This window comes from Oryctolagus cuniculus, chromosome 14, assembly GCF_051225735.1.
Source record: "Oryctolagus cuniculus isolate XC-2025 breed Fujian yellow rabbit chromosome 14, ASM5122573v1, whole genome shotgun sequence".
NCBI lineage: Eukaryota > Metazoa > Chordata > Mammalia > Lagomorpha > Leporidae > Oryctolagus > Oryctolagus cuniculus.
Window position 1 is genome coordinate 81,154,645 of NC_142880.1, and position 67,957 is coordinate 81,222,601.

The 67,957-nt window shown below is 43.7% G+C and overlaps 1 long non-coding RNA gene across 1 annotated transcript; it reads right to left on the minus strand.

Annotated features, from left to right (window-relative positions):
• Window positions 1–11,992: 11,992 nt before the first annotated feature.
• On the minus strand, window positions 11,993–40,425 carry LOC149122406 (uncharacterized). Its single transcript, XR_016220776.1, has 2 exons — window positions 39,257–40,425; window positions 11,993–12,764 (listed from the first exon to the last, which is right to left on the minus strand). It is a non-coding gene; the product is annotated as an uncharacterized LOC149122406 (long non-coding RNA).
• Between the last annotated feature and the right edge of the window lie 27,532 nt (window positions 40,426–67,957).

Sequence of the window (67,957 nt, forward strand, 5' to 3'; positions counted from 1 at the left end):
TATGGCACTTAAATTCTACATTGCTCTACAGACATTTGTATATTTATATTACAATCTCTGTATCTATAGGAGAGGTACTTTGTCTTAGTCAATACAGGGCCTAGCAGAGTGCTTCAAGCATAATATGTGCTCAGTATGCAATATGTTTTTCCTTTTGTCACATGTAATATAGTGAAAGGCAGTCTCATGAGGTCCCAACAAGGTAAAGAAATGCAAGGTTTTTGTTTTTGTTTTGTTACTACCATCTTTGATGGTGAATTTTAAATGCATCAACATGACAGGGCTAAGGGATGCTCAGATAGTTGGCAGAGCACCATTTGTGGGCGTGTCTGTGAGGGTGTTTCCAGAAGAGATTAGCATTTGAATCAGTGGACTGAGTAAAGAAGAGCTGCCCCTCCAAGGTGGGCAAGTATCATTCAGTCCATTGAGGGCTCCCTACACAAAGGCAGAGGAAGGTGAACTCTCTCCCTGACCTGCGATGTCTGTTTTTTGCCCTCAGATGTTGGATCTCCTTGTTCTTGGGCCTTTGGACTCAAGGACATATACCTAGGGCTTCCCAGTTTCTCAGGCCCAGGACTGGGACTGGTGCTAGCAGCTCCCCTGGTTCTCAGGCTTTTGGATTCAGGCCGAGTGACACCACCAGTTTCCCACTGGTTCTCTAGGTTTGCAGACAACTTTGTGGCACTTCTCAGCCTCCATCATCACGTAGGCCAACTTCCATAATAAGTCTCCTCTTATACATCTATGTATTTTCTATTGGCTCTTTTTCTCTGGAGAACTCTAATACATCATCTAATAGTTTGTTGAATATATAATTAGATGATATATCAGGGTTTGTTGATGATATATTGTGTACCTCCAGCACACAACATATCTCCTGGGCATGAAAATATATATTCAACAAACTCTTTCATGTCCAGGAGATACACTGGGTGCTGGGGGTACACAAAGGAAGATATAAATACTCAGTAACCCTACATTGCATGCCAGAGAGTTCAGCCTAGAACACAAATAAAATAAAAAGATGCATGCAAAATAATATGAATTGTAAAATTATGACAACTCAAACACCAGCTAGGGATGTGACTTTGGGCAAATCACTTACACTGTGAGCTAAGTGGTAATAAGCATATGATACAGACTCATAGGCAGTCTTTGAAGTTATGGTTCTAATCATTGTGTGGCCTCCTTTGCTCATGGCTGGCACTTCCAGGTTAGTAAGTGCCAATACATCTTCAAAAACCTATGATTGATGCTAATTAATGCTTGGGAAATCAAGGAAGCAGTCACTAAAGAAAGGTAAAATAGCAGCTGAAATGAATAACAAAACAATATCAGCAATGAATTATAAGTGCTACAGCACTACCACTGGATAGATAAATCAGTACCTTCAAGGTCATGAAATGCAAGGTAAGCCATATAGGAGCAATGACAGATGCTCTCCTCTGTGTGCCCATTTTTTACCACTAGTATTTACCACATGACCTTGGACGTGTGTGTGTTTCAGCCTCTACTCAAGGATGTGGGCAAAGACTTCTCTTTGCTCATCTCTGTATCTCCCTCACCCAGTACATGGCCTATAACAAATATTCAATAAATGCTTGTGACTAAAGCAATCTGTCACTCTCACCAAGAATTTAGTGCAGATTTATACATAATAAATCCAGAACGACAAACGGCTCCTATCTAATAAAATCAATGCAAAACTGAAAACCTAACTGTGAAGAAAGATGACTTGATCTTAGATAGGAGTTGTTATCAGAGCAAACAACTCGGTCACCAAGAAGTCTTTTCAAAACAACAAATCCTTTTTGTGGTTCCCACTATGAAAGGGAATCTTAGTCCACAGCAACAATTCATAAAACCGCCTTCCCTTCATGTGATTCCGGCACATCACACAAGCCCTTTCATGCATCTCCCTCCTTCCACACTCCCACCAAATCCTCTCTCCCAGGCAGAGTCCTAAACCTTAGTCTTTCTATCCCTCCTCCTTTTCCCTTGATACCGCATCACAAAAGCCCGAAAGAACTTGTCTAGCAAAACCAAACCTCGCTTGAAATGCGGGGAAGGAAAAGAAAATGATTAAGCGAACCCAGAACCATTCTTCATGGGCAATGAAGGAAGAACACTTAAGACTGCCATATGTTACACCTGATTGCACGTAGGTGCAATTCAAAGGTGCCAAATAAAGAGGAGACTGCACAAACAGAAGGAGTGTTTATATTTTTACAGAATGTGCAATGTTTGGGAGACTTATGATGTTCTATCTCAAAATACTCTTTGAATACTTACTCTAAGATTGTTTTGGAAAAGATACTTTTAAATGTCAGCGTTACTAGAAAGACTGGCAGGACACATACACAATAGTCCTCACAGCGAAGATTTACTACAGTGATGTGGTAAGGATACACTGTCCCACGCAAGGGCTGAAGGATTCCAAGTGCAGATTTCCTTATGCCTCTCCTGGTCACAGAGTACACACCCCACAGTAACCTGCATGTGACGTTTCAGCCCAGGCAAGCTCTGGAGATTCGGTCCCCAAGGTTTTTGATGACAACTAATCACATAGGGCACCCTCTGCCTAGCATATAAAAAAAAAAAAATCCAAACTCTCAGAAAGGAAGCAGATGTTCAAGAATAAACTGTGATTTCTGCATGCAAGTCTAGGCACAGTGATGCGCCGTGATAAAGCACTCTACAGTCCAAGTTCCCAGTCACAGCCCAAGGCTAGCCTTGCAGGCACACCTTTCTAGGAGTAGCAAATCTCAGGCTGGCTGTGTGAACCTTTTTCTGCCTAGTTCTTACCTTAAGGCAGTTAACAGCTAGAGAAATTATTTATACATAAAGAGATGCAATGCATTCAGTAGATGGAACATACTCAATAACACAAAGCAAAGTTTTCAAAAGTGCCTTTCAGACTCACCACGTTGGGGGTTTGTCAATATAGGGGCCACAACCCAAGGGGTCCCTAGAAGTGGAAGAATGGGGCACCAGTCAGAGCTACAAGTTGAAGCAGATAATGGAAGACCTTAAATAACACAATAAAAAGTTGAATTTAATAGTCTTGGGCAGCCATGTAAGGTTTTGTTCTTCTTTCCTAGCTAATAACAAGATGAAAATAGCATTGTTGGAAGATGAATCTGACCACATTATGTAGAATATATTGGAAGAGGCACAGACCAAAAGCCAAGAAACCAAAAAAAGCACAAAAGAAAATAAAATGATCATCACTAATGTTTAGGAGTTAGACATCGATCCTGGTGCTTAATGTTAATCCTTCTGTCAACCCTCCAAGGGAGATGCTATTGTCCCCATTTAGCTAAGCCTTCCAGTGTCATCCAAGGCAGGACAATGGAAGAGAAACGGGGGCAGGCATTTGGCCTAGCGGTTAATATGCTGGTTAAGATGCCTCATTTCATATCAGAGTATCAGGGTTTGAGTTTCAGCTCTTGCTCCTGACTCCAAGTTCCCGCTAATACAGAGCCTGGGAGGCAGCAGGTGATGGCAGCAAGTGATTACATTCCTGCCATCCATGTGGGAGACCTGGACTGAGTTCCCAGCTCCCAACTTTGGCCTGGGACAATCACAGCCACTGCAGGTGTTTGGGGAGCAAAGCAGCAGATGGGGATCTCTCTTTCCCTCCTTCCCACCCACCCAAATAAATAAAAATTTAACAGAGCAGTGGAGAGGTCAGCCAGTGCCTGTAACAAGGGAGAGGAAGTAGCCTTAGGTAGCCCCTTCACATATCTTTCCCTTCCCCACCTTGGGATACTTCCATTCAATCATGAGAGGGAATCTGGGGAGTGAACCAGCAGGTGCAAGACCTTTCTCTCTCTCTCTCTCTCTCGCTGTCTCTCTCTCTCGCTATCTCTCTCTCATTCTCACTCTCATACTCTCTCTCTCTCTCTCTGTAGCTCTGCCTTTCAAATAAATAAATAAATCTTTAAAAAATAAAGAAATAAAAACAAAAAAGAGAGTGGAAAGTTACCTTCCCAAATGCTGGAAGGGGGAAAGAGAGAACCAAAAGCAGAAATTGTAAAACTTCTCTACAGAAGAGAGGAGAGGTGAAGAATAAACAAAATGTCACAGCTTCTTTCTGACCCAGCTAGATTAGTAAGAAACAGCACAACCCAGCATCTCCACCTGAAGAAGGGACAATCTGTTGGCATTCTCTTATCTGTAATATCTCAGAGACATGTACAGTATTTAAAAAATCTCCCTTCCTGGTTATTTCTCTGACATGCTGCAGCCCAAAAATCACTCAGCAACTTACCCTGAAGACTTTGATTATGTCTGAAATTGACTCACAGTCCAGAAGTTGCCCAGGTGCATCGCCAGTCCACATGCATCGATCACTTGATTGCATGAAAGTGTCAGTGATGCTAGAGGAATCGCTGACCCCAAGGGGTTAAGAGACACAGCACAGTAATTTGCTGGAGTGATAAATATCTATCTTTGTTCTTTCTTCATAAAACCCAGAATAAAGCAACAAGACGTGGCAGGCCACTATTTATGCCAATTCATCTGTTGCCCCCATTGGCATTAAGCAGAAGGCCGAAGGACATTAGAACAAATTGAAATTAGTTAATGTCCCCAGTAACTCATTTCTGGGATGCTGATCTGATCATGTTGGAAATCACTCTAAAATCTCTAATAGCCTTAACGTATGTGCTAAATGAGTTTCCTGTGCCTCTCTCATTCAGAATCCCTGTTAGCCAATTGAAGTACACAGAAATATGGCCAGGAAATGACAGAGAAACAACTTGAACAAAACCTCTAAGCCCTCAGCCATTGTCACCCTAGTGGCTGTGGCCACACCCCAGGAGTGGGGTGAATCCATCCCGATTCTGGAAGCCAGCTCAGTTCCGTTCAATCTCCTTTCCCCCTGGAAGAGGCAGCACCAGCAGGAAGTTATTTGAAAGGCTGCACTCCTCCTTGGGGGTAATTTGAATATTTCTTTACAAATTCAGCCATGTAGCTCTTGCACATTGAACAGAATCATTTTCTGAGCATTGATTGTCACACTGTTAAACCCTCTGAGATGGTTTAAAGGAATAAGACCTGTTTTCCAGGGTTCTCATGAGAAGGGACAGACACAACACAGGTAAAAGCAATACACACACAGGTATTTATCAACAGGGGTTAAAAGCATGGAGATGGGGGGTCAAAAAGCCTAGGTTTTTGTCTTGGCCTCACTATGGACTTCTCCGAGTAGCTTACAACTTCTCTAAGCCTGTTTCCCATTCTGAAAAACTGCATTAATAATAATACCCACTCACAAGGTTGCTGTGCTTAGTAAAAACATACTGGACATAAACCAGGAAATGGATATAAAATGGTTAGCACACAGAAAGAGCTCAACAAATGTCAGCTACTATTAATATCATGCGTGAACATCATTAGTTTTGTTTTATGACTATGACTATTACTCCTACCACAGTGCCACTCTCATCTGTATTTTGCCCCATACCTTAAAGACAAGGAGGCTCCCAGGCAGCACCCAGGGGTCCAGTCCAGATGGAATAATTCAGCTCGGACAGGGAGGCTGGCAGGTTCACCGTCTGTCAATCGGCAGAGAAGAGGCGTGCAGATGGAGGAGATGGCTACAGAGGGAAGTAAGCTTAGCCTGGATGGAGCAGATAAGTAAGTGTGCCCCAACCGGCTTCCTGAGCTGAGGAAGGGCACATGCTCAAGGGTCATATGATTTTCAGAGCTGGAAAGTGCCTGAGAGTCCTTAGTTACTTAAAAAAAAAAAAAAAACCAGCTTTTGGATAGCCACAAAAATCTTACGCCTTTTTTTTTCAAACATAAGATAAGTTTATTATGGAAAATGTATGCAATATAAAATGGGAGAGAGCTGGTTGTAACAGTAGAGGACGCCTTCTTCTAACATTATTTGAAATGTTGCAATCAATGCCACCTCAAGGAGAAAAAAAAATGGGTGCAAGGACAACTTTGAGAAAAAGTTGTGTTTAGGTCTTGAAAGATGCCGATTTCTTCTTTTGACCACGTGGCTACAAAGGGAGCTGCAAATCAACTGGGCCCCCACTGGCTTTTGCTGGCTAAGCAGTGGGGAGGCCAGAGCCCCCTGCAGGTTCCTGTCAATGGCGGGCTTTTCTGCTGCTTTATTTCCAACTGGCAGAAGACCCTTGCTCCCTGATTCGGACATCCCCCATACAGGGCCAGCACCCTGCTCACCCCCAATTTTACCAACAAGAGGACCATGATACCCAAGTGACCTTCTCAGCCATTCAGCTAATAGGCCAAAGAAGAAAATGGGGATCTTGCTGGTGGAGAGAAAGATTGAGAGAACCTGGAAAACAGAAGGGACAGCAAAGGCTTGGGCTGATCTGCTCTGGGGAAGCTCCTGAAATTTCAGCGAGAAAGGGTCTTGAGCAAAAAGATTTTGTAGGGAAAGCATTCTGGCTGCTGCATGCAGAACCCAATAAATTAGCCGTGTCAGACTCCTTAGCTCTGCACCCTTTGCTCCCAGAATCTAAAATGAACTATCAACAAAATATATTTAAAGGTAAAAATTCAATTGCAATTGTTTTCACTTGAGGAATTTTCTGCTAATGATTGGTGCTTAACCCATTTTTGGAGTGAAGTTGAAATGAGGTTTTTCCCAGTTGTGTATAACAAAGGCTCTGTTGGGGAGGGGGTGAGAAAAATCTCTTTTCTGTTTTGATGACAAAAAAGTAGAAAGTGACAAATTGAGCACTCATATGCTTGGGACCTTTTAGTTGCTCCCAAGTCAAAGGTCAAGTCTGAGTCCTGCTTCCATGAGGGATGTCTTGTTGCTCTGTAAACTTAAAGGTACCCCGACCCCACCCCAGCTTAGATTTTTCAATTTGAGGAACTGGCAACCAGGCATTTTACAGGTAGAGCCCCACATTTTCAAACCCCATTCCTTCCCAGTACACCTGTGTGCACAGACCTGTGTCCTTGGTAGATTCTCAGCGAATCTTGGATGATGACCCTGACTTTTAAGACCCAGCCATTACCCTTGGCTTTCATAGCCTTTTCCCAAAGCAGACCAGATGAAGAAGAAACTTGATGGGATTTGACTCCGTTTAGCTCCTTCCCCTGTTACTTATCAAAGACTTCGCCAAGGACACTATCAGTAAATGACAACAAAAACAGGTCCATGAAGTCCTCACTGGAAGCTGACCAGCCCAGTACAACCCACATGGTGACCAGTAAACCACAATGTTTTCTCAGAACACAAAGGACAGCACTCCTTTTGTCATGAAGATGCAAGAAAAAGCCTGCCTGTAGGGTGCAGAAGCGCAGAATTTCTATAGAGGGAGGGGTGGTAGCTGGAATCCACCTAGAAAAGGAGCCTGAGGGACTTTTATATTTGTATATAACATGATCTCTTGATAAACACACACCTAGTGTATATCAGCAGCTTTGCATATCCATCTTCTCACATTTCTGTGTGTGTGGTCAATCCCTGAAGCCTGTTCTCTTCCCAAATATCCAGTGAACATGTCAGTGTTATTGAGGCCTCCATGTTGTACAGAAAACACCCAGAGTCACCCCCAAGTAATGGAAAGTGTGTACCCTTTGACCTCCAGGTCCCTACACCTCTTTCTTCTCTCTGTTGCTATGTATGCAAGTTTTGTTTTGTGCTTTGGGATTTTGCGGGGCTTTTGGGGAGGCAGGAGAGTTTTCCTGTGTTTTGTTTTTAGGCTTCACATGTAAGATCGTGCAGTGTTTCATTCTGTGTCTTGGTTTATTTCTCGTAGCATAATGTTTTCTGAGTCCATCCTCACAGCAGGATCTCTAAGGCTAATATTCCATTTTACATATTTAATGAACTTTTTCTTCTCCCAGTGATGGAGCTATCTATGCAACCGTACCATGGTGCTCTAAAAACTTCACTTTATGTATTTATCAATGTGATTTAAATTATATATATATATATTTTTTTACAGGCAGAGTGGACAGTGAGAGAGAGAGAGAGACAGAGAGAAAGGCCTTCCTTTGCCATTGGTTCACCCTCCAATGGCCGTCGCGGCCAGTGCACCGCACTGATCCAAAGGCAGGAGCCCAAGCACTTGGGCCATCCTCCACTGCACTCCCGGGCCACAGCAGAGAGCTGGCCTGGAAGAGGGGCAACCGGGACAGAATCCGGAGCCCCGACTGGGACTAGAACCTGGTGTGCCAGCGCCGCTAGGCGGGGGATTAGCCTATTGAGCCACGGCGCCAGCTTAAATTATAATTTCTTTATCCATTGATGAGCCTGTGGGATTTTTGGTTGTTGTAAATAAAGCTACAAAGTACACATAGGCACAGATATCTTTATGAGATGGTGATTTCTTCTCCTTGGGGTGTATACCCAGAAGAGGGATTGCTCATATGGTAGTTTTATCTTTAATTTGTTTAGGAATCTCCACATGGTTTTTCACAATGGCTGCATCCCAGAACAATGCACTCAGGTAGCCCCTGCTTCACACCCTCATCGACAAATGCGATCGCTTGTCTTTGTGACAACAGCCTTTCTAAGGAGCATAAATGATAGCACATGGTTGATTTGTATTTCCCCGATGATTATGATGTGGAATACTTTTCTTATAACTATTATTAGGGACTTTTCTTGCAGCTGTGAATACAAAAATCTTATCTTGATGTGGATTGCATATTTATTGGGCAGCTTCTTGGATTTTATCAGAAAAACAACATCACCTTCAACTGTGTAGAGATGAAGATGATGGAGGTGGTTAGGCCTCTGTACCCAGCCACCCCTCGCTCTCCCCACTGCAGACTGGAAGGACAATGAAAGAATAGAGCAGGAAAAGTCGTGGGAAACAATGAAATGCACGTGTCTCTGAGATTACTGTGGGTGAACGTCTAGAGTTCACGGGAGCTTCCTAACTGGCATTTAGATAGTTCAGATCCCTTGCTTGAGTGATCCAAGTAAATTTCTCCCTTCCAGTCCCCAGTACTTTTCACCTCATTCATAGTTGATGTTGGGACTGAAGAGAATAATGAATTCCTTTTTTGAAGATGCAGCAAATAGTGCCAAATTCAAAAGTTACGTAAGAAAATACAATGAAATGTAACACTGCCTTCAACCTGTCTATCTTCTAGCCACACGACAACTGTCACAATTTCTTGGGCTTGCTTCCAAAGCTATTTTTGCATATGTAAAAATATATGTACATGCATTTGATGTAAAACTTACATATGGCATATGCAGGAGAATGGTTTCCAAGCTGTTTTATCATTGTGATCACACAAAAGGAATACAGTTTCTCTTCTGCTCCGCAGGTAGTACTGTGCATCAGTACCAGATGTTCTGATAATCACTTTAGGGTGTGTGTATCAGAGAACTCATGCTTTGTGTTACTAATCTGATGCAAGATTTCTCCTGGCTGTTCCTGCTCTTATTTTTCCACATGAATTTAGAATCAGCTTCTCTGAGCATGTGGTCCTTTCTTGAACTATATCTTGGCACCAATTGTTGGTTGTATGAATAAAGGCTATTGATTTTTGTATCCAGCCACATAACTCAATTCTCTTATTGTTTATTATTGTTGGCAGTGATTTTCCAATTCAGTTTCTTGAGTTTTCTAGGCACAGAGTCCTATTATTTGCCAATACGATCATCTTATCCCTCCTTTCCCATTTGTACATTTCTTCTTTCTTATCTAAAAAGTTACCTATAACTCAAGACCAAAGTTTAATAAGGTGGTGACAGTGGCAGACTTCCTAATTTAATGTGAATGTTTCTATTGTTTGTCTATTAAGTATGAGCTGACTTCTGAAATAAAGCAAATATGTTCTGTATTTTATGAGGTGTTTTCCATAATCAATACATTAGGACATCTTTAGCAACCATGGATATGAGCACACAGTTTTGCTTGTTTTGATATATTAGTGAGGGGAACTATATTAGATTTCCTATCACAGAACTATCCTTCCTTTTCTAAAATAAACACTGAGGTCCTGTTTTATTGTCCTTTACTGTCCCATGGACTACTAACTGATATTTTATTTATTTATTGAGGGTTTTTGCACTGTCACAAGAGACACTTCTATTATTTTATTCTAATTTTTTTAAACTTATTTATTTGAAATTCAGAGTTATGCAGAGAGAGGGAGTGAAGGAGAGAGAGAGAGAGAGAGAGAGAGAGAGAGGTCTTCCATCCACTGGTTCGCTCTCCAAATGGGCCATCCTCTGCTGCTTTCCCAGATGCATTACCAGGAAGTGGGATTGGGAGTGGAGGAGCCAGGACTGGAACTGGCACCATATGGGATGCCCAGGAGGCAGGCAGTGACAACCTGCTGTGCCAAAATTCCAGTCCCGTGCTTCAGATTTCTTGATCGGTGCTGTTGCTGTTGGCTTGTTCCCTTTCAGGATCAAGACGGATACTTTCCATTCAAACTGTATTTTTAATTCCTTCTCTGGCACTTCTTTGCTTTGCCTAATTATTCCTACAGTGGAACCAGCATCCTAAAGTCACCAAGATAAATCCCCCTACTCCAACATCACATGATCTTCCAATTCTATGACTCAACAACAACAACAAAAAATGGCCAAGGCCAACCACAACGGATCCTAATGAACCATATAATATTGCATCTCATGCACAAGGAATGTTTTCAACATTTACAATTCCTAGGCGTTTAAGAGGTCTCCCCTTCCCAGGCTCACTGGCCTCCATCGCAGTGCCCATGGGGACACCTGGGCACCCACAGCACTGCCCTGCTCAGAATCTGCATTTTCAACAAGACCGCCAGATGATCCCCATGTCCATGGGGCGTTGAAATACCACTTGCCTTCAGTGGTCCACTCATATCAGGTTCCTCTGTTTCAAAAATCCCCTTCCTTCTGTGCTCTCATTCTGTAATTAGGTGCTCATTATGACTTCTTCTCTGTTCATTAGTATCTCCCCCACTAAACTAGTGCAGAGCCTTCATGGTTTCCTTACATTCCCACAGCTAATCGATATTTGCTGAATGTTTGCTGAAATAATATTGTGTCTCAGAGCAATTTATTTTCTTCATTCTTGGTTTTTTTTTTTTTCTTTGTTACCATTTGTCACTGCCTACTCTCCCACCAGCAGACTCTTTGCATAACCTCCTCTAGGCCTCCATCAGCCTCAACCCATCTCTCTGCCCCAACCTGACCAGCCCTAGGCATGGAGTGGGCCCTGCCAGAAGTAAGCAAGTCAATGACAGGACAAATGAAATCACCAAAAATCCCAAGAAACAACATTGTTCACACCACAGTTATAGTTCCCTAACATCTTACATACCTGTAAATAGTACAAAGAGATTGCTTCCTGTTATTTTTGGAAAATGAGATCTCCATTTCTGTATGGGAAGGGACACACTTGGTGTCTCAGGAGTGAAGTTCATGAGAGAAGGAGGGGCCAGAACCTGCGTGGGAGGAGCTGAATGTGAACCTCGCCTGCCCCTTGCACTGGCGCTGAATGTAAGCAGTGGGGATTTTGTCAGTTGCCCTCCCCAGGTGTAGCTGGAAGTGCCATTCTCAGCGGCGGGGGTCTGAGCTGCTGAGCCAGAAACGAGAAAGGTGATGCTTTGCAGCTAGTTTCCCAACTCGGGTAATTAAACCTTCACCAAATATAGATTTAAAATGAGTGTTCACAACATTGAAACAGAACATGCTAATTCTAAAAATGTGACTCCCTTGCTGTGAAAGTCCTCTCCAGAAAAGAAGACGCTGAAGCAAAACTATGATTGCATCCCTCCTACCCGCCACCTCCTACCTTGTGAGCCAATTTGTTCCAAGACCTGAGGTTCACCAGGCACAGAGGGGAAACAGGAGCTGTTACCAGACACTCTAGGGAACTAATCATAGACAATCAAGGGAAGAGAAGTTGGAAAACCGAATTGTTCTCTTTGTGGGATCCTGTCCCACACCAAGTCAACCCAAACAGCATGTTTTGTGTTTACTCAACATAGGTAAACATCAAGTTAGTGGGGGAATGAATTTTCATAAGGACACTGTGCATTGTAGACCAGGATACATTTTATTAGAAACAAGAGACACTCAAATGACAGAAAGAAACAGAATTCCTTTGAAGAAGCGTTAACTTTCTCTAAAGGAAGACACTTTCCTGAGTGATTGCATTGCCAATTAACCTGCTCTCTGCAGGCTGGGTGTCCCTAACACCAAAACCCAAAATCTGAAATGTGTTATGTGATAATGTGATGTCACAAGTGGAAAAGTCCACATGTGAGCTCATGTGACAGGCTGTATTCAGAATACGGGTACACTGAAACTACTATATAAAATTACCTTAATGCTATTCATGTAAGGTATATATGATACTTCAATAAATTCTGTGTTTAGACTTAGGTCCCATTCCCATGATATCTCATTATGTATATGCAAATATTCTCCAAAAAAATCCAATATAAAATTCTTCTAGTTTCAAGCATTTTGAATAAGGGATATGCAAACTGTATAACCTCAAACGCAGTTACGACCAGTTCTCAAAGTTTTTCCTTGGTCATAGAAGTCCTCTTCCAATTCACTTGGTCCAGAAACGAATGGTCAACAGACCTCCTTCAAAGAGTTACCTTCACTTGGTGGTCCACTTTTCATGGTCTCCCCATTCTCTGTCAAACTCATTCCAATCACAGAAAAAGTTTGCAATGTCTCAATGTCCATGTTGCTCGTTAGGGGTCAACAACTCCCATCTTCAAAATCTTCACTTTTCATTCATTTGACTTTCAACCCATCATTCCCTCTTGATTATCCTCTGTCCTCGGTAAAAACAATGTTGCTGGAACAGAAATTCAGAATTTGCTTATGTATGACTTCATCTCCAGTGCCCACATATACTCTTTTTGGAAGACTTGAATTTTCAATTATCTCCATGAGAAAACTGCATATACGAATGCGACGGAATAACAGCACCCCCTATCCAAAGACAATATGAGCATCTTCAATCCTTTCTGCAGGCAAGTTTGCTTTCCCCCTGTTTTCTAAAAAGAATAATTAGTTCTGAAACATGTGTTGTTAGAAAATATTCTGTGAGGGGCTGCACTGTGGAGTAGTAGGCTAAGCCTCTGTCTGCGGTGCCAGCATCCCATAAGGGTGCTGGTTTGTGTCCCCACTGTTTCTTTTTCAACCCAGCTCTCTGCTATGGCCTGGGAAAGCAGTGGAGGATGGCCCAAGTCCTTGGGCCCCTGCACCCACATGGGAGACCCAGAAGAAGCTCCTGGCTCTTAGCTTTGGATCGGCCCAGCTCCAGCCATTACAGCCATTTGGGGAGTGAATCAGCAGATCGAAGACCTTTCTCTCTGTTTCTCCCTCTCTCTTGTCTGTAATTCTGCCTCTCAGATAAAAAAATAAAATCTTTAAAAAATTTTAAAAATTCTGTGAAGTGTTTTCACTTATTTTCTTTTATTTCACAGAAAAGAATATGGCCCGATTCATGACTTTTTAACAACTAGAGGAAGATCATGGCCTCGTGAAGGAAGGGGCCATCTTCATGTTTCCAAGGCCCTTGGTTGGTTCAGAAAGTCTAGGAACCCCCTTACCTGGTCACCTGGAACAGCCTCCTCTCTCCACCCCTTAGAAGGCCAACACCTGCCACACACTTGGTGGCAGAGTTCTTAGATGAGTTTCCCTATCTTCCAGTTAAGAGTGACCACAGGACAAAGAATAGATTCCACTGCTCTGAATCCCTCAAAGCCCCCTTTTTGCCCCTTAACTGACTCTCCCTTAGTGAAGATCAAATCTCTGGGTGGTAGGGAAATATGTGTGAAATATACCTACAATCCATGATAGGACAAAGGCTACCTGGTACCATATAAATATGTGCTTGCTTTTGTGTGTTAAAAATAAATCACAGGACTAGAAGAAGAGTTGAACCCAATATCCTCAGTTCTAGGTGAATGAAGGCCCAGGACAGCGAGCAATGAGTCTCACAGTGGCCAAGGCAGCAACAGGACTTAGATGATGCACTCATGGCAGTGGGCAGGACCCTTCCCAGTGGCCATCCTCTCTGGAGTGCTGCTTGCCCTAAGCATCACAGATGTCTGCCTTCAGCCAGGGATGCACTGCACAGAGCTCCTCTGTTCTGCTCTTGGCCTCTTGGTGTCAGAATGACAACTGCAGCTGAGTCCTGTCAACTTTTGCTCCTGTATCACATCTGGTCCATCAGGTGACTGTTGATTCATGGTCCTGCTTGGACTTCTATCAAAAGGAATCCATTCATTAAGAAATCTTGCAGAAAAATGTCTCTGGCATTTTCAGAAGTTTGTCATTTAAATCTAAAGGAAAGGGTAGAATGCTTGACATAATGGCTTGGAGGAGCAGTCTTTTTTCCCAGTTGAAGATAATCAGAGGGTGATTTCCTACCCTCCTCTTGGGAAAGGCTGACGAACGTTCATTTGTTTCTCTAGCCCACAGCATATTAACATTCTCAAACAAGATCGACTGACACCAAGCTGGAACTACAACTCTGATTTTCTTCAAAGGCTTCTTCAAGATTTCTGATTTCACTTTCCTGTGAAGGAAATCTGTTTTGTTGTTTGTTTTTTTTTTCTAAGTAATGATCCTCAAGTTTTTTCTTAAGGAAGGTTAGCAGGTTTTGTGAGCTTAGGAACATCAACTTCATCATGCCAGATCTTCACGATGCTAATTCCTTGGCTACTGAACTGCCTTCTGTATGAGCTTGTTTTATAATGGGTAAACTGACACCGCAGATGAAGGGAAATATGATTTCTCCCCATTTCCTTCCAGTTACCTGGGCCTAACCATGCCTTTTTCATCTGAAACATGACTGAAGACCAGTTCCTTACAGTAGACTTCCCAGCCCTCAACTTTACTCACATCTGTCCTATAGGCCTTTAATTGATGTCATTAAGTACTTATTTAATTTATAAGTCCTTTAGATTGTTTATGCTTCCTCGAGAGCAGATATCACCTTTTCCCCTAGATATTCACAGCCTAGTATAGTCAATACATATTCTGTTAAATTATACATAACGTTTTATAAACTTAATCTTCTGGCCCAAGAAACAATGTGGAATACTCTTACATTGGTCTTCGCATACTATGCAATGCTGTATGTGTACTGTAGACAAACAGAGAAGGCAAGATCTATCCACTGTTTCCAAAATCAATATAATTGACATGGATTTTATCCAGAATGCATGGGTACATGACATTCCAAGTTTCTCCACTTTTCTAAATCTAATTCCAACTGGATGAGCCCTCTCCCACTAGAAATCCAATCTTAGTCATTTTTAGGCCACCATATGCCTTGCCCACCAACATATGAACTGAAGCTTGTGAATCCATTTGGGAAAGAGTCTTTCATCTCATGCTCAATCCATCTAAGTTGCAGAACCTTGAAATATGTTGTCCAACCCAAGTGGTTTACTCTATGGTGGATGACTCAGTTGTTCAGTGACCAACAAACTCCACAGGGGTCTTTGCCTCCCAATACACAGTATTTTACATCCAGTCCATAGCACAGGTCCATCAGTGGACTCAGTGCACCAACATCCTCCATGATTCCACTTCTCCCCCTCTACTCTACAGTCCTCCTTCAATGTCAATCCTTGCAGTAGCTCCCATAGAAGAGACCTCTGTAACAAAAGCCCCTTAATTCTCTCCTGGGGCAAGGGAAACTCAGATTTCTACACAAAACCCTCTGGATATACTCAGCTAGTGGGGATGGGGGGTGAAGACAGGAAAAAAATGGAAGAGAGCTGTATTTTCTTTCATGTCATCCTTCCACACAGCAAAGCTAATTTGACTGTTGACCACATACATGCATCCTTAAGGATATGCTAAATACAACTATGATATTATTCCAGAAGAAAATGTAGGAAGGATTTTTTTATTTTGTAAAGAATTGGAGGGAAGTAAGAAGGAGATCTAAGGCCAGGAAAATTCTATTGCAGCAGTATGAAAGGCTTATGTGCCCCTCCCACTCCATAATCCTCCAAATAACATAAGCAATCATCTTTTTATAAATGGGGAAAAGCCATATTCACAGTAAACCCACTATATTCCTTCCTGCCTCTGCATGTTACTTTCTTGGCCTGTCCTCCAATTCAATATACTCAAACCACATGGACTGAGGGAATATTTGAATAATATTGCACCTTCACAAAGTCTTCCTGGGTGACCTTTCAAAATCTTTCAAGTAAGTAACTCAGGAAGTTAGACTTGAAATGAAACTAGTTGTTCAACACACTTTCACCTTTGTGTACAAATTCTTTAACCTATCAATTCCTTTCTTGTTATTTCCAAATGACCCATAACTCATCTGTAATCTATAAGCTTATATAACTCAAGAATCCTTTTAGCATAAATTACATAAAGCACATTGTTCATCTCTTAAATGTAATGGGTGTTTTATACTGTGTTTACTTTTTCCATGGGAGCCAAAAAAGAAATCTCACATGTCTGACACATTTAAGAGATGTGATTGTTCTGTATTCTGAATCCACTTCAGATGTTCACAGTTCAAGAGAAGATGCTTGAAGGAAGTAGTTACAATGCATATTTATACACAGATAACAAAGTTATGTTATATAATAAATATATAACCTATAATTGCTAGAATTTAATTACATGGTAAGCTTTTAAAATAGGCAGCTAATATTTATTCAAAAGCAGATGGAATTGTGAGATACTGTGTTTTGTTCACTTTTTTAAAATTCAATTCCCCTTGTATAAGCAGAATGTTAGCTCTTGGTTCATTGTCTTAAGGGAGGGGTAAATTGAGGCAGAAACCAGACCAAGCCTACAGGATTTCCTGGCATTCATTTCCAAGAGAGGGAGTAGTGAGAACTAAACCCTTAGGCTAAGAAAATCTACCGAGGTCTTTCCAAAGTATCTGAGACCAACATGAAAGGAGGGTCATTTTCCACCTCACCCTTCCAGCACTCCAGAAGAGAGAAGGCTTCTGAGAGGTACAGGAGCAGAGAGAAGAGGGGACAAAGTGGCTACTTCTAGCATGCAGGCAGAGGAGTCCATGTTGGACACCGGGACCCCCCAGCCCTTCGGAGAGGCAGGAAACAGCTCCTCTGTAAGTGTGACATGCACACACGGGAAACAGCCACCTTGGCAGCTAGGCTAAGGCCGAGGACTCCCAAACTCTGTGCGACCAGATGGGCCATCTGCAGTGTTCACTATCCCCCTGGACCCTGTTCTGCAGGAGTGAACCAAGAGAAAGGCGGGGTCAGGCTTGACTGACATTGTTTCCACTACTCTAGTAGAATGAGAGTTGCTAATGGAAACTGAGAAGGATTATAGGGCAACACCAGTATCTGCGCACTGTGATTCCTACCCACTATGAAAGAGACGTTTGATCATCATAGCGTGCTTTCCCAGCCAGGCAGTGAGATAGCTGGGGACTTTATTCACTGAGCTTGTCTATTTTTATTGCATCAGGACACCAGTGCATTGTGAGTATGCTTAAAAACTATCAATGTTTATGCAATCACACTACCCACTAGGTCAGAAGGGAAAGTTTGTTATTTTGCAGATGAAAATAAAGACATAAAAATCAAAACATAAGTCTACATAGTACAGCAGGTTGGCAGTAATAGTTTTGTTTCATTTTCTAATGAAACAGCGTTCTAAATACTCCTGACATATGAGACATCATCAAAGCCAAAATAAGTGCTATTTACCCAAATGGCATCAGAAAGTCCTGAGACCTTTACTTCCAGACTCAGCCTCATTGCTTCTTAAAGTGTTTCATTTGGGTCCAAGGACTGCTTTCCTAGCAGAAAGAAGCAACGTGGCCTGCAGAGTCAAGCCAAAGCCACAGAAGCCATCCTAGAGTCGGTGTAATTGAGAAAACACGTTCTGCTGTCTGACTTGACCCTCTGCTCTGCAGATCCACCTGCATAGTACGGAAGAGGGCTGTAGTGGCTGATATGTTTTCTAACATGCTTTCCTTCCAGCTCCAAAGGTGTGGCCACAGGGATGGGTGGGACACCCAGACTTTCCAACACAGCAACAATAGACATTATCCCATTAGTGGGCATCACCCCTCCAGCAGGTGGATTCCTCACACCCTGTGTGCGCCTATACCTACTGGCCTATCCCTTCAGATTTTACCAGCACCCTAGTGAGCATTTCTGTAGCCCTGGTCTGCAGAGGTCTGTAAATATCACTGTCATCCCGTGGCTGAAGCCCAGTTCTTGGCAGAGTTCCATTGGCTTTGGACAGAGAGGCCTCTTCCAGGTTAGTTCTTCTGAATCACTAACTACTGCCTATAAATGCCATTTCTGTACTCTTCAAAGGAGTTCTCCCTTACCCCTTTCTTTTTGTAATCATTTTTTCTTAGTCAAAATCACTTTGTATGACACTTTCTCTGGTTATATTGTAGTTGTGATTTATAATTCCTAACTGATGAATAATTAATACCCTGATACATGGGATTACTCAATTATCTTGGTTGTGTTCTTGGACTTGAGTGGAGTGTTGAGTCCCTTGCCAGAGGAAATGAGATGTGTATCAGTGATAGTTCTCCAGACAGAGGGCATCAATAGGATATATATTTGTGTATGTATGTGTATGCATGTATACACATACTCACAGGTATTTCAGTGTTCATGCAAAAATGGAACTGAAAGACAACAACCATTTCTATGAATCTTTTGAAATGGAACTAACAGATAATGCATGTTTTTCCATGAACTTATATGTAGAAAGAGATTTTTCAAATGTCTTCATTAACAATAATTGTACATATCTCTGGGCTACACTATGGTATTTCAATACATGTATAGAAATTGGCTCACACAATTTTGGGAGCTGGTAAGTTTGGAATCTGTAGAGCAGGCCAGGAGGCTGGAAACTTGAAGCAAAGTCAAAGTTGCAGCCTTGAGAAGTCCACAGAGCAAGCCAGAAACCCAGGCAAGACTTCTGTTAGAGGTTTGAGAAGAACATCCTCTTCTTAGGAAAGCCTCAGGTTTTTCTCTTAAGTGCTTCAAGTTGAAGTATGCCTCCCTACATTGTGGGGGATAATCTCACTTACTCAAGGTCAACTGATTGTAGATATTAAACACATTTATGAAATACCTTTCGATCATACCAACACCTATAACAGGGTCGGATTGTATCACTGGACACTATAGCCTGACCAGTTAACCCAGGAAACTAACCATCTTGGGATGCTAGTAATCTATGGCATCCATTGGCATCACAGTTAACCATGCTACCACCTGTGGTTAATGAGGATGCATTTCCTGTTACAGCTAGTGTCTTGGGAGGCTGAGTGGCTTCTGCACCTGACCATTACAAAAGTAATGAGAACTGCAAGGACTCTCAGGAGATGGGTGTGCATGACTTCCTTAGAGCACACACAGGGAAAAAAAGGACAAGTTCATATCTTCTATCGTGGATCTAGTTGTAGTCTGAGAACCAGACCTTTTCCCTGGAAGTCCTCAAAGGATCCCATTTATTGGAGCCACAGGGCTCATATTGCTCAGATCAAACACAACAGTTAATAATGTGGGTTGCCACATTTGAACATCAATTTGATTTAGAATTTCATGATTCTGACTATCATTACATGAAAGTGAAGACATTGACTTGAAAGTAGGAGCCATATTGTGTGGAATTTTGACATCTGGCTGGTTGCATGAAAATGAGTTGACAATCTTGAAAACCCCAAGTCACTCTGAGGCTTTCTTGCCCCCTCTGAGGACACCAGCCTTTCTTCGCTTGGAAGCCCTGTGACAACACCACCCAAGGAAGTTGACCTGAGGGGATGCTCACCCTCCTCAGGACCCACCACAACCACAACCATCCCTTGCAGCTCCTGTAATAGGATTAATTCTTATTATGCTCTGGGGAGTCAAGAATACTCACTCAATATACAACACATACTCAATATATTTTGCTAAGTATATTGGCAGAAATCTGGGGAACATATATAGAAGTAGATTCTAAAGATGTTAGAATGAGAAGAACAAATACAACACTAGATTGGGTCAAATTCATTGCTCTGGGCATATTTACTACAGATTCTGAATTTAATTGCTAGTTTATGAGTCTAGAAGCTACTCTAACAGTTCATGTGGCGGCTGACTAAAACTTGGTCTCAATAGTGGCCTAAGCTTAATGAGGTTGACGTGCCAAGAAAAACAAATGCTTAGGAAGATGGGAATGCTGGAGAAGATTGATTATGTATGACAAGCACACCTGCTTCATAATCATATCCCCCAAGAAGGCCCTTCATTAAGGCATTGATAAATTCAGTAGTTGGGGGAGCATCGTATCCTTGGTGTCACTCCCTCTGTAGACTGGTATGACTGTGGAAGATGCTGCCACTGAGATGAGACCCTTGATTTCAATGGGGCGACAGAATTTCAGAGAAAAAGAAACATGAGGCAACAATCAACCACTGTGGACAAGATGGACACATTTACCTAAAGGCCTCCAGGGATGTTACAGTAATCCAAAAATTCTATTTTGTGGCAAATAATTCTAGATGACCAAATACCTGGCTCTGGTTGCTGCAAAGAATGAGAAGCGGTATGTGGAGGTTTCTAGACATGAACTTAGGGTAACATATTTTTGTTGCATGTGAATGCTTCCCAAAGGGCAAGCACTACAGAAGAGACTCTTAAAAATCTTTAAAATCAGACTCTTAGCCACTCTGCCCCAGTGATTCCTCACTGGGCCCATGAGCCTGGTAGCTAGGATGTCAGGGATAGAGGTTAACATAAAGGCTGATCTGGCTACCACTACTGCTGATTTCCATTAAGGTAACATCAAAGACCAACACTGAGCATTTACCAGGGAAGCAGCCGGGCCCCTGGGAGCAGTTTGATTACATTGGACTTCTTCTGTTATGGAAGGGAGCAGAGATTTGTCCCCACTGCTCTAGACAAATTCTCTGGAAATGTATTAGCCTTTGTGCCAATAATGTTTTCTCAGAACTGCTATCCCTGAACTCAAAGAAGAGCTTATCAATCATCATGATTTCTTAGTCCAATCAAGCTGCTGTAACACAATACTATCAACTGAGTGGCTTATAAACAACAAACATTGCTCACAGCTCTGTAGGCCACAAGTCCAAGAGCAAGACCTGGCTGATTCAGCGCCTGCTGAGGGCTCATACCCTCTGGTTATATCCTCATGTAGTGGAAGGGGCCAATGCATTGGGAAGTCCTCATGACCTAATCTATTCCAGAGGTACTGTATCTTACCATCATCACATTAAGAGTGTCAATGTATAAATCTGGTGTATTCACAAGCCTTTAGCCCATAGCAATGGTATTACCATACATAATTGTTTCTGATTAGGGACTTGATTTTCCAGCAAAAAAAGAATAGCAGAGACTTATGCCCAACTGTTTAACTGCTTTCACCGTATTTCCCCTCATCTGAAGCAACTGGGCTGAGTGAAGTACTGAAGACCTTACTGAGGACTCAGCAACGGAGAGACTAAATTCTGAAAGGGTTTGGGATTTTTAAATTTTTTAAATGCTTACACATTGTTTCCATCAACTTGAAAGGCAGATGACAGAGAGAGGGAGCAAGAGAGTAAAAGAGAGAAAGAGAGTCAGAGAGTAAAAGAAAGAGAAAGAAAGAGTTGTCCATCCACTGGTTCACTCCCTAAATGCCTGCAACAGCCAAGTCTCAATCAGCTCAGAACTCAATCTGACTCTCCCATGTAGGTGGCAGGAACTCAAGTACGTGAGCCATCATCTGCTGCCTTTCAAGGTACATATTATCAGGAAGCTGGATCAGAAGTAAGATAGTCAGGACTCAAACCAGGAATTCCAACACGGGATGTAGGAATCCTGAGCAGCAACTAAACTGAGTTGCCAAATGCCTACCCCAAAGGTTATGTTTTAGATGAAGCATAAGCCTTAAATCATAGACTATTGTATTGGTGCTATCTTTCCAATAGTTAGAATATATGGGTCTATTGCTATTCGATATAGTTTTGGAAGTTTCAGCCAGAACCATTAGGCAAGAAAAAGAAATCAAAAGGAGACCAATTGGAAAGTAGGAAGTCAAATTATCCCTGCTTGCAAATGACATGATTCTATATGTAGAGAATCCAAAAAACTCCACTAAGAGACTATTGGAACTCATAAGAGAGTTTGGAAAAGTTGCAGGATATTAAATCAGCACACAAAAATCAATAACCTTTGTAACACAGACAATGCCATGGCTAAGAAAGAACTTGTAAGATAAGTCCCATTCACAACAGCTACAAAAAAATTTAAATACCTCGGAATAAATCCAACCAAGGAGGCGAAAGATCTCTAATGAAAATTACAAAGCATTAAAGAAAAAAATAGAACACAAAAAATGGAAAAATCTTCCATGCTCATGGATTGGAACAATATTATCAAAATGTCCACACTACAGAAAGTAATTTACAGATTCAGTGTTATACCAATCAAAATGCCAATGACATTCACCTCAGATCTAGAAAAAAAAATGATGTTAAAATTCATTTGGAGGGGCTAGTACTGCGGCACAGTAGGTTAATCCTCCACTGGAGGCGCCGGCATCCCATATGGGCACCGGTTCAAGTCCCAGCTGCTCTTCTTCCGATCTAGCTCTCTGCTATGGCCTGGGAAAGCAGTAGAAGATGGCCCAAGTCCTTTGGCCCCTGCACCCGGTAGGATACCAGAAAAGGCACCAGGCTCCTGGCTTCAGATTGGTGCAGCTCCGGCCGTTGCGGCCATTTGGGGAGTGAACCAACAGACAGAAGACCTCTCTCTCTGTCTCTCCCTCTCACTGTCTGTAACTCTACCTTTCAAATAAATAAATAAAAATCTTTAAAAAAATTTCATTTGGAAATGCAAGATACTCTTAATAGCTAAAGCTAGCCTAAACAACAAAAACTAAGCCAGAGACATCACAATATCAGATTTCAAGACATACTTCAGGGCAATTATCATCAAAACAGCCTGGTACTGGCACAAAAATAGACATGCAGAACAATGGAACAGAATTAATACAGAAATGAATCCACACATCTACAACTAACTAACCTTTGACAAAGGAACTAAAATCAATTCCTGGAGAAAGGACAGTCTCTTCAACAAATGGTGCTGTAAAATCAGGTCTCCACATGCAGAAGTATGAAAAAAGACCCTTACATCATCTTATACAAAAACCAACTCAAAATGGATCAAAAATCTAAATCTATGACCTGATACCATCAAATTGCTAGATGAGAACTTTGGAGATATTCTGCAAGACATTGGCATAAACAAAGACTTCTTGGAGAAGACCCCAGAAGCAAAATCAATAAAAGCCAAAATAGACAAATGGGATTACATTAAGCTAAAAAGCTTCTGCACTGCAGAGGAAACACAGCATGTGAAGAAATAACTGACAGAATGGGAGAAAGCATTTGCGAACTATGCAACTGATAAAGGATTAATATCCAGAATCTATAAGAACTTAAAAAAATCAACAACAAAACAATCCAGTTAAGAAATGGGCAAAGGACTTGAACAGGCATTTTTTAAAAGAGGAAATTCCAACGGCCAACAGACACATGAAAAAATGCTCAAGATCACTAACCATAAGGGAAATACAAATCAAAATCACAATGATGTTTCACCTACCCCAGTTAGAATGGCTATCATACATAAATCATAAAGCAATAAATGCTGGGGAGGCAGTGGGGGGAAAGGCACTTTAATCCACTGTTGGAGGGAATGTAAACTAGTATAGTCATTGTGGACGATAGTATGGAACTATCTCAGAAATCTGAAAATAGATATACCACATGAACCCTTCAATCCCACTCCTGGAAATTTACCCAAACAAAATGAAATTAGTATATGAAAATGTTATCTGTACCCCCACCCTTATTGCAGTTCCATTTACAAAAGCTAAGACATGAAATCAACCCAGATGTCCATCAACTGATGACAAAAGAAAATGTATATATACACTATGGAATACTACTCAGCTGTAAAAAAAAAAAAAAAAAAACACACACACACAATGAAAGCCTGTCCAGCTAACAATGAAAACATGGAATAGACAGCAGAAGAAAAAGTCCACAGATATCAACTCTGGCCCCTTGATAAATTAGAGAAATGAGACCTTTAGTTATTTTGCGTACTTTATCTTTGTATGTTACATGCATGAGTATATTTTTGTATATTAACCATTTTTTTCCTCTCCTTCCCATCATTATTTTATATATAAGTTGCTGAATGTAAATTCTACAATTTAGCCTCTAGGTAAAAGAATAATTGGTGTGACTGTAGTTGAATTTAAGGAATAACTAAGGTAACTACCTGAGGGTATACTGATTGTTGAAAATATGCCTTCTCACTTGAGATGTGAGAACTCTGCACTTCTATAAGGATACTTCAAAAAGTTCATGGAAAATGGAAATTAAAGATAAGTGTATTCACCATAGGACAGAGAGCAAGAGAAGAATACCCATAAGCAACTCTACATCCATATGTCAGTTCTGCAGAACATACAGAAGATGGAACTTCATCTATGTTACCCTTGTAAGATTATAGAGGTTGCGTCTCTTGAAGGGGGAATGTTAAGGTAGCTAGGCAGAATGAGCCTATGTGTGTACAAGGGGCCAAAGAAAATGGGAGCTTTTGTGTAATGGGATGAAGAAGCAAATCAGCATTTGCATATCAAAAGTCTTGCCATTGTTCAATAACCTGGTTGTGTGGGTCCCAGTCCTCTCTTTGGGGATGGCTTAGGAGAATCTCATCTGCCCTTCACCAAGGAGGCTATTATGAAGTTCTGGGATGAATTCTACCACAGGAAGCCCTTCACCCAGCAACATGCCAGAAATAAAATGGAGGAGAAATGGAGGACCCACACTCAAATCCATAAAAACTCCTGTCTGAATACAAACTGGGCTCTTATTTCTTTACAGAGATGTCCACCTGGTCTGTCAGGGGTACTGTTTTTACTACTACTTCTCACTAAACTTGGCTAGCATACTTACTGCTAAACAAACCAAAAAAATTATGTTGGTGGAAAAAAATTGAAATCTAAGCATAGTGTTTTCATAATATGAATTATCCATTAATTTTTTGAAGTACCCTCATATGAAGAATAGTTGGCTTCATGCTTTACAGAAGTTCAAAAGTATGTAAAAGGACTCATACAGATGCAAAGGAGTTGACTGCCACTTACCAATGTATTGCCTCTCACCTCCAAATCTATCCTTCTCTGCCCTGCTTTGTGATAGTGATCTGCCTCCTTCACCAGCTGGTGCCAGGGATAGCTGGGGAAGCAGCATTCCTTCTTGACTGTTCCAGGCTCTTACTCCAGGATGTGTGGCATGGCACGAGCGCATGCAGGAGAGCCAGGACATCCACTCCCCAGTGAACTTCACCAGTGCTAGAGGGGCTCCCTGGTGAGTTTCACCACCATCCCGGCAGACAGCGCCCTTGCCTGCAATCTGCATGAGACCCAGCGATACACACCTCCAACTGGGTGTTGCCAGAACCGCAGCGAGTACTTTCCTGCTCACAGCCTGGCTATTGCCACCCTCCAAGCCTGGCCTGTGTGACCTCAAGTAACTTCTCTAACATTCACCGGATTACAGCTCTTCCTTCTCCAACCAGTTCTGAATCTCAGTGTTGTGAGGACAGTGCCCTTTCCATATTTGTTCCTCTCGAGTGTTCTCCATAGGCCCAAGATGCAGTGGTTCCCTCATATTTTTGCAATCCTTGTATTCTCTAACATTTAAGTCATATAGTTCATCATGTCTTGCTAATTAATAATTCTTTCTACTAAGTTTTCCCTGTCCAAACTCCTGGTGTGATTTCTGTCTCCTTGCTGGACACTGATTTGCACAGTCTCCTTTTAAAAAGGTTCTCATTTTTTCCACAAATTGACAGTATTAACAAATTACAGCATCTCAAACAAGACCTTCTGCAAGCTAGAGACTCAATGAGCAGTGGTTCCTTGAACTTTTGCCAAATAATCCTGAATGTAAAAATTGCCTTTTACAAAGGTCTGGCGAACCTGGTCAAATTGCAGAACGGGGCAGTCAGTTTGGAGAACAGACTGGGTGTTCCTCAAAGTATTAAAGAGAGAATTACCCTGTGACCCAGCCATTCTATTTCTAGATATATACTCAAGAGAAATGAAAACATAAACCACAGAAAATTTCACAAAAGTATTCAAAGCAGTATTATTCATAATAGCCAAAAAGGGGAAGCCACCCACATCTCCACTGTGTTGAATGGGTAAACAAAATACAGTGTGCGTCTACAGTGAAATGTCTCTCAGCCATAAAAGGAAAGGATGGATTTACAAGTGCATATGCTTCCTCACGGACGAAAGCTGAAGGCATTATGTTGAATGGAAGAAACCAGAGCCACTCAAAGGACCACATATTGCCTGATTCCATTTCTAGGAAATGTCTAGTGCAGACAAATGTCAGTATAGACAGAAGGTGCTTCCTGGTGGCCCAGATCTGAGGGGTGGGGACTGCAGGCAGGGAGAAAAGGAGGAGGAACAAGTGCTAATGGATCCGAGGTTTCTTTGAGAATGCTGCTCTAGAATTCGATCGTGACGGTGTTCGCACAACTCTAGAAATACATTAAGTTGCGTGAACTGTGTACTTTAAACAAATGCACATGTTTTGTGAATTATATTTCCATACAGCTGGTTTTTTTTAAAAAGTGGCCTTTTAAAATTAGGCCTCGGGCTGGCGCTGCGGCTCACCAGGCTAATCCTCCGCCTAGCGGTGCCGGCACTCCGGGTTCTAGTCCCGGTCGGGGCGCCGGATTCTGTCCCGGTTGCCCCTCTTCCAGGCCAGCTCTCTGCTGTGGCCAGGGAGTGCAGTGGAGGATGGCCCAGGTGCTTGGGCCCTGCATCCCATGGGAGACCAGGAAAAGCACCTGGCTCCTGGCTCCTGCCATCGGATCAGCGCGGTGCGCCGGCCGCAGCGCGCCGGCCGCGGCGGCCATTGGAGGGTGAACCAACGGCAAAGGAAGACCTTTCTCTCTGTCTCTCTCTCTCTCACTGTCCACTCTGCCTGTCAAAAAGTAAAAAAAAAAATTTTTAAAAAGTAGGCCTTGTATCAAAGCAATGCTGAAAGAAAGCCAAGATCTCAATCCAAGGAATCACAAAGCTTTGTTTCCAAAAGCTTTTGTAACTATTTCTTTCTGTTCCATTGTATTTGCTTTGAATAAAACTGTTTTGAGAAATATCTGAGAGGACAGTGGACAGCTGTCCTCAGATGTCTTGGAATAGGCTATTATATCCGGCTGCCTGCGAGGCATGCTTTGTTGAGGGTGACTTGACATGCAAAGGTTCTAAATCCATGTCAGAGACCATCAGCAGGGAAGCGCGGGGCTGCCGAGGGGGTCCTTCCAGTTCACGCCTACAAACAGGAGCCAGACCTCCAGGAGGTGCCTTCGCCCTAATGGGCCCCACTCCTCACTTGTCTCGGGGGCTCTCTGTTCCTCCAACATTTTTGGGAATCTGAGATTCTGTTACATAGGCGATAGCATTGTTTTATCAGCAAGAGGAATAAAGGTAGACATGGGAGACAGCTAAGCAAAGTTTGAAAATGATAATGAATTTTCTGATGCCGAATGCTGCAGTATCATGGCCTCAATGGCCATCAGATATGGCCAGGATGCAAGCCCATGGAGCTACCAGCGGGACCCTTCAGAGCAAGTCAGAGACTACCTAGGAATACAACGAATCTATCTTCAGAGTGAGAACCTCTGGTGGATGTTACAAAATTATTTATTACAGTTATTAACTAAATGTATTATCATTTTTCCCAAGAATAGTAACCATTGAATTTTTTTAAAATAATGACTTATGTGGTTATTCCTGGTTGGGGGAAAAAGAAGAAAACATGCACTTTTGAAATAATTAAATTCTTTATATAGTTTTCTTTCATATTACTCATCTTCTTTCCCCTAAGGACCTGGCAAGGCATAGCAACTCAGAAAAATACAGAAAAAGGCAACACTTTTTTCTTTTCTTTCTTGTATTTCTTTTGGTGTACAATAAGAGTTCCCATAAGAATTTTTCATCATAAATCCAAACATGCAGGATAAATCTAATTCTAATTGCTACTTACATTAGCTAATCTCACATTTAAATCATGTTGATGACATTTTATCCAGGCTTTGAAAACTCCTCAAACGATTTCTTCTTACTTGAATGAATTGTAAACTAAATGTTGCTTAAAGATTTTTAAAACTTCACTTTATTCCCTCAAATTTCACCTCCTTTATTTTAGTAGGTCTGTAAAATGGCCTGATATTCAGAGGAAATGGCCTGCAAAATGTAAAAGAAGCTGGAGATTTAGCCTTTATCTAGTATAAAATGTAAATTAACATAAAATGAATAAAATTATAAATACAAATGTGCTCAAATAAGTATCCAATGAATAAAAATGTTTACATAAGGTACCTGATATAGAATACCAGACACTATTAGATATAGAATATTAGATACAAAGTAAATATGTATTAAAAATGAAAAAATTATTATAACAAAACAATCATTTTAAAAAGTGATAAAGCCCAGGGTCCGGCGCTGTGGTGCAGCAGGTTAACACCCTGGCCTGAGGCACCGGCATCCCATGTGGGTGCTGGTCCGAGACCCAGCTGCTCCACTTCCAGACCAGCTCTCTGCTGTGGCCTGGGAAAGCAGTGGAAGATGGCCCAAGTCCTTGGGCCCCTGCACCCATGTGGGGGACCTGGAGGAGGTTCCTGGCTTCTGGCTCCTGGCTTCGGATCGGTGCAGCTCCAGCCATTGCGGCCAACTGTGGAGTGAACCATCGGATGGAAAACCTCTCTCTCTCTGTCTCTCTCTCTTTCTCTCTGTGTAACTCTTTCAAATAAATAAATAAATCTTTTAAAAAAGTGATAAAGGCCACAGATGTTATAAAATGCTGAGAAAAATTTAATTAGCTGTTGGACATGTTTCTAGACTACTGTATTCCTGCAGATCTAGCTGAATGTCCTTTGGTTGCCTTGTCATATGACAATGATTTCTTTTCTTAAGTATTTCATAAAGAATCTCTCGGTGGTCCACTGTATATTTTGTTTGATACTTGGTAAATATTATTGGGTTATAATTCTTAAAAAGCCACTGAGCATTTTGAACAAAATCAAGCTCATCATAACCAGCCATTAAAAAGAAGTGTACAAATCAAATCAAAGGACCCAGCAGAGGTGGGACCCAGCCACTGCTGACTCATGCTCCTGTTGACTAGACAGATGCAGTTTTTCCTGACTTTTTTTCTTTTTTTTTTGACAGTCAGAGTGGACAGTGAGAGAGAGAGACAGAGAGAAAGGTCTTCCTTTGCCGTTGGTTCACCCTCCAATGGCCACCGCAGCCGGCACACTGCGCTGATCCTAAGGCAGGAGCCAGGTGCTTCTCCTGGTCTCCCATGGGGTGCAGGGCCCAAGTACTTGGATCATCCTCCACTGCCCTCCCGGGCCACAGCAGAGAGCTGGCCTGGAAGAGGGGCAACTGGGACAGAATCCAGCACCCCGACTGGGACTAGAACCCTGTGCGCCGGCGCCGCAAGGCGGAGGATTAGCCTAGTGAGCCACGGCACCGGCTCCTGACTCATTTTCATCCTCCTTCTGCTCTCTCACTTCCCACCTGACAGGATATTGGTTCTCATAAAAATCTGTCTTCTGTCTCCATTTTTATTAACCGTATTTCTTGGTCATCTTGAACTTTTTCTCAATTTTTAGCTTCTATTTGAGCACAGAAAGGGAGTTTTGATATTTGAAGCTCCTGCTAGCTTCTTCCTTTCCATTTTTATTTTGGATTTTCCCTAGGATCTTCTTTCATATGTAGATTTTTATCTAGTGAATGACTAATTGTCTAATGAATGACTCATTAATAATTTATATAATATGTAAGTAATGTTTATCTTGTATGGTTTATATTTCACAATAAATCAGAAATCAAGGCTCACACAGGGTCGGCCAGTGAACACTTTGGCATTGGGAAACCCATCATCTCTTAACCACTCAAGTCGTCTCTTATAGCACCAAAACGCACCACTGACAGCATGGAAACAAATGAGTGTGACTGTGATCCATACAACTTATTCAAAGAGGAGGCAGGGGGCCGGCATCATGACACAGCAGGTTAAGCTGCCTAATGCCAGCACCCCATATTGGAGTATGGGTTCAAGTCCCAGCTACTCCGTTTGCTACCCAGCTTCCTGCTGGTATGCCTGGGCAGGCAGTGGATGATGGCTGAAATACATGTGTCCCTGCATCCATGTGGGAAGCCAGGATGGAGTTCCTGGCTCCTGACTTTAGCCTGGCCCAGCTAGCTGCTGTGCGCATTTGGGGAATGAACCAGCAAATGGAGGATTTCTCTCCCTCTCTCCTATTCAAATAAATAAATCTTTAAAAAAATTTTTAGATAGATCAGATTTGGACTCCAGGCTGTAGAGTGCTAACCCCTGCCCAAGAGCAATTCCAATGCATTTTCAAATGCTGCTGTATTGTATGGAGCTGCACCATTCCTCATATTACTCTTGATATTATAGCGACTCCTCCTTGCATGCATTGACTTATTAAAGAATGTAAGGAGGGCCGGCACTGCGCCTCACTAAGCTAGTCCTCCGCCGGCGGCGCCGGCACACCGGGTTCTAGTCCCGGTCGGGGCGCCGGTTCTGTCCTGGTTGCTCCTCTTCCAGGCCAGCTCTCTGCTGTGGCCTGGGAAGGCAGTGGAGGATGGTCCAAGTGCTTGGGCCCTGCACCCGCATGGGAGACCAGGAGGAAGCACCTGGCTCCTGGCTTCGGATTGGCGCAGCACGCTGGCTGTAGCGGCTTGGGGAGTGAAACAACAGAAGGAAGACCTTTCTCTCTGTCTAACTCTGCCTGTAAAAAAAAAAAAAAAAAAAAAAAAGAATGTAAGGAGTCTAGTCACGTGAACACTTCCTTCTTCTGGCTGTCTCACTGCACTGCTGGCAACAACGCCTGCCATTTCATCTGGACCCACAGGATTATAGCAGGACAGTGTACCTCCAAGATGCTAACAGAATGCACTACACAGGGAAGTGGAAAAGGCACAGCCTCACTCCAACACTGTAGTATAGCAACAGGTTTACATCCTACCTGGAAATTCTGATAAATCCCATGTTACAATTTTCCCATTAAACAATGGCATTTTTAATGCTATGAGGCATAACTGAATCTATTGCTGATAGGTGAGAATTTCTAATTTGACTGCAAATCAATGAAAACGAGTTTCTAAGTTTAGAATCCTTTTCCACAGACTGACTTCTAGTTGTCCACGTGTCAAAACTTGTTACACTACCCACACGCTTCTGGCTTGACTGCATGTACCACATTCATACCATACGGACACTCTCTCTCCCTTACCTTATTCTGCTGCGGGGTTGACAGAGTGGGCAGTTGAAATATTTCTGGAAGTCATTCCAACACCATTATAGCTCCCAAGAATTTAGCTATCTTGTACTAGTATCCTACAGTTGCTGTAACAAATGACTCACACTTAAGTGGATTAAAATAATACATATTCGTCTTCTTACAGTTTCAGAGCTCAAAAGTGTGAAATCAGTTTCACTAGACCAAAATCAAGGTGTCAACAGGTCTACTTTCCCTTTGGAGGCTTCAGGGAAGCTTCTATTTGCTTGTCTTTCCCAGCATTCCGTGGCCTATAGACCCTTCTATCCTCAAAGCCAGCAGTGTAGCATGTAGCTTTAATGGTCACTTTCCTTTGTGTGTTCTGCCTCCTTTATTTATTATTTATTTACATGCATTTCATAAATACAACTTTAGGAACACGGTAATTCTTCTAATCGCACCAGCCCTCCCACCCACATTCCTACGTCTCTTCCTTCTCCTGTTCCCAGTCTTGTTTTTCACTAAGATCTATTTTCATTTACTTTATACACAGAAGATTAACTCTATTCTAGATAAACAGTTCAACACTTCGTATGAGAAAGAAAAAGAAGAAACCTGTTCCCCCAGACAAGAGCTGTTCAGTCATTGAAAGTAATTTCGCTTTTTTTGTTTTTTTTTTAGAAATTTAATTATCTTTAAAGAAGAAATCAAGAATGATACATCTTTCATGAGCACTCATAACTATACCTTATGAGATACAAGAGTATCCTCCACTTAATACACTAAAACAAAGTAATTCTTTGAGATCAAGTTTTACTACTAAGTTTCATAATACAACTTACTGAGGACAGAGGTCCTGCAAGTGAAGTTAGTGCAGAGTGACTCCTGTTGTTTATTTAACAGTTAACACTCTTATGTATGACATCAGTGATCACCCAAGGCTCTTGACATGAGCTGCCTAGGCTATGGAAGCCTTTTGGATCCACAAAGTCCTTCAGTATTTCTATAAGGCAATAAGCAAAGTGGAAGCTCTCTCCTCCTTTCAGAGGAAAGTACATTCTTCTTTGGTCTGCCTCCTTTTTTCTTTTAAAAGATTTTATTTATTTGAAAGACAGAGTTACAGAGAGAAGTGGAGACAGAGAGAGAGGTCTTCCATCTGCTGGTTCACTCCCCAGATGGCTGCAATGGCCGGAGCTATGCCGATCTGAAGCCAGGAGCTCCTTCCAGTCTCCCACACGGGTGCAGGAGCCCAAGGACTTGGGCCATCTTCTACTGCTATCCCAGGCCAGAGCAGAGAGCTGGATCAGAAGAGGAGCAGGCTGGCACCGCAGCTCACTTGGCTAATCCTCCGCCTGCGGCGCCGGCACTCCGGGTTCTAGTCTTGGTTGCTCCTCTTCCAATCCAGCTCTCTGCTGTGGCCCGGGAGTGCAGTGGAGGATGGCCCAGGTCCTTGGGCCCTGCACCCACATGGGAGACCAGGAGGAAGCACCTGGCTCCTGGCTTCAGATCAGCAGAATGCGCTGGCCGCAGCGCACTGGCCGTGGCGGCCATTTGGGGGTGAACCAAAGGGAAAAGGAAGACCTTTCTAACTCTGCCTGTCGAAAAAAAAAAAAAAAAAAAAAAAGGAGCAGCAGCCAAGCCAAGACTAGAACTGGCACCCACTGCACCACAGCACCAGCCCCTGGTCTGCCTCCTTCTTTTAAGAATACTTGTGGGGCTGGTGCTGTGGCATAGTGTGTTAAGCCTTCACCTGCTGCACCAGCATCCCATATGGGCACCAGTTCGCATCCTGGCTGCTCCTCTCGATACAGCTCTCTGCTAATGCACCTGGGAAAGCAGCAGAGGATGTCCCAAGTCCTTGGGCTCCTGTACCCATGTGGGAGACCCAGAAGAAGCTCCTGACTTCTAGTTTTGGCTCAGCTCAGCTCTAGCGATTGCGGCCATTTGGGAAGTGAACCAGCGGATTGAAGATTTCTCTCTCTGTTTCTCTCTCTCTCTCTCTCTCTGTAACTCTATCTTTCAAATAAATAAATCTTAAAAAAAAAAAAAAAGAAAAGAATACTTGTAATGGCATTCAGGGCACAGCCAGACAACTGAGGATAACTTTCCCAGCTCAAGATGCCTAACTTAACCACAGGTGCAGTCTCCTTTGCTCTGATGGCATTCGCAAGCTCAGGGGTTAGGATCTGGGTGTCTTCAGAGACCATCATACAGTCAATCACACTAAGTTATTGCCACATGAATGTCTCACACAGAACCCAAACTAAATGTATGTCCAATCCAACCTCCTAGAAGCTAGATCCCAAAAATACCTGTGATGACTTCATTACCATAACCCACAGTAGTGCAAGGATACTTCAAAAGTTTATGGAAGGGGCCAGCGCCGCGGCTCACTAGGCTAATCCTCCACCTAGCGGCGCCGGCACACCAGGTTCTAGTCCCTGTTGGGGCACCGGATTCTGTCCCGGTTGCCCCTCTTCCAGGCCAGCTCTCTGCTGTGGCCAGGGAGTGCAGTGGAGGATGGCCCAGGAGCTTGGGCCCTGCACCCCATGGGAGACCAGAAAAAGCACCTGGCTCCTGGCTCCTGCCATCGGATCAGCGTGGTGCGCCGGCCGCAGCGCGCCGGCCGTGGCGGCCATTGGAGGGTGAACCAATGGCAAAGGAAGACCTTTCTCTCTGTCTCTCTCTCTCACTGTCCACTCTGCCTGTCAAAAAAAAAAAAAAGTTTATGGAAGGAACAGAATCAAGAGAAGCTTAAGAGGTCACATTGTGGTACAGCAGGTTAGGCTGCCACCTATTATGCCAACATCCTATGAGGGCTTGTTCAAGGCTCAGCTGCTCCACTTCTAATCCAGCTCCCTGCTATTGCATCTGGGAAAGCAGTGGAAGTTGACCCTTGTGTCCCTGCATCCACATAGGAGAACTGGATGGAGTTCCAGGCTCCTGGCTTTGGCTGGGCCCAGCCCTGGCCATTGTGGCCATTTGTGGAGTGAACTAGTAGATGGAAAATCAATCTCTCTTCCTCTTTCTCTTTCTCTCTCTCTCAACTCTGCTTTACAAATAAGTAAAATAAACCTTTTTAAAAAAGAGAGAAGGGGTATAGGTTAAGCCACCTGCAGCGCCAGCATTCCATGTGGGCACCAGTTCAAGTCCTGGCTGCTCCAATTCCAATCCAGCTCCCTGCTAACAGCTTGGGAAAGCAGTGGAAGATGGGTCAAGTATTTAGAACCCTGCACTCACTTGGGAGACCCAGATGAAGTTCCTGGCTCCTATCTTTTGTCTGGTCCAGATCCGGCAATTGTGGCTATTTGAGGAGTGAACCAGGAGATGGAAGATCGCTCGCTCGCTTGCTCTCCCTCTGTGTGTGTGTGTGTGTGTGTGTGTGTGTGTGTGTTTGTAACTCTTCAAGTAAACAATAAATAAATCTTTATTAAAAAGATAGAGAAGCTTACTGGGGTGCAGAAAATTGAAATTATGTATGTGAGGGATCTTCAAAAGGTTTACTTGAAAATGTGTATTATGGAAAATCTGCTTGAGTTTTAAAATATACCAGAATAAACACAGCTTTTAATTCCATTTCCATCAATCATCTGAAGTCTCTTCATATGACCTAGAAGTCAGAATAGAGGCAGTGTTGTGGCACAGCAGGTTAAGCCACCATCTGCAGTGCCAGCATCTCATATGGGCACCAGTTCAAATCCTGGCTGCTCCTCTTCTGGTCCAGCTCTCTGCTAATGTACCTGGGAAAGTAGCAGAAGATGGCCCAAGTGCTTGGGCCCCTGCACCCATGTGGGAGACTGGGAAGAAGCTCCTAGCTCCTGGATTCAATCTGGCACACCCCTGGCCATTGCGGCCATTTGGGGAGTGAACCAGTGGGCAGAAGACTTCTCTTTCTGCCTCTGCCTCTCTATAACTCTGCCTTTCAAAGAAAGAAAGAAAGAAGGGGGGAGGTCAGAATAGGAGAGAGAAATCTTAACTCATTGCAACTGGAATATTTAACTTTTGTAAGTTTTACAAAATCTAGGACTTTTATTACATTAATTCTCAGTCTTCACTACTCTAGTAGATGTGTGTAGACCAAGGATTTTAATTCCAAAGGCATCACAAGGGCACCATGCAAGAACTTAAAATAAAGCCCCGCAAATGAACAACGCTCTTACACAACCTTCAGTAATTTCAGGTAAACATTTCGATAGCCCACGACTTGTGTCCCCTGGGCTTTGCTGGATTTTGGTTTGGGGGAATAAAACAATTGGTATGTGGTCAAAGGCTTCTTTATGCACATTTCCCATTACATGTATGATGTTATACAAACATCTCTATCTACTTCCAAAAATATTTTCATCACCCCAAAAGAAAACTCTCCACTTTCCCTCCCCCTAACCTTCATCATCAGCCACTAATCCACATGCAGCCTCCATGGATTGACCTATTCCAGATATTTCATATAAATGAAATCACACAATACGTGACTTTTGGGGCCCGGTCTCCTTCACTTAGTGTTTTTTTGAGGCACATCTGTGTTGTAGCATATGTCGGTACCATTCCTTTCCCTAGCTGAGAACATCCCCTCATACAGAGGTCACATTATGTTTATCCATACGTTCACTGATGGGCATCTGAGTTGCTTCTGCTTTTTGAATATTGTGAATATTGCTGTTATGAGTATTTTGTGTACAAGTTTTTATTTGAACACCTGTTTTCTTTGGGTATATAAATAGAATTGCCAGTTTATAGGGTAATTCTGGCTAACGCTTTGAGGAACTCCCAAGGGTTTTGCAATTGAAGCCTTAACCCTACATGGGGAATAAAAAGCAATTTCTGTTACCATGATCATGTCAGGTAGAGTCATTCTGGGGAGAAGAGGATGATGGAACAATAAAATATCCTAGATCAACTCTCTGGTGGTCCTCCTCCTTGGCTGCACAAAACAATCACTTAGGTAATTTTTTTTCCACATAGCAATTAAGCATTTATGTAAAACTGATGTAAAAATCAACTTTGGAAAACAGGTTACTCTCCTAAACATCTTCCCCAAAATGTTTGAGTGAAATTATACCAACCAAAGCCCATACAGACATCTGTCCTGAGGCAGATGGAAGTCATACTGTGAGTGACATCTCCTCTGGCTTTGGGAAGACTGCACATGAGAAACATTCAGAAGACAATGGTTTGAAACTATTCAGAACCATTTGTGTGGGGAGCAACTCGGACTATACTGTTACTGGAATTAAGACTTATTCTATACATCTGTTCTCCAACAATATGGCGCTGGGAGAGGAGCAAACAGCTTCTACCCAGCTGCCTCTCACCAACTTGACAAGCTGCAGGAGCTGCTCCTGATTGGAGGAGAGCAGCGTACTCGGCGTGTGGGTAGCAGAGTTGGGATTGGTGGAAGAGGACTATAAAGGAGGAGAGAGACAACATGCACCAGGAACATCTATCTGAAGGAACACCTGTGCAGCCCCCGAGAGAGCCGGCCGGCGGTGTGCCGCTCCCCCGCGGAAGTGGGGAAAGTGGCAGGGGGAACCGCCCTTCCACGGAGGTGGAAGGGACGGTAGCCAACCCGGGAAGAACCAGCAGTAAACCCGGGGAGGGCCGAGCAGACAAAAGAACAGCGCAGGGTCTTGTGTCGTTCCTCCACAAAGAGGGGGAGCGACACATTTGAATTGTTCACTCATGTGAACATGCCATTAAGCTTTCGAATTAAAGCAATGCTATTTCTTCAACAATCTCCTGTTATGACATTAATGGGACACCACAATGTTAAGATTCAACATTTAACGAGGCAGGCACTGTGGTACAGCAGGTTAAACCACTACCTGTGATGCCTGCATCCCATATGAACGCCAGTTTAAGTTCCTGCTGCTCTGCTTCCAACCCCGCTCACTGCTAATGTAACTGGGCAGGCAGCATAAGATGGCATGGACCCTGCCACTCATGTAGGAGACCCACACAGAGTTCCAGGCTCCTGGCTTTGGTCTGGCCCAGCCCCAGCTGTTGTGGCCATTTGGGGAGTAACCCAGTAGACTGAAGATCTCTCTAACTCTGCCTTTCAAATAAATTACATCTTGGGCTTTAGGATAAAAGGTCATTTAAGTGAAGACTAGAATCAGACTTTGACATGGCCTTTGCTATACATCAGATCATCAGGATAGTGGGCCCTAACAAAGGATAGTTAAAACCAAAAGCCAGGAAATTTCCTCAGGGTGTAAGATACAAACATGGTATCTCATATATGTTGCAGAGAGAAACTCAAGTCTTTTTCATCCCAAACTATCCTACAGGAAGGTAAACTACGTCTTCTGCCACGGATCCCTGGAACAAAGGGAAATAGAACACCGACGTTGCTAGACATCGTGCCAAGCATTCCGGTTATACTAGCTCACTCAGTCTTCCTGCCAACTCTTAAGAGCTTAAAGATAAAAAATCCAGGGTGCAAAGGCAGTAAATAACTCCTCTGTCTACAAATAAACATATTCTTTTTCTATAACCCATAGGCCCAAGAAATCACAGAATTACAATACATTTCAAACAGAATTATAATTTTAAATGCAAATCAAAACACCTTGGAGGCTACCAAAGTTGTGCTAAGAAGAAAATCTATGACTTCGCATGCATATATTTAAAAAGACAAAATTCTGATGATCAATGATTTATGTCACAAAGTTCAAAGAAAAACAGCAAATTAAAGTCAAAGAAGGGCCGGCGCCGCGGCTCACTAGGCTAATCCTCTGCCTTGCGGCGCTGGCACACCGGGTTCTAGTCCCGGTCGGGGCACCGGATTCTGTCCTGGTTGCTCCTCTTCCAGGCCAGCTCTCTGCTGTGGCCAGGGAGTGCAGTGGAGGATGTCCCAAATCCTTGGGCCCTGCGCCCCATGGGAGACCAGGATAAGTACCTGGCTCCTGCCATCGGATCAGCGTGATGTGCTGGCCACAGCACGCTGGCCGCGGCGGCCATTGGAGGGTGAACCAACGGCAAAGGAAGACCTTTCTCTCTCTCTCTCTCTTACTGTCCACTCTGCCTGTCAAAAAAATAAAAAATAAATAAATAAAAAATAAAGTCAAAGAAAACAAAGTAGGAAATAAAGATCAGAAATCAATAAATAGAAAACAGGGGTGGGTGTTTGGCCTCATGGTTAAGACACGCATATCCCATTTTGGGGTGCCTGGGTTTGATATCCAGTTCTGGCTCCTGACTACAGCTTGCTGCTAAGACAGACTCTGGAACACAGCTGTGATGGCTCAAGTACTTGGGTCTCTGCAACCCCAGTAGGAGACCTGATTGAACACCAGGTTCCTGGCTGCTGGCTTTGGCACCAGCAGGCATTTGGGGAGCAACCTAGCATATAGGAGTTCATTTTGTCTACCTCTCAAATATTTTTTTAAAAGAAAAAGAAATGGAAGAGGAAGAAGAAATAAATACAAAACAATTATGCAGTAGAGATCAACTAAGCCTAAGACTTTCTTCACAGGGGATAAATAATTGCCTAAATGACAGAGCTGAAATACAAGCCCAGAGCTATCTGGCTCCCTGAAGTTCTTGTCTAAGGGGCGGCTCAGAGCCTCCATTTGGTGCTGAGGCCCCCAGAAGTGTGTGATCTTAATAAAAGCAACTCTGGCCGTTTGTTGCAGATAGCACCCAAATGTGAGCCAAGGCTGCTTTTACAAATGGATTCACAGTGAAGCCGCTCTGTTATTGCAATGTTTTGTGAAACCCATACCCTTTATATTTTAAAAATAACTCTGAAAACCTGAAAAAAAAGGCACTTGCTGCTTATGTGAAATATTTCATTTTATGTTGAATAAGAAGCTACTAGATTGATATTTTATACATAAGGGAGAAGAATGTTGATAAGTAACATTCTCTATTGAGATTAAAATTACTCAGAAAACAAAAGTGCTGTGATCAATGATTATTAAGATCCTAGATGGCAAGAGCAGAAATCACTTACCTGAAATATTCCCCAAACCCCTCACACAATACGGTGCACCCTGTGATGGCTACCAAATAGGACTTCCATGACTCCCTGCTGCGGTGTCTCCATTTTCCTTCGGGTGTTTGTGTGCTCTCCTGAGCTTAAATCCCAGGAAAGCTCTCCAAGGCAGAGGACTGTGCATTGTGGCCCCAGGACCAGCAGCCCCTGCGAACTTGTCAGACATGCAAATCCTCTGCTCCACCCCAGAGGGACTAAGCCACAGCCTTGAGGTGCAGCTGGGCGCTGGGCGCTGGAGGAGCACTCCAGGTGATTCCAAGGCACGCTCAGGTTTGAGAGGGGGCAGGAATCTGGCCCAGCTGTTAAGACCCTATTGAATGACTGGGTTCCATATCCAGCTCCAGCTTCCTGCTAATGCAGACCCTGGGAGGCAGCAGGGACGGCCTCAGAGACTGGATTCCTACCACCCATGTGGGATAGCTGGACTGACTCGCTGGCTCCAGGCTTCAGCCCCTGACTCAGTGCGGGGGTGTTGCGGGAATTCAGGGATCGACCCAGTGGATGGGAGCGTTGTCTCTCTCTCTGGCTCCCTAGTAAACAATTTTAAAAGATTTCAGAAGCATCTCAAAACTTCACGTGCAGCAATAACTCTGGGAAGCTCACAGGGCCCTACACACCCATGAGAGCAGAGCTGATACAGAGTTCTTAATGGTTCCAATGAAAGCGAGGGACTAATTATCCAAGACGCTTCCAGGACTCTCGCGGGAGAGAGGTTCCACAGTGCAAAAACGGGCCATGATCAGCACTTCCTGGCGCATGGCAAGAAATGACAAGGGATTGAATGAGCTCACAACACCGAGAGACACTTGCCTGAACACCTGATTGTTCACCAGCGTTGCAATGCCCGCCCTCTCCCCCCGACACACAAAGGGCCTGAACAGGAAACCGGGCAGCCTTGAACTAGCAGGCGCCGGCCCACTGCTTCAAGGACACCCAGTTAGGAAGCGGCCTGACAGAAGGCAGCGGGGGGCGCAGCAGCACTGGATCACCAAGTGCCCCCAGGTGACCGTGACTGTATTTACCGCGCAGAGCTTCCCCTGCCTTCCCCCTGCCTCGGTTCTGAAAAGAAAATGAAGAAAGATGTTTCCTCGGGGCGTCCCTTGGCTCAGGATCTCAGCTGTGGAAGCGCGGCCAGCGCGGTTTAGAACACCCGTCTGTTCGCAAAGCAGAGCGAACGCTTGCCTGCCAACTTGGCTCTGCTCTTGCTTTCCAGGTGGTTGTTTTTTTAAGGTACTTTTTCTTCTCCAAATATGAGAAGATTAACTGAGTAACTGAGGGAAAGTGTGCTGGAGGGAGTTGCGTTGATGACCAGTGAGGGAGAGGAGATGTTTGTACGTTTTACTCCTATTCCCCTTTCCTGTTTGATTTCTCCCAGCTTATCTGGGTACCCGTTGTCGCACCACTCACACTTTCTAAGGGTCATGGCTCTATCCTTCCTGCTGGGAGTCCACAGGACATGGCGGCCCTCTCAGGGGGCAGGCACTGTATACCTGACACTTGAACAAACATCTTTCCTTTTTGTAATTATGCTCTTACTTTTTCCTTTAAGGTTTATTTATTTATTTATTTGAGAGGCAGAGCAACAGAGAGAGAGAGAGAGAGAGAATCTTCCACCCCCTGGTTCACTCCCTAAATGCCTCTAAAGCCAGGACTGAGCCAGGCTGCAACCAGGAGCCAGGAACTCCACCTGGGTCCCTCACGTGAGCGGCAGGGACTCAAATACTTGGCCAACTTCCACTGCCTTCCCAGGTGCATTAGTAAGAAGCTGGACTGGAGCAGAGGAGCCTGGACTCACTGGCCCTGTGATACAGGAGGTGGCAGGTGATGGCTCGAGTGCTTGGATCCCTGCCACCCACATGGGAGACCCGGCTCCCGGCTTGGGCCCATCTGCCCCGGATGCTGCAGGCATCTCAGGAGTGAACGAGTGAGCGGGGGGCAGAGGTTGGCTCTCTCAGTCACTCTGCCTTTCAATAATAAATCTTTTAAAAATCAACTAAAAATGTGGGGAAAAAGGGACACTAACCCACTGTTGGTGGGAATGCAAACTGGTCAAGCCACTATGGAAGTCAGTCTGGAGATTCCTCAGAAACCTGAATATAACCCTACCGTTCGACCCAGCCATCCCACTCCTTGGAACTTACCCAAAGGAATTTAAATTGGCAAACAAAAAAGCGGTCTGCACCCTAATGTTTATTGCAGCACAATTCACAATAGCCAAGACCTGGAACCAACCTAAATGCCCATCAACGGTAGACTGGATAAAGAAATTATGGGATATGTACTCTTTAGAATACTATACCGCAGTAAGAAACAACGAAATCCAGTCATTTGCAACAAAGTGGAGGAATCTGGAACACATCATGCTGAGTGAAATAAGCCAGTCCCAAAGGGACAAATACCATATGTTCTCCCTGATCGGTGACAACTGACTGAACACCAAAAAGGAAACCTCCTGAAGTGAAATGGACACTATGAGAAACGGTGACTTGATCAGCATAGCCCTGACTGTTAATGAACAACTTAATACATTATCCCTCTTAGTAGTTTTGTTTGTCTGTTCTACTTAATATGACTGGTTTCATTCTGTAATTATCACACAGTTATTCTTAAGTGTTGAAAATTAAATGAAATGTGATCCCTGTTAAACATAAGAGTGGGAATAAGAGAGGGAAGAGATGTACAATTTGGGACATGCTCAAGCCAACTTGCCCCAAATGATAGAGTTAGAAATATACCAGGGGATTCCAATTCAATCACATCAAGGTGGCATGTACCAATGCCATCTCACTATTCCAAGTGATCAATATCAGTTCACAATTGATCATAATGAAAGGACTAAGAGTCAAAGGGAGCACATAAACAAGTCTAGTACCTGCTAATACTAACCGATAGAATAAATAAAGGGGAGAGTGATCCAACATGGGAAGCGAGATACTCAGCAGACTCATAGAATGGCAGATGTCCTAAACAACACTCTGGCCTCAGAATCAGCCCTAAAGGCTTTCAGATCTGGCTGAAAAGCCCATGAGAGTATTTCAGGCATGGAAAGCCAAGACACTCTGGAAAAAAAAAAAAAAAAACAAACAAACACAAACCCTAAATGAAAGATCTCTGTGAGTGAGATCCCAGTGGAAAAAAAAAGGTCTTCAAAGAAGGAGGTACCTTTCTCTGAAGGGAGGAGAGAACCTCCACTTTGACTATGACCTTGTCTAAACAAGATCAGAGTCGGAGAACTCAAAAGGCTTCCATAGCCTTGGAAACTCATGACTGGAGCATAGGAAGATTACTGATGCCATAAATAGGAGTGTCAATTTGTAAAGTCAACAGCAGGAGACACTGTGCACTTACTCCTCATGTAGGATCTCTTGTGGGGAGCAACTCGAAATAGACTAAATTACTGGAATTAAGACTTATTCTATGCATCTGCTCTCCCACAATATGGCGCTGGGAGAGGAGTAAACAACTTTTACACAGCTGCCTCCAGTTCGACCAATAACCTGCAGGAGCTGATCCTGCTCCTGATTGGAGGAGAGCACCGTACTCGGCGTGTGGGTAGCAGAGTTGGGATTGGAGGAAGAGGACTATAAAGGAGGAGAGAGACGGCATGCACCAGGAACATCTAGGGGGAACATCTGAAGGAACATCTGAGCAGCCCCCGAGAGAGCCGGCCGGTGGTGTGCCGCTCCCCCGCGGAAGTGGGGAAAGTGGCAGGGGGAACCGCCCCTCCACGGAGGTGGAGGGTCGGCAGCCAACCCGGGAAGGACCAGCAGCAAACCCGGGAAGGGTCGAGCAGACAAAAGAACAGCACAGGGTCTAGTGTCGTTCCTCCGCGAAGAGGGGGAGCAACATAATGGTGCCGTGACTCAGATAGGAAACCTAGGAGGGAAGAAGTGGGAAGAAGTGGGAAAATACCGGGGAGAGAGATTAGAGAGAGCCTAGGGGAAAGCCGGATGGAAAAGGTGCCGGAAGAAGCCTTCGAAAGCCTAGGCATAGACTCGGATACGGACTGTGGGAAAGAAGTTAGGATTGAAAGCTAGGATTGAAAGTGAAAGCAAGAAGAAACTTAGACTCGGATACGGACTGTGGGGAGAAGCCAGGAGAAATGAGAGAGAAATATTGTTGGAAGAAAAGTTAGGAAACATACTGGGTAGAGAAAAATATGTTAGGGAAAGTGAAGCCGTGGGGGCAGGCCAAAGCGGAGACGTAAGCTAGGTTGGGATTCGTCAAGTCAGCCCGGGGAACAAAAGGCGAAAAACTAAAACCAGAAGCGGAGACGTAAGCTAGGTTGGGATCCGTCAGATTAGCCTGGGGAGCAAAAAGACGGGAAGCCAAACCGAAAAGCAGAGACGTAGGCTAGGTTGGATTTCATCAGGTTAGCCCGGGGAACTTAGACTGAAAACCGAGAAGCGGAAACATGAGCTAAGCTGTGATTCGCGGAAGCCGCTGAGCGCAGAGAAAGCGCGTGGGGCACAAGCAGAGAGAGCGCACGGGGCTCGAGTAGATAGGAAGTGCGGGGCTGGCGCGGAGACCACGGAGCGCGCGCGAAGCTGGGAAGCCGCGCAGATGAGAGAAGCACAGGCTGAGGCCGCACAGAGCCGGGAAGCCGCCGCAGGGCGAGGCGCCAAGAAGCCGCCTTGGGGCGGGCGCCGGGAAGCCGCGGGGATAAGAGAAACAGAAGTTTAGAAGTAAAATGAGAGAAATAGGAATGCTGGCAGATAGAAGTAAAATAGGAGAGATAGGAATGCCTGGAGATAGAGAAATAGAGAAAAATAAGGCCTCCCCACAACACGGCAATGAGAGGGCTTGGATTCGGTCTGCCTGATTAGGCGATAAGCACCAGCAGGCAGCTCGAGCAGAGTATGAGCTGCAGGTCACCGAAGATAGGCACGAATCAATATCAATAGGTCTCCCCACAATACAGCAATGAGAGGGCTTGGATTCGGTCTGCCTGATTAAGGCGATAAGCACTTGCAGGCAGCTCGAGCAGAGCATGCACTGCAGGGCACCGAATACAGACACGCATCAGCGCCTAAAAACCTCCTCACAACATGGCGAAGAGAGGACCCGGATTCGGTTTGCCTGATTGGTAGGGCTTGTAAGCACCTGTGGGCAACTCTAGCAAGCAGAGCAGAGTGTGTGCCACGGGGCACCGAAGACAGGCGCGTATCAACGCCAAAAAATAAAAAGAAAGGGGGCACTGTGGGGAGCAACTCAGACTAGACTAAATTACTGGAATTAAGACTTATTCTATGCATCTGCTCTCCCACAATATGGCGCTGGGAGAGGAGTAAACAACTTTTACACAGCTGCCTCCAGTTCGACCAATAACCTGCAGGAGCTGATCCTGCTCCTGATTGGAGGAGAGCACCGTACTCGGCGTGTGGGTAGCAGAGTTGGGATTGGAGGAAGAGGACTATAAAGGAGGAGAGAGACAACATGCACCAGGAACATCTGTCTGAAGGAACATCTGAGCCGCCCCCGAGAGAGCCGGCCGGCAGTGTGCCACTCCCCCGCGGAAGTGGGGAAAGTGGCAGGGGGAGCCGCCCCTCCACGGAGGTGGAGGGTCGGCAGCCAACCCGGGAAGGACCAGCAGCAAGCCCGGGAAGGGCTGAGCAGACAAAAGAACAGCGCAGGGTCTAGTGTCGTTCCTCCGCGAAGAGGGGGAGTGACAATCTCTGTCCTTAATGTGCTGTACATTGAGACTTAATGCTATAACGAGTACTCAAACAGTATTGTCGCTCCCCCTCTTCGTGGAGGAACGACACAGAACCCTGTGCTGTTCTTTCGTCTTCTCGGCCCTCCCCGGGTTTGCTGCTGGTTCTTCCCGGGTTGGCTACCGACCCTTCCACCTCCGTGGAAGGGCGGATCCCCCTGGCCACTTTCCCCACTTCCGCAGGGGAGCAGCACACCACCGGCCGGCTGGCTCTCGGGGGCTGCACAGGTGTTCCTTCGGATGTTCCCCTTAGATGTTCCTGGTGCATGTTCTCTCTCTCCTCCTTTATAGTCCTCCTCCGCCAATCCTAACTCAGCTGCCCACATGCCGAGTACGCTGCTCTCCTCCAATCAGGAGCAGGTCCTACAGTTTATTGGTTGAACTGGAGGCAGCTGAGCAGAAGCTGTTTCTCCCTTCTCAGCGCCATATTGTGGGAGAGCAGATGCATAGAATAAGTCTTAATTCCAGTAACTTAGTCTAGTCCGAGTTGCTCCCCACAAGTATATTTCACTTTGTGTTTCTATAGGGGTGCAAACTGTTGAAATCTTTACTTAATGTATACTAAACTGATCTTCTGTTAAAAAAAAAAAAAAAAGAAAAGAAAGAAAGAAAAGAAATTATCAATTCCCAACTTGACTCTCACTGGGATTAAACATGACAATAGGTCTGACCTGATTTCATCATCATTTAAAAAAAATCATCTATTATTTTTCACTTTATGTTTCTGTGTGGGAGCAAACTGTTGAAATCTTTACTTAATGTATGCTAAACTGATCTTCTGTATATAAAGAGAATCGAAAATGAATCTTGATGTGAATGGAAGGGGAGAGGGAGTGGGAAAGGGGAGGGTTGCGGGTGGGAAGGACGGTATGGGGGGGGAAGCCATTGTAATCCATAAGCCGTACTTTGGAAATTTATATTCATTAAATAAAAGTTTAAAAAAAATAGAGAATTAACCTGAATATTCATTCAAGTATTTATAAAGTCAGCCTCATTACTGCCCATCTCCTGGGTGGTTTATGTGAGCTCAAAAATAACAGGACCTATACTTGATAAGAAAAAATCTTGTCTTATACCTCCATAGCTTAATTACTTTAAACCTGAAAACTACAACTCTGATTTGTTCTGCCTAAAATTATATTCTCTACACTTTAATAAAAATAACAATGGTTTTGTCTTGGTGGCACACCTGTACAAAAAGATATCTTGAAAAACACTGCACTGTCTGAAACAGTTTCATAATCTTTAAAAGAAGCCAATGTTTGAATTATTTTAGGTAGCTGTGCACTTTTTAATTACTCATATCTACCCGTTTTTATGTTTCTGGCACACAGTAGGCAAGGAACATACACTTTTCTTTTTAGTTATATACCACAACTGGGCACTAATTTTCTTTTTCCTCCTATGATTTTTTTTGTCAGCTTTATTGAGATATATTTCTTGTACCATACAATTCATCCAATTTAATGAACAAATCAGTGGGTTTTAGTATATTCTGAGTTGTTCAACTATGCAGTGGCCTGACTATGATTTGGCCCCCAGATCCACGCAGGAGCTACATTCATGGTATTAAGAGGGAGGCTATCTACCCCAGTTACGATGCCTAGGCCATGGGCTACGGGGAGGCTGCTGAGTTGCTGGGAGCACGCCTTTCCTCAGGAGGTCCTGCTTGAGAAAGGCTTGTTGCCAAAGCCCCAGTGTGGGCCTGGCTCACCACTGGCCCTTCTGTCCCCACATGCTCGGCCATTGCCACCTGCCACCCTCACCGGGTACCAAAGCCTGCGTCATGCAATTTGGACACTACCCCCCAAAAAGTGGGAGCTACAGAAACTGGTCTTTCCTTCATGAGTAGATCACCTCAGGTATGTTGTTGTAGGAAGGAAAAGCCAACTACTACAAACGTCAGCAACGGGGACTTCAGGGGCATTCTGAGCTGCCCAGCTGGCTGCAACAGCTGAGGCTGGGCCAGGCTGAAGCCAGGAGCCAGGAGCCTCTTCTGGGTCTCCTGTGTGGGTGCAGCGGCCTTGGGCCATCTGCTGCTGCTTTCCCAGACCCATTAGCAGGGAGCTGGATGGGAAGTGGAGCAGCTGGGAGTCCAAGCAGTGCCCATATGGGATGCCAGCACTGTAGGCAGAGGATTAACCTGCTATGCCACAGTGCAGGCACCCATGTTTTCCTCTTTCCCAAACTAAGATCAATCAGAGTATAACACAATGTTTGCATTCTTCATTATTTTCCTATAAATTGTCAAATTAAATATTCTATTTTTATGTCTTCATATAAATCATTAATTGGTACCTTCAAATGTTCAAGATTCATAAACTCTGTTCATGATTCATGATTCATTTTAAAAGTCATGATTTAAGGCTGGCGCTGTAGCATAGCAGGTAAAGGCACTGCTTGGGCCACCAGCATCCCCCATGGGCAACTGGTGCAAGTCCCAGCTGCTCCACTTCTGATCCAGCTTTCTGCTCATGGCTTGGGAAAAACAGTAGAGAATGGCCCAAGTGCTTGGGCCCCTGACACCCACATGGGAGGCCCAGAAGCAGCTCGTGGCTCCTGGCTTCGGCCTGGTCCAGCCCTGGCCATTGAGGCCATCTGGAGAATGAGACCAGTGAATGAAAGATTTATTTCTCTCTGTGTGTGTCTCTCCCTCTCTCTCTGTAACTCTGACTTTCAAATAAATAAGTAAATCTTTAGCAAAAAAAAAAGTCACAATGTCATATAGCAAAATTCAGCAACAATTGTCTATAATGGTCCAGTCATTAAATATTTTAGTCCTTGTGGGCCTTATGACCATAGCCGCAACTATTGGATTCTGCCACTGTAGTGCAAAAGCAGCTGCAGACAAGCCATAATCAATGAGCATTTCTGTGTTCTAATAAATTAAAAGTGGATTTGGCCCATGGGCCATAGTTTGCCAACTCTTATTTTATAGTATTATCAGCCCCAAGCTATCATTTTCTTCAAATATTAGCGCATGGTCTCTTAGAACATTAATTTGTCATGGTATGATTTTAAAAAGTTAAAATGCTCTCACAAAAAATATAAAGTAAGCAAGTGTTGAAGATTTATTTAACTCATTAAGGTGGGAACCAGTAAGGTGGCAAAAAGGTGAAACAAAGAAATAGAGGAGAGGCAGATGTATTTACAGTCATTGAAAGAAAAGGTTGCTGGAATAGGCTGCTAAAACATACACAATGCAGCTTAAAGGCCTATACTGTAAGCACTGGCGTTTTCTTTCCTGCTGCACAGAATTTACTTGCATTACTGTCAGTTTTCTCTAAGTCACCATCCACCTGTTACACAGTTTTGCAGATCCCAATCAGGGCAGGGCTTAGCCTAGTGGTTAGGATCCCACGTCCCACCTCAGAGTGCCTGGGTTTGATACCCAGCTCCAGCAGCTGACTTCAGCTTTCCGCTGGTGCAGACCCTAGGAGGCAATGGTAGTAGCTCAAGGAGTTGGATTCCTGCCACCCACATGGGAGACATGGATGGAGTTCCTGGTTCCCAGATTCAGCTGGCCCTCCTGCCCTCCCCATTGCTAGTGAACCAAAAGATGGAGGAGTGTTTTTTTCTCTCTCTCTCTGTACCTCCACCTGTCAAATAGATTTTTAAAAACCAAAAAACCAATCAGTAGTATCTAATGAGTTAAACAATAGTAATAGTCCTAAAGAATGAAATAATTCATAGGTGTATCTTTGATACCTTTCTGCAATGTGGCTATTTCTAAGTATGGGAATTCCTAATACATTTCCCTTCAGTGCTGCACTGTAACAGTGCCATTTTTACTGGAAAATTTTATCAGCTCTGTAAGATATATATTCTTATAGCCCATCTTTCCAACATGGGAATCAAACATTTCTCGTTATCCTCTGTGGTACAAGCCTGCCCTTCACAGGTCTCCATACTTCAGAGTCACGAGTGTGGAAGTAGGACTGTTCTGCGTGTGTGTGTGTCTGAGCCGAGCGCATTTCTCCAGGGTGACCACTGTATGCCTTCCCATCCTGCACGGCTTTCTTACAACGTGACTCGGACACCCCTCCCATCAGGAGGTGGGGCATGTGACCCCCACTGAGATCCCAGCCAGCCTGTGCCGAAGAGGAAGAAAAGCTGTGTCACTTCTGAAGGTTTGCTCCTCACCAGCAGCGCAGACCCTCCCCGACTTACAATGGAGCTACATCCCATGAATCCACCATAAACTGAAACTATTATAAGTCAACAACACACTTAATACACCTAACTTACCAAGCGCCCAGCTTAGCCACACCACGTACTCTAGGGAATTCTGTTTCCCCTCATGATCATGGGGCTGACAGAGCTGTGTGTCAGCTGCCACTGCCCAGCATCATGAGGGAGGATCACGCTTCCTTTATCCCAGGAAGAGATCCAAAGTAGTTTCCATACCCAAGCCTATTGTTTTTGCATCACCATAAAGTAAAAAAAAATCCCAAGTTGAATTATCATTAAATTGGTGACCATCTAGATGGCAACGCTCACCCTTGGAACGCAAGGTTGTATAGAAGCTCCAACTAGCACAGACAGAGATCACAAGGTGAGGCCATGTGCAGGGCTCAACTGCAGCCCCACTGTGGTTCCAAATGACACCCAGGGTCAACTGCTATCCATGTCAATGAAGATATTTTATTTTTATATTATTTATTTGAAAGGCAGAGAGAAAGAGATCGTCTATCTACTCATTTACTCCCAAATGGCTGCAACAATCCTGACTGGGCTCAGGGCTGGGCCAGGCCAAAGCCAGGAGCCTAGAACTCCATCTGGGTCTCCCAAGTGGATGAAGGGTTCCAAATACTTGGTCCATTTTCCATTGCCTCCCCAGGCACATTAGCAGGGAACTAGACTGGAAGTGGAGCAGCCGGGACTTGAACCGGTACTCTGATATGGGATGCTGGCATCGCGCGTGGTGGCTTAATCCTCTGTGCCACAATATCAGCCCCTTAAAACCTCTTTTCTATGCCTTTATTAACATAGTGTAGCCTTATTCTTCAGGGCCTCAATAACATTCTTAAAATGCTCTCTCTCAACAACTGACACAATCTTTTACAACACATAATTTCTCCCTGACAGTGCTCAGAACCTTGGGTGTGTTTATTTCCTAAACTCAAGCCAAATGTTACTCTCAAACTTGTTGCACTATTAATTAATTTCTTTAAAGTGAAATTAAAAGTTCAAATCACTTGCAACAATATTTGGGGACAGAATCCATCAAGATTTTTACAAAATTTTAGGTTCATCTAATACAACAGATTTTTCACATTCATTCTTAGCAAGTTTTTTCAAAGCATGAACTTAGCTTTCAAATAAAAGACATTTTTCCATTCCCATTTCACTGATCTTTTAACAATATTTAATTTGATTTTCTTATAAAAACATGTGTAATTAGTGTGCTGGCCTCCAGTGACTGTCTTCATGTTATTAACACCATCATAAGGTCCTTTTCCACAGTGAATAAGGTTGATTTGTAGAACCAACAGAATATTGCAAAAATGACAGCATGTGACTTCTGAGACTACTATAAAAGGCCTTGTAGCTTCTGTATTGCTCTAAGATCACTCACTTTGGGGTAAGCCAACTGCTATGAGGACCCTCAACCAGTGTACGGGCAATGTCTCCACGCTGCCGGCCGACAGCTGCCGTCAGCTTTACCAACCACGTGAGTGAGCCACTTCTTCAGCCCCCAAGACAAGGCTTCAGACCCAGCCAGGGACTTCACTCTCTGAAAGACCTCAAGTCAGAACTACCCAGACCAAGCTGACAAGGACTCCTGGTGCTCCCAAACCTGATAGTAATCCATGCTCAGTGTTATCTCATTGTTGCTCAAAACATTTTCAACTTTTTATGAAATAGAAAACTAATATAAAGGGTATAATAGGTTTAGGAATAGACACCTAATGCAATTAGCATAACAGATTCAGGGATAAGTAAACTCCCAAATGGCAGGATGCACAAGTGCGCTTGGACACCAGAGCACAGTCAGGCAGACACCAGCAGCAGGCATGGCCATGGATCTGCGTACGGTTTTGTGGAAGATGCAGAATGCACTGGATCATCCCACAGCTTTGTTAACTGGAGGTCCACTGAGAGAGGGTCAACTGTCAGGGTCTTTTAGACAGTCTAGTCTCTTTAGTAAAGACTTGTACCAGTCATCAACTCCCTGCCTCTCGGCTCCAAATCCATCCTTCGGTGCACGCTGTGAGATTACAGATGGAAGTCCCTGAAGCACTTCTCCCTTGTGGTGTGTGTGTTAAACTCTCCCAACAGGAAGTGCTGGAAGGGCATTGCAGGAGAATAGCACTCTCCTGCTGTCTTCGGTTGCTGCATGGTGGGTCAGCAGCGAGGGTGGGGACCCTGGTGGTGGTCTGCCTGTCACTGGTCCAGAAGGTTCAATCGCTTGACCACCAGACAGCCTAGGTGGGGCCTGCTCACCACCTTCCCACACTCTCACAATTTGGACACTGGCATTCCAGCTCTCTTCCCTGCACTGGCACCCCCACTCCCTCTGCTCACTCCACTTGTGCAGTCACTACCTGGGGTTCCCCTGCCAAGTTTCACTCCCCAGGGGAAGCCACCAGCATCCCCACTCTGCAGGACTGATCACCCAGGCACCAGCTGCAGCTCACCTGAACCCTCACCTGCACCTCACAGTCGCTTCCTGCTTGCCCAGTGACTGCAGACCAGCCCCAGCATGGGCAGACCATGGAACTCTCTAACACGTACATTCTCCAGTGAGCACGCAACACCAACCTAAGAAGGGGTGCTCCTTCCAAGTTGCTCTCCTGGGGAACCCTCCCTCAGTTTTCATATATCCTATCTTTATTCTAGTCCTCATTGAATAATTCTGCATCCCAAGTTTTAGCTGTTTAAACAGTTGTGTGGTTTCTTTGTCCTGAATGGATCCAAATGGATATAATCATGTTTCCATCCCTGACCCCTTCTCCTCCCGAAGGTGACATTTAGTATATGAAGCTTACTTAGAACTCTATGGATGGGGTGGGGGGGAGGGAGGGAGAGAGAGGGAGAAAGGGAGAGAGGGAGGGAGGGAGGGAGGGAGGGAGGGGTGGAGGGAGGGAGAGAGAGAAAGAGAGGGTGAGGGGGAGAGAGGGAGAGAGGGAGGCAGGGAGGGGGGGAGGGGGAGAGAGAGAGAGAGAGGGAGGGAGGGAGGCAGACCGACCCTCTGGAGCTCCTCTGCCTTCTACTGCAATAGGGGAGTGTGGTCAGCCCTAACTGGTCACACTTGGTCTGGGTGGAAAATGCTAGCAGACTAGTAAAGCTGAGATCCTGGCCTCTGCTCTTCAAGGCTCCTCGCAATCCAATCTCTTTCCCCTGATCAGGCCTTTTCGGATTCATTGGACCTCACAGCATCTCTCAGGCTGTGGGAAAACTCCAGGCCTGCAAACACCAGGCGCACAACCCGAGTCTCAGCCCCTCTCATTTCCTCCAGGGTCACCTCTGTGCCATCGCTCTCTCCCTATTCTGGTCACGGCTCAGAGCTAAGAGCAGAAGTTGACTGAGAACTAGGGATGTTGGCCTCCCTTTAGCTCAAGTGTCCTCAGACTCCTCCATGCCTTTTCTGAGGTTCCATGTTTTCTTTGTTTGAGGGACACAGCTTTAAGGAGAAGGAAGGCAAGGACCTTAAGAAAAAAGCAGGGGGGCAGGAGCTGTAGCATCGCAGGTAAAGCTGCTGCCTGCAGTGCCAGCATCCCATGTGGGCAACAGTTCAAGCCCCGGCTGCTCCACTTCTGATCCAGCTCTCTGCTGTGGCCTGGGAAAGCAGTAGAAGATGGCACAAGTCCTTGGGGCCCTGCACCTACATGGGAGACCCCGGAAGAAGCTCCTGGCTCCTGGCTTTGGATTTGCATAGCTCCGGCCATTGCAGTCAATTGGGGAGTGAACCAGCAGATGGAAGACCTCTCTCTCTCTCTGCCTCTCTGTAACTCTGCCTTAGACAGAAAGACAGAAAGACAGAAGGGAAGGAGGGAGGGAAAAAAGCAGGGACCCTTATACCTTGGCACCCCCAGGGTGGGGCTTCTACTTGTTCTAATCCAGATCTTTCTTCCTAGAGAGACCTAACCCTTTAGACTTTGAAAAATTCTACGTATTTTTCTTTTACTATGTTTCTGAGCTTTAAAGAAATTTAGGAACGAACACCTTCCTCCTCTTGACAAAATCGAGCTTGCCACACTGCCGGCACTGCTGAAAACAGCCCTTGGTAACTACAAGCCGAACACTGACCCTTGCATTCTTGCACTCCTATTCCCCTGTCCCTTGCAACAGAAAGATGCCTTGGTCTGACACAGAAGTCCCGGAGAGGAGAGTGCCTATATAAAACCCTTTACTCTTTACTAAATACTTGATTTACACTCACTGAAGACAATGAATAAATAAATGAACAAGTTAAAAGATAAATTTGCATAGAAAAGGTTGGGACATAAACAAAAGAAACTCAGGGAACACATAGGAATGAACACTAAGGCATAAACCAAGTCTCTGCCGCCATGAATCACCTTCCAATGTCTGTCCTTAGAAAACAAAATGAACTGCTGCATTTTATAAAGTCGAGGACATTGTTAATTTTTGTACCACTAAGAAAAGAAGAAATGCTGCCAATTAAATGGTGATACATCCTAAGTCAAAAAATGAATCCTCATTTTATAGATGTTCAAATATGGAGGGAACAAAGGGATGACCTAGAAATAATGTAATATGGTAGTGGAAATGCTTAAATCCAAATTAATTGGCTCCTCTAAATTATATGGGAGACACCAAAATACAGAGCTACAAAAGTAAAAGATCAAAACAGGAGTTTCTGGGATAATGAAAAAGAAATACTTTCAGCATTTCAAAAATCTAGAAGTTATTATAGAAAACTGTCATGAAGATTTTGAGTTTTGGAGCAAATACTCAAGTGCTCCCAGTATGTCACGACAGTCAAGTGGCACCGTTCAGCAGTGTGAAAAAATATTACAATTGCACTCCCGGAAGAATCACTAATATCCACAGAGGCTGCTGAGCAATCAAATGGCCAGTAATTGGAAAGCAGAAGATGCTGCCTTGCAACAGAACGACTGGTTCTGGGGCTTCTGAGAAACACCCAAAGCTACTTCCGCAAGTTGCTCTCAGAGAATCCTCTCATAGTTTGATGATCTCTAGACCTAGTTTGCTTTTTCCTAAAGCACAGCAACACAAGTCCTGCCAGTTCCACCATTAACTACTACTGCAAACCAACAAGACGAAGAGAGAGAAAAATTAACATATTAAAATATAAATGAAGCATAAAGGTATGAACTGAAATCGACAGCATTGTAAACTGAGTTAAAATAAACTGTGCCATCTTTTCTCTTATTTTTAAAATGTATTTATTTGAAAGTCAGAGAGAGGGAGAGCGAGAACGAGAGTGAAAGAATCTTCCAACTGCTGGTTCACTTCACAGACAGGTCGAAGCCAGGAGCCGAGAGCTTCTTCCAGGTCTCTCAGGTGGGCTGCAGGGGCCCAAGATTGAACCCATCTTGCACTGCTTTCCCAGGCCATTAGCAGGGAGCTGGATGGAAGCACAGCAGCCAGAATATGACCCGGTGCCCCTCTGGCATGCTGGCATCACAGGCGGCAGCTTTACCCACTATGCCGTAACACCAGGCCCCCAGATTGAGCTATCAGAATGCAACAGCATCTAATTATGACCAACATCAACTGTTTATAACTCAGTCTCCTATCTACTAGGGGCCATACAAGCTTATAACATTAGACTTCTCATTATGAAAATATTCAACATTTGTAATGGGCATATTTTACATCTTTCATTGCATAAAAGGGCTACCAAATCAAGAACATTTTAAAGAAATGGAGAATAATTTAGAGATGCTTATGGAAAATTCTCACTTCATATCAAGTCAGAAGAAACATAACCTTGGTCTTGACTTAAAGAGAAAACATGAAACCAGACATCAGGACATGAAACCATTTGATCTAACAGGACAACCTTAAGCTCAGTGCCAGGTCTCACTCCCAGCTTCCCAAGCTACTGAAAATCACCATGAAGACTCAGAATGATATAAAAAGGGAGTCTGCTTTACATAAATGCAAGTCAATACAAACCCGGGAAAGGACCATTTATTGTGATGGATGAATTCACTGAACACAAAAAAGCAAGTTATTGAAAAGAAAGGATGCAAGGGGAAAATCTATAAATACCCAGGCTCCCTACAGTAGTAGGGGATTAACCACACAGAAATCAAAGAAAAGCTAAAGGAAAACACTGAGTTCGCATATGGAGACAATATTAAGAGCATCTCACTGCAGGCAACAAGATTAAGGCAATGCATTTGCAGAGCCAATTCTAACATTCATTAAACGTTATAAAATGGAACAGTACGGACCCGGAGGCATGGAATATCAGGCTGGTGATGGAAAAATAGAAGCCAGCAATAAAAGGACCACCCTTTCAAACAAAACACAAGGAAGGTTCATCGACACCAACAATGTATTGCAGCCATTGTGAAAGCATCCGTACGAAAGAACGCACGTGCCCTGTGACAACTCGGAAAGCAAAACCATGATGTAGCAGCGAGCTGAACAAGACCCGGAAGTTAATTCCAATGAGCGCTGGGATCAGGATGGTCCGGGATGGAATATGTAGAAGAGGAAGCCACCCTGGAGACGTTGAGAAATGCAGAAAGACGCCCTGCTACAGCTCGGGAAATCTCCTTACCGTTCACTCTTTCACATGAGACAGGTAGGACGCACAAGCACTGGCGCTGCCTGGATGAAGTGGAACGGTCAATCACCTCCAGCTGTCTCCAGAGGCTTAGTTTATGCTGTTCCCTCGGAGAAAGCACCTTTGCCTCTCTCACTGGTAGACACTCTGCAGGGCTCTGCTGCAATGTTTTCAACTCCCGGCTGACAACCTCCGTTATCTTCCAACTGGCCCGGGAAAATCGGAAAATCGCTTTTCTTCTCCCCCACCCCACCCCACCAATGCTACTGAGGCCCGAGGCACTAGACCATCATTTACAGGCCCCTCTGGAGTTAAAGCCAGTTCTCTTCCTCCACCATGGGTCAGCCTAGGGCCTGACACACTATGGCTCTACAACAAACTAACTAGAGTGAAAGGGCTCTATTTGGACAGCTAACCCAGCCTCCTGCAGAAATGCGGCATTGGCTGAGTAAGTTCTGTTGAAGGTCAAGGTCAGCATCACGGCGGTGAAGGTAAAGTGAGAGGCCACTACCAGGTGGGTCTGTTTTGCCAGCTCCTAAAATGCAGCTTAGAAGTGATGTTCAGAAACACATGGACCCACCTGAGAAGACAGGGGGTGGAAAGGAAAAGACCACGAACACGCAGAACACAGGCCTCCTCCTTCACTCGCCCGCACCCACTGGTGACTGCTGGGCTTAGTGTGGGGAAGGGGGCAAGGCTTAGGTCACCAGAGGGAAGACGGGAGCTGAAGCTCCACATCTGTCGCTGGAAGCTCTCTGAAGCTGTTTGCTCATCTCCCTGAGTGTGCCCAACTCTGTGTCTAGGCTAAGTCTGCCCAGCACAGGACAGTCAGCATTGTCTGTTAGCAAACAATGGGCTGGAAGGCAGCCCCCACGAAACCATGTCTGCACTGGTCTCTCCACTCTCAACTCTCAGCAGCTTCTATCTTCCTGGTGCTGAGAAACACTGGAGTCTGTGACCTCGACATATAATCCCTCCCCTCGGCTGAGGAAAGAACCAGAGCTCAGAGGCCACACTCGCTGCCGCCGGCTGTTTACCGGCAGTGCTACAGGGTAAAACCCAAATATTCAGTTCTAGCCAATGACTGGGGCTACAGATTCTCCTGGGAAAGACTTGGGTAGCGATTTAGTTGGAAGAGAGAACAAGGAGTTTTACCTTGAGATGGCATTTGCCTAGCAAACATACTGCTTACTTGTATTTAGCTAAGGTGTGGCAGGCTGAGGCCTCCTCCAGCACTCCTAGGTGGCATAGCCACTGTTGCTAACACACTGCTCCTTCCACTACCTGGGCCACCTCCTGTGAAGCCATTTCAGGAACCTTGAAGCTGTTTTCTGGGTTATGCTAGTTTCACTGCTTATCAAATTCACTGGCATCAATTCCCAAGGCATTGTTTGTACACACACATTATTCCAGATCACGCCCTCTGCATTTATTCTAAAATGCTTGGTTTAGAGGCCAGAACAGCAGTTTGGTCTGAGGAATGAAGCAAGACCTGTCTTAAGGAAAGACAGCAGGCCTAGTTATTCTAAAGGTGCAGAGAGAACAGTTAAGGCAAGGGGCTGACTACAAAATGATTATACTTGTGGGTTTTTCTTCTCAAACTGAATTCTGCAGTGCTTTTTCACATTAAAATCCAATAATCTGACATTTACCCCAAATTATCTGCTGCTGCATTTAGATAATTGCTCATTTCAATCATTTATAGGCCAGTTTTAGAGAGATTTAGTAAGCAATAGAGCCTCCTGGGTTTCCAAGGGGAAAATACAGCCACAGAGGCAAGCACACATTACCCGCAAGTACTTTTGTTACAATAAAGATGACTGATTTTGAAGTCTTTGCTTTCCGAAATTCATGGTTTACTAAATGCAGAAAATATCCTGGGCTTTTAAAGAAAATCCCTAGTTTTTCCTTTCTGGTCCAACAACTACCGACGCAAGACTGACCTCTGCTGGAACGTTTGTCCTAGTTAGATGGGAGAGTCGAAGGTACTAAAGCACATACCACATAGGGCCTCGCAGATCATCAGACTGTTCTCTCTGAAAGCACTAATGAAGACATTTTCTGAAATCAAAACCTTCATCTCTTTGAGTAGTAATTGTGTCTAATTATACCTGGCATTTTGGCTAAGTAGAAAGTTTAAAGAAATCTAGAAATGACATCAGTGTGTGTTTTAAATGTTAACTATGTTTCAGATGACTATTGAGTTAGAACACTGGAGCAATATTATCCAACCAGATTTGACCATCCTATAAATTCAATTTAGGAAAGCCTTGAAATTTTCCTAAGCATCACAGAGCTGTCAAAAGATTGGAATCATTAGGACAGTTTTGCATACAGACAAAAGCCCAGATTTAATTTCTTAAAAAGCTATGCACAATCAGCAGGCTGATTTCATTTGCTGTATTTCCTCTGTGTCTCCCATCACTGTTTAAGAGCTCCCATAAAGTCGCCCTCAGTCACATAATACTAATTTTCAAGACATCTCTCCCATGGCTTGCTTTTGATTTTTTAATAACTCTGAGTCCAAAGCACACCTGATTAAGAAGTACAGATGCAGATATAGACATCAGTAGCTGGAGCAAAACTGGAATCATGAGCACTCAGAAAACCAGAGGTTGCGTTTCATCCTGCATAACCATTTCTGGCAGCACACAGTTCTGTTATCGTGCTGAATGATCACTGCCATGTTTGCTGCCAGATCCGCAAAGGTCAGGAGCTCTTAGTGGAAACAGTGAGCAAAAGGCCTCCCCGTTCCCATGTTGGGTTGGTCTGCAACGATCAGGAGAAAAGCACTTTCATGTTAAATACCAATTACAGTTTGCTTACTTCTCATGAAAATCAAATAATCTTTAGACATTTTTTAAAATAAGGTTTTATTTATTTTACCAAACAGAGAGAGCAATCTACTGCATACCAAAGAAGACTCTCTCGTGTTCACTTTAAAGAACTGCTGGCCACAATATGCACAATTTGTGGCAGCTGAGAGAGTAGAGAAAAGCTTCTGTTAGAGTCTCCAGAAAAGGCTCTGGACACTGTGTTCTGAGTTATGACAGAGCCCAGCAGAGGGATTACAAAGTGGGCAGACCTAGCCAGACACAGCTATTATTGTTCATTTTGAAATAGGCATAGTTGGTGACATTTTATGGAAAATCCAAGATACTCTGTATCTTCAAATGAAACAAGCAATTTACTCAACAATTTGCAAAACTGTTAGTAGATTTTAAATCAAATTTTAGATTTACTAGGAAATTATGGAACATTACTGTAGCAACACAAATACCCACTAAGTTGAAAGTGGCATTTTTTCCTGGGTTAGCACTCTCTTAGTCCATTACGGCTCCCATTTTGCTTCTTTAAATTGAATATTTGAATGTTAAAGTTAATAAGGCTCTCAAAAACACATAAAAATCATCAGAAGGTACTAATTATACTGTTAAGTTTGAATATTTACTTATCACAGGCAGAATTTGTTCTAAAAAATTAACAGATGCATTTCCAAGTTGATACAATATTAGCAAATTCTGTTTATTAAAATGGTCCTAGATCCCAAACTTCAAATCAAGTGGGTACTTGAGTACTTATGAGCAAATAATTCAAGACCAAATAATCACATTTTATGTTTCATAGTAATACATTTGCCTGGAAGACTCACTATCCAGTGGAGTCAAGGCATTATACTTTTCCAGGTTAAGCTGTCTTAGGCAAAGAAAGGCAAAAAATGATTGCAAACACCAAAATTTGAATGTTCTGTGTCTCATTCTTAAGTAAGTGCTTCAAAATATTACAATAATGGATATAAACAGAACTCTTACTGGTTTTAGTAGGCAAGGACATTCCCACTGTACTGCAGGTCTCGAACATTTGTAGGATTTGTTCTTTGGGGTAAAAGAAAACATGATTTACTACGAGCCCCACCCATATAAAAAAGAACCACTTTAGTTGATCCCTCTTTAAATCACGGTAAAAGACTTTTGTGACATTCCTCTTCTGGAATATAAGCAGCTCACATGGACAGGGTCCTTCTAAGTTCCACTTCCTACAAAAATGTGCAGAAACTCTCTTTTAGATGTAGGAATCGGAACCAAGCTCTGGATAGCATTAGTGCTAAGTCGTGATCCACATATCCATTAAGTTTGCTAACTCCCTGGTCAGACTTCCCTGAAGGCAGATACAGGGACACAAAGATGTGTGAGAAAGCAACAATAAATGGTTGTGTTCTATCACTTTGCTCATACACAGAGTGCCAACCTGGAAAACTTACTATACTCATCTTTTAAACTTTTCAATATGGAACATTCATTTGATAAATTCCTGATCAGAATCTCTCAGAGCAATGGTAATCCTTATGACATTGTCTACTACTCATACCTAAAAGGAAAAAAAAACATTTATATATAAAAATATTTTTAAAACCATACCTCTAAATAAAGCAAATCCATGTCTATGCCAGTAGAACTGCAAAGTCCATTTTCATCACTGTTGCAGTGGTTTTGGTAGAAGTTTGTAGAAAACTCAATGGCAACTCTTCAGCACACATTTTTAGAAAGTGACTAGAAGAAACTGCAAATGAAGTTGGCAATGCTAGTCAGAACAATGAAAACACTGCAAAAGAAATTTAATAACTTAAGTTTTAAGAAGCATAGGCTGACTGGAAAACAGCAATGGTAGTTCCTCAAAAAATGGAAATAAAATTACAATATATATTATCCAGACACCCACCTACAGGGGTTATACATCCAAAAGAAAGGAAATCAGCATGTCAAAGAGACACCATGCTCACAATAGGCCAAGATCTGGAATCAACTTGCTTATCCATCAATAGATGAAAGGACAAATAAAATGTGGTGTCAGTCCATCATAGAACACAACAAAGGAAATCCTGTCTTTTGCAACGTCATCAATCAACCTAGAGGACACTGTATTAAGTGAAATAAGCCAGGCACAGAAAGACAAAAACCGCATCTTCTCGCTTATATGTGGTTGCTAAAACAGTTGATCTTCTTGAAGTAGAGAGAGTTGCCTGAGGCTGGGAAAGGGAGACAGAGGTTGGATCATGGACACCAAAACACACTTAGAAAGGAGGAGTAAGTTCTAGTGCTGTGTGTGGCACAGCAGGTGAATGTAGTTTACAACACTGTATAATTCAAAACACTTAGAATTTTCAATGTTCCCAATCCTCAAAAAAGATACATGTTGAGATGATGTCAATACTAATTATCCTGATTTGATCATTACATGTTGTACACATGTATTGAAATACCTATCACACACTTTACCTATTATGTATCAATTAAAAAATTATAGGCTAAAAGAGAAGATGTGGCTTTCTCCGTAAGTTTTGTAAAAAGTGCTAAGAAACACAACCTATTGCTCCCTGGGAAACAACACATGTTGGAAGCCTGGGCTTTGCTGTCTGCACTTCCCTGTGACTGCCAAATACATGAAAGCTGATTAATCTTTGTGGTGCTATCTTATCTCACTGGGCCTCATTTCCTGAGCTGTCAGATGCATAGGAAAATGAATGTAAATTTCAACACAGCCGGCGCAGCGGCTCACTAGGCTAATCTTCCGCCTTGCGGCGCTGGCACACAGGGTTCTAGTCCCAGGCGGGGCGCCGGATTCTGTCCTGGTTGCCCCTCTTCCAGGCCAGCTCTCTGCTGTGGCCAGGGAGTGCAGTGGAGGATGGCCCAAGTACTTGGGCCCTGCACCCCATGGGAGACCAGGAGAAGCACCTGGCTCTTGCCTTCGGATCAGCGCGGTATGCTGGCCACAGCGCGCCGGCCGCAGTAGCCATTGGAGGATGAACCAATGGCAAAAGGAAGAACTTTCTCTCTCTATTTCTCTCTCCCTCACTGTCCACTCTGCCTGTCAAAAAAGAAAAAAAATTTCAATACAGCAGACATGTGCATTTTACAGGTAAACCAGATATACCTAAAAAGATAAGGGGCAAAAAGTCTGAAGAAATTATCCAGAAAGTAGCTTAAGAAGACAAAATAGGGAAGCTATGCAGAAATTGAGACGCAGCATAGAGTGAGAAAGGTCTAATATACATTTAATCAGTGATTCAAAAGCAGAGGAGAGGGAGTGACAAAGCCAGCATGAGAACTGACGACAGTCCTGGAGGCTGGAAATCACGAGACCAGTGTGCCAGCATGGCTGGGTTCTGGGAAGGGCCCTCCTGCCCATGTCAGCCTGCTGACTTCCCCAGTACCCTCATCCGGCAGAATGTAGCTAAGTGAGCTCTTTGGGGTCATTTTTATGAGTGAATCCCGTTCGTGTGGGCTAATTAACCCCCTAAAAGTACATGCTCTGTAGCCATCACATTGGGGGTCAGCCTTTCAGCATTTGAACATGGGAAGAGAAACATTCGGTCTATAACTCACAGAGAAAATACATTCAAAGAATGAGGTCATTTTTCAACTGAATTATATTCTTAAAAATGACTAAAATGACATTTTGCTATATGCACATTACCACAAATTTTAAAAATACATAAAAATAGTTGAATTATACAATTTAAAAGGATGAAGTGTGTGGTATGGGAATTATACATTAATAAAGCCATCTTTTTTTTAAAAATGGGGGCAAAATTTTTAAAGTTTTCAGACAAAAACAAGCAAACCCTTAGTAGAAATAAATTCTAAAGCACATGCTTTAGGAAGGAAAAAGGGGCCAGTGTTGGCACAGTGGATTAAGCTGTTGCTCACAACACTAGCATCTTATCTTGGAGTGCCAGTTCAAATTCTGACTACTAAGTTTCCAAACCAGCTTCCTGCTAATGTACCTGGCCCAAGTATGTAGCTCTCTACCGCCCATGTGGGAGACCCAGATGGAGTTTCTGGATCCTGGCTTTGACCTGACCCATATCCGGATGTAGTGGTCATTTGGGAAATGAACCAATGGATGCAAGATCTCTCTCTCTTGGCCTCTTTCTCTGCCACTCTGCCTTTCAAGTAAATAAATCTTTTCTTTAAAAGGAGGAAAAATGTATATGTGAGTAAATCTAGTACAAAAGAATGACATAAAGTAATGAGTATTATGAGGTTTTAAAAAAGCAATAAAATGAAATATATTGCAACAATAATATCTAATTGAGAGAGTGTTCTTCCTGCTTTAAGGTTCCAAAAGATGCTAAGAGGAAGGTATTAGTATTGACTCAATTTAGGCTTTGATAGTTTACAAAATGTAATTTTTAGGAAACATAATAGGATCAGAAGCAGACTGCATAAGTTGCAAATTAACAAAGGAAAACATGAAATTATTTTTACTTCCATTCCAGCTCTCTGCTGTGACCCGGGAGTGCAGTGGAGGATGGCCCAAGTCCCTGGGCCCTGCACCTACATGGGAGACCAGGAGGAAGGACCTGGCTCCTGGCTTCAGATTGGCACAGCACGCTGGCCGTAGTGGCTTGGGGAGTGAAACAACAGAAGGAAGACCTTTCTCTCTGTCTCTCTCACTGTCCACTGTTTTTTTTAAACAAAAGCAGGCTGGCACTGTGGCGTAGTGGGTTAAGCTGCTGCCTGCAGTGCCGGCATCCCATATGGGCACCATCAGAAGTGGAGACCTGGCTACTCCACTTCTGATCCGGCTCTCTGCTATGGCCTGGGAAAGCAGCAGAAGATGGCCCAAGTCCTTGGGCTCCTGCACCCGTGTGGGAGACCTGGAAGAGGCTCCTGGCTTCGGATCAGCTCAGCTCTGACCGTCTCGGTCATTGGGGAGTGAATCAACGGATGGAAGACCTCTCTCTCTCTCTGCTTCTCCTTCTCTATTTGTGTAACTCTGACTTTCAAATAAATAAATAAATCTTAAAAAAATTTTAAACAAAAGCAAGAAAGTAAAGACAAATGATTAGGAAGCATCAATAAAGATAACAGACTTACATCCAAATATAGAATTATATTAAACATAAATTATCTAAGTGTTACAGTTAGAAACACAGTTTAAAAGTTGCCTTCATGAAAATCAATTCTATGATATGCTCTTTGGAAGAAAAGCATCTAAAATATAAGAATACAGGAAAATCACAGATAAATATATCATGAGAGTGATATTTCATAATGATTAAAATATCAATATACCATAGTTATAAAAGTTCATAAATGAATTTCATCAGAAATACATAAAAATCACCTCAGTAATATACACACAACATAAAATCATATTAAGAATGCAAATTGAGCTAGCCTTTTTTTTTTAAGACTTTATTTATTTATTTGAGAAGTAGAGTTACAGACGTGAGAGGGAGAGACAGAAAGAAAGGTCTTCCATCCACTGGTTCACTCCTCAAACGACCACAACAGCAGAGCTAAGTTGATCGGAAGCCAGGAGCTTCTTCCTGGTCTCCCATACAGTGCAGGGGCCCAAGGACTTGGGTCATCTTCCACTGCTTTCCCAGGCTATAGCAAAGAGCTGGATCAGATGTGGAGTAGCCAAAACTCAAACTGGCACCCATGTGGGATGCCAGCAGCACAGGCGGAGGATTAATCTACTGTGCCACAGCACTGGCCCCTAGCTAGCCTTTCTAGAGGGAAATGACTATGTCTGATAACTAAAATTCACTTTCATCTTACATGCAAAGTATTAACAAATATTGCCCAATTGCTAGGCCATGGAGCATATCTCAATCAATTTCACAAGCCATGCTGTTTACTTCAGTGTAATTACACTAAAAATCAATAGCAAAATGTTGACTAGAAAATTTCCATGACTGCACCAAGTCAATTGATGACTCAAGAAATAATTCTGACCTTACAAATACAAGATGAAAAATCTCTACTCAATTTATAACCTTGATCAGAAACCCAAAAAGGGTAAGAGAAGAACATTTTAGTCCAATTTTACTCATAGATTTGAGAATTATACCCTAAGTATTAGAAACAGAATTTAGATATATGTTAAAATGGTATTAAATCTTGCTCTAGATTTACCAACACTCACAGTCCAGAATGCAAGGTTGGCTTAACATCAGGAATCAACTAATGCAATATACCCCATTTGCAGAGCAAAGAATGAAACCTATAACATTCTTTAAAAATGTACAAAGACATTAAAGATTCAACAACTTATAATTAAAACAATCAAACAAAAATGCTTTGGCAATCTAGGAAATGGAAAAAAAAAGTAATTTTTTACTTAAATATTTAAGAAAGGATTTACAAATACCCTATACTGACAGCTGTCCTACTGAAATCAGGAACAAGACTATGGCTGCTATCTGTGCTTCTACTCAGCATTACATTGTACTCTCCACGGCCTTGAAGGAAGGGGAGGGGAGCGGAGGGAGAGGAAGGGACAAAAAGAGGAAGGAAGAAGAAAGAAAAGGAGGAATAAAGGAAATAAATAGTATAAAGATTAAGATACTTATTGCTTCCTAACAAATTACTCCCAAATTGTGGCTTAAAACATTTATTATCTCACAGTGTCTGAGGCTCAGGAACCCAGGAACACAGCTTAGCTTTCTGGCTCTGAGATTTTCAAAGATTTTCACAATATCAGCTATTCCTTGAGCCACTCCAAGGCTCTGCTAAGGGAGAGCCCATTTCAGGAGCACACCCAAAAATGCACACAGGTGGCCTGTTTTTGCCGGCCGCCAGCCTAGTCATCAGCTCATGGCTGGTGTGCCTCTCCATCACACAACCACAGAGCCAGCTTTCCACAGCGCAAGACAGGAAGAGGGAGGGAGGGAACAGGCAAGAGAAGTCAGAGTCTTTCTAATCTCATCTCCGAAGTGATCTCCCCTCACTTTTGCTGAATGCTGTCCACTCCACACGCAAGGAGAGAGGATTACACAGGACATTAAACACAAGGAGGTGGTGTCCCTGGGGACATTTGAGATGCTGTCTACCACAGAAGAGAAAAACAGTTCTCTGTGACTCTTTCAAATAAATAGGTAAACAAATCTTTTAAGAAAACAGAAAATCTAGCAAAAGTCTACTAGACACAAAAATCAGTAAAAAAAAATCCATTTCCTACTACATATAAGCAACAGAAACAAAATTTTTAAAAAATATTTATTTTTTTTAAAAGGCACAGCCACAGAGAGGGGGAAGAGAGATAGTTCCTCCATACGCTGGTTCACTCCTCAAATGGCCACTACAGCCAAGGCTGGGCCAGATGGAAGCCAGGAGCTTCCTCCAGGTCTCCCACGTAGGTACAGGGGCCCAAACACTTGGCAGCTTTCCCAGGTGCATTAGCAGGGAGCTGGATCAGAAGTAGAGTAGCTGGGATGCAAACTGGAGCCCATTTGGGATGCCGGCATCACAGGAAGCGGCCCCACTCCCTACGCCACAACACAGGCCCCGGAAAGGAAATTTTCAAACATTTATAATGGGATCAAACACTAAGGCAATTATCAATTGCATAGTAACTGTTAAAGCAAGGAGATGGGTACTATTCTTTATTTTGTATGTATCTAAAATTTTTATACGAATTTTTTTTTTTTTTTTTTTTGACAGGCAGAGTTAGTGAGAGAGAGAGACAGAAAGGTCTCCCTTTACCTCTGGTTCACCCTCCAATGGCCGTCGCAGCTGGTGCGCTGCAGCTGGTGTATCGCGCTGATCCGAAGCCAGGAGCCAGGTGCTTCTCCTGGTCTCCCATGTGGGTGCAGGGCCCAAGCACTTGGGCCATCCTCCACTGCACTCCCGGGCCACAGCAGAGAGCTGGCCTGGAAGAGGGGCAACCAGGACAGAATCCAGCACCCTGACTGGGACTAGAACCCGGTGTGCCGGTGCCGCAGGTGAAGGATTAGCCTATTGAGCTGCAGCGCCGGCCTATACGAACATTTTTTTAAAAGATTTTATTTATTTACTTATTTGAAAGGCAGAGTTTTAGAGAGAAAGAGAAAGGGAGAGACAAAGAGAGATCTTCCATCCTCTGTTTACTCGCCAGATGGTCACAATGGCCAGCCCTGGGCCAGGCTGAAGCCAGGAGCACCATCCAGGTCTCCCCCATGGGTGCCAAGAGCCAAGCACTTGAGTCATTGTCCACCATCTTACCAGGCCACTAGCAGGGATCTGGATCTGAAGGAGCAGCTGGGACTGGAACCGGCACCCATATGGGATGCCAGTGCTGCAGACAGCAGCTTAACCCACTGAACCACAGTGCCAGCTCCATAAAAAAAATTTTTTTCTCACTCTCTTCCTCTCTTTGTAACTCTACCTTTCAAATAAATAAATCTTTTTTAAAAAAGTATTACTTAGAAATAAGTCTATAAAATGTCAAATTAAAATTTTTTTCTTAAAGATAATTTTTTTAGCATTCCTTTTTTTTAAAAGATTTATTTATTTCCTTGAAAGTCAGAGTTACACATAGAGAGAAGGAGAGGCAGAGAGAGAAAGAGAGGTCTTCCATCAGTGGTTCACTCCCCAGTTGGCAGCAATGGCTGGAGATGTACTGATTTGAAGCCAGGAGCTTCTTCCAAGTCTCCCATGTGGGTGCAGGGGCCCAAGGACTTGGACCACCTTCTGCTGCTTTCCCAGGCCATAGCAGAGAGCTAGATTGGAAGTGGAGCAGCTGGGATTCAAACCGGTGCCCATTTGGGATGCCAGCACTGCAGGCTGCAACTTTACCCACTACACCACAGCACTGGCCCCAAGATAACAAATTTTTACCTACTGAAAGACTATACTGTAAAGATAGCAATTCTCTCCAAATTGAATTAAAGATTCAGTATAATGCACTTAAAAATCACAACAGGGTGTGTGGGTGTGTACTCATATGCACAGTTTCACAAGCTATTAAAATCTGTAAAATGGTGCTGGTGTCATGGCGCAGTGAGTAAAGCCACTGCCTGTGAGGCCAGCCTCCCCTATAGAAACTGGTTAGAATCCCAGCTGCTCCACTTCCAATCCAGCTCCCTCTTCATGGCCTGGGAAAACAGAAGATGGCTCAAGTACTTGGCTGCCTGCCACCTACATGGGAGACCTGGAAGAAGCTCCTGACTCCTGGATTCTGCCTGGCCCAGCTATGGCCGTTGCTGCCATCTGGGGAGTGAACCAGCCGATGGAAGATCTCTCTCATTCTCTGTCTCTCCCTCTCTCTGTAACTCTGCCTTTCAAATAAATAAAACAAATCTGTATAAAAGTGCAAATACATATGGGGAAAAGTGTTCAGCCATATTAATAATCATGGAAATGTAAAGTAAACTGTTATCAGGTACTGTAACATCTCCACAGACTGAAAACAACCCAAGCTAAGAATTGCCAGTTTGGGTGAA